The 72089-nt window shown below is 41.1% G+C and overlaps 1 non-coding gene across 1 annotated transcript; it reads right to left on the bottom strand.

The window, feature by feature from the left end:
- Positions 1–32417: 32417 nt before the first annotated feature.
- On the bottom strand, positions 32418–32489 carry trnae-cuc. Its single transcript has one exon. It is a non-coding gene; the product is annotated as a tRNA-Glu (tRNA).
- Between the last annotated feature and the right edge of the window lie 39600 nt (positions 32490–72089).

Below are 72089 nucleotides of genomic sequence, written 5' to 3'. Positions count from 1 at the left end.
AAGGTTTGAATTTTTCTTTCTCAATACATAGAAGTAGAATTTGTGGATCTTTCTTTGTATGGTGCAATACCAACTACTCAATGCATTGATCTAGTGTAACACCAGGGTCTTTTTTCAGCTATCATTTCAGTTAACTTCAACTGGTAGTATTTTAGACTTTTGAAATTATATATTTAAATAATAATCCTTGCATTTGATATAATGCCTTATCACGTCATTGAAATGTTTCAAAACGCTTCACAGAATATACTGTAAAGCGGATTGACTTTGTATTTTGTGGGCGAAACACCGCAACCAGTTGCACACAGAAGTATCCCACAAACAATCATGGATTGAGTGACCAATTTCTTTAAAATACAACTGATGAAGTTAGTATTAAAGTATTAAAACATTTATACTATTCAAAGTGCTAAAATCCACCTGATATAGGTTTGATAACATTCTAGATTTGCAAAATGTTTGTCTAAATTATGCATTCTTAAATTGTTATTAGATCCATGAATCAATCGTTTACCTTTCATGAAAGTGTAGCTGTTCAGTGTCCTGTTTACACTAAAGGTTACTGTTGATTCAATGTGGTTTTTTTGCATTGAATCAATGGTAATAGAGTAGCGTAAATCAAGTTTAAAAGGCAGTGATTCTGAGCTCTGCTCTCAACGTGGCAGAGGTGATTTCAGGAACAAAATCGATTTATTAGCTACTGAATAAATCAGATCTTTACTGCAGCCAATTTCAAAAGAACTTTTAATCTTGGCCATTCCTCAAGACATGAAAATTGTTTTTCATAGTCACTTTCACACAATTGTCTCTTTAACTTCATTAAAGAATAAGGACTTCTTAGATATAAGCAAAGCTCTTCATAGACTGGAAGAGTCATTTTCAAGCAGGAAATAAAAAAATGGTTCCAAATTGCACCACTGTTGGAAAAAATAACAAGTTGTTCCAATCACATAAATCAAGCTGTAATCCAAACCTGTTCATCACATCCTCATTCTCATATTGAAATCCCTTACAGCCTCGCCCCACCCTACCTCTGCATCCTGCTGAGCCCCTACGGAACTGACCTATCTCTCCGCTCAACAAACACCACCCTGCTTCATGTGCCCTGCCCAATTCAACCCAACATTGGTGGTTGAACTTTCAGCTAATCTATCCCCACTCTCAGCTCCATCCCTCCCCACTTCCTCCACCTTGCTCCCTCCCTTCGCATTTTTAAAACCTGTCATAAGACTCAATTATTTGACCACCTTTTGGTCATCTTCCCCCCATCTGACTCCCTTAAGACGCCCGACTCACTTTATGTGCCCAGCCTGCTGTGTGAAGCTCTTTAAGACTTCCTGCCAACATGAAACACATTATATAAAAATATACTACAAGCTTTGTAAAAATGTCAACCAAAGACCTGAAGAAATAGCTTTATGTTCTCTGGACATGTAATGTAATTTAATTTAGGTGAATTGTGGAATTTTGAGGTACCAAATCACTTTTGTGGTTTTTGCCTTAAAGTCATTCTGTAGAATTGTGGAGAAATTTGCAAAATTCATAAATTTACTATATAAAGAAAAAATAGCAATGATCTCAACTTGTATGACAATGGTCTTGAGGATCAGACCTTGACAATTGCAGACCTTGGATGGGATAAGCAATGGAGTAGCTGATTCTAGGCATATATAGTACCACAAAATCGATTCTATTTAAAAACTGATGAGTGAAAACTGAGTTCAGAATCAGATCAAACAAAGCTTTTCTGAAATAACGATTGATTTACAGGTAATGTAACAGAATCCCATGGGATGATTGGCCCTAATTTCCATATTGTAAGAACCTGTTTTGACTGGTTGTGACTTGACTAATCATTTTAGATGATTAATTTTGTTTTCACTGTTAGTCAGTATACATGTAATTTTTTTTGAGTTCAGGATCTGGATTTCTTTGCAAAACAAAACTGTCACTAAACTTAGCAATAGTTCATAGGACTTTGAGACAGAAACATTTATAAAAATGTTCTTTCTTTAAAATTTCATAACCTGTAAAAAACATTTAATTTTCCTTGTGGTTAAAATGACTTTTTCCCCATGTACTAATATGTATGGTACTGTGAGTGAAATTGACTGCAAGGAGCTAAATTGATCACTGGATGGGAAAGAAGGTTGATTAATATTTCTATTATTTCCATTCAATAAAGCCCTGTTTAAGACCTTATCTACTTTTTTCATCCATTGTTGCTTAAATTTATACTTACTTTGAGCCACAGTGAAGCACAACTGTTAAAATTGTTTTAAAATCTTTAGAAGGAAATAATTCAAACGATACTGTTCTAATTATGAATTAACTATTGTTATTTTTCTTCTTACTCTTCTATAATTAATTGACAATGGAATTCAAATAAGCTTTTTTTATTGAATTGTCCTTTCTAATTATATATTTCTCATGTTTACTAAGGTGGAAATATTTTATTTTTATTAAAGTCGCTCTTGTAAATGTAAGTATATAATGCATAATTTAATCACATCACCCAGTAAGTTAAAGTTGGTTTCAGTTCTCTTGCGTCCCAAATTCTATCTTCACACTTGTAAAATTAATGACGAAATTTGTGGAAAATATAGAAAACGTGTGCCGAGTGCTTCCGTTTATGTTTGTACCCTATATGTTAATTATTGAGAATATGCATCCACTCCTGGCATTTGATCAAACTCAACCCAAAGCTTTCTACTATGTTAGCAATCACCTTTTTTATTAGACTCAATGTAATTTCTAAAGCCTAAACAATGTTTTCCAGTTTACTGCTATAAAAGGGTGATGGATTACTGCATAAAAGCAACTTGGTGGCAAGGAATATATTTCAACCAAGTTGTAAAAATTTCTAGTAGGCATTTAAAGAAGTTTATACAAAGATAAAAAGGACAGGCTGTTAGACAGCCAAAAGACTAATAATATTTCCTTTTTTAAGAAACATAGCTGACATTTCATGAATGATACTTAAATTAATCCATGATAATCATCAGTAAGGTTAAAGTAACTAATTAATATAAGGGGAATGGACTTTTAATAATAATAATAATCCTTGCATTTGATATAGCGCTTTTCACATCGGGAGGACGTCCCAAAGCGCTTCACAGAACACACTGTAAAGTGAATTGACTGTATATTTGTGGGCGAACGCGGCAGCCAATTGCGCACAACAATGTCCCACAAACAGTCATAGATTGAAAATGACCAATTTATTATTGGTTTTGGTTTTGGAGGGATTATTATTAGGCTCTGTGTGGAGTAAGGAAACTTGCCCAAGGTTTCGCCCTGCCTGGAATTGAATTCAGGTCTCTCACTTGCAAAGCGAGTGCTCTAACCACTGAGCTACAGGACTCCACATCCTTAATCCTCCACTCCTTAATCCTTGAAGTGTCAAATTTACTGCTATTTATTTTCAATAGTAGTATATTTTCCATCCCTGCATCTTGGTCTGAACTCTCTGTTGTTCTGCTTACTTCTCATTCTCCTACCTTTCACTCCAACATCAAAGCTTGAGTCTTCAGACAGCACACCCATTCTCTGAAGCTCTCTTCCAGAACTATTTCACATGGTGACTCTTTCCTTGCTTTCCCAAAAGCCTTTACAGATCAATGAATATCTTTGGTCACCTCTACTTTTATCCCATTTCACCTCACCCACTGTTAATCAAATTGAGATATTTATTCGCACAGTAGCTACTTTCCAAATGTAAATTGTTGTTTTTGAATCAAGGTAGATATTTTCACCAGACAATAATTTTACAGCTATCGTGCAGAAGAACGGAAAGTATCTTAAATATTCGCCACACAATTTTACAATTATTTAAGATGTGCTGTAAACATTTGTTATAGTAGAAGTGTAAATTTCTGCAAAATGAAAACACAGGAAAACAAGCATAAAAGAGTGCCTTTGAGCCCACCGAGCCTATTCCCTCAGTTTATTACATTTTTTAGATAATTGAAATAAATATTTTGTTGCCCTAATATATCAAATGGTATGGTGAAATGGCACAAAATCCCAATTACCTGCCCTTTCTCTATACCATTTCATATATTACATGTTAACCTGCTCACGTGGCAGGATTCTCACCTGTGAGTCAAAAGGCTGTTGGTTAATGCCCCACATCAAGAGTTTGAACTCACGTAGTCTCTGCTGACACTCCAATGCAGTTCTAGGGATGCACTGGATTTAGGATAGTGCTGGGGTGTACTGGATTCATAGGATTTATTATAAAATGACTATGTTTTTGTAGGTAAATATGCAGGCATGTCTCTCTTCAGATAAGATTTTGAGCTGTGGTCCTGTCTCGCTGCTCAAATGGATGTTAACGATCCCTTGGCATTTTCCAAAAAGTGAAGTGGGAGTTTCTCCCGATGTCCTGGCCAACAATCCCCCAGATAAAATTGATCCTTCACTTCATGGCTGTTTGTGGGACATCGTTGTCACATTCACCAAAAAAATACATAGTCAATACATTGTACAGTAACAACAACAATGATTTACGTTTATATAGCGCCCTTCAAGCGGGCTGGTGTCCCGGAGTGCAGTAGGTCCTCTGAAGCCCTTTGAGATGCCCTCCCAAACCATGATATCAAATCAAGGATTAGTATTACTATTTTATGAATTCTGTAGACAAATGGTTACCTTGAAATCAAATCTATCTTTTATGATATTCACTTTGTAAAACAATTCTAGATTTTTGTAGCCTCTTATTACAATAGTCATCTGATTGAAAACAATGCATCAGGCAGGACATAAAACCAGTGAACAATTAGCCTGCAATTAGCCCTCAGTTATCTCATAAATTGCATATGCTCCAAATACATTTGTTTCCTAATGTATTTTTTACTTATTGTATGAAATTACTCACAAATAAAACCTCTGTATTGTTTTACAATTGTGGCCAAATAGCAAACAGACGGTTTAAAGTAAAAGATCATTCCTGTGATAATTGCATCTCTGTGTTCAATTGGATTTGATTCAGTGATACTGGAGAAGGGAAACAGTACTTTCAAAGTATAAAGCAATAAAAACTAGTTTAAATTCATACTACAGCTAAATAAACAGCAAATTAGATAAATGGGATAACAACAACAGAAAACATTACACAACAACAGATGGAAATCCAACATTTCTATTGCCGGAAATTCACAGTAATTCAATCAGAATCTGAGAGGAAATAAATTTAGAGGTTAATATTCCCTTTGTATCTTTCTGATCTACACATCAGACTCCAATCTGAGATGACTATGAATTATGTACAGTGTGGTATCATCATGTCAGCATTTAACAAATTGTTTATGACCCATTAACAACCTGTTGTGAATGTAGTCAATGGATTTCATTTTTATATTTATTCTTATTGCTTCCTTGATCCTTTCCAAATTGTGCTTTCCAGTCCTATAAAAGGACAACTCCAATCCAATTGTTCCAATACTTATGGAAATGCACACTCAAAATGCTCAAGTCTGTCAGTCTGGGTCGGTCAGTTGGCAGAACACTTGCCTCTGAGTCAGAAGGTTTAGGTTGAAGCCCCATTCTAGGTATTGGAACTTATATAGTCTATGCTGACACTCCAATGCAGCGCTGGAGGTATCTTTGCATTGTTGGCAGGTTGTCCTTTGAATGAGATATTAAACCAATGTCTTTCCTGCCTTTTCAGACCCTCCCCCACCCCCTTCAAGGATGAGAGTTATTTCAAGGGTGAAGTGTTGCAGATTGAGTGAGGAAAAATATTGAAGATCAAACATATGATAATTACCACTGGTGTCAATTATCATACCATTGAAAATTGCAAATTCAAAGAGTCTATAATTATCAATTTTTTGGGTGAAAACTCCTCCAACTTAGACAGTGTGATTTGGGCCCTACTCCAACTGAAGCCTTCAATTGTTGACAATATTTTTTGGCATTGTGTGTTTCAGGATGACTGCAGGATTCCTGGCCAAACTCAGAGTCAAAACAATCCCCGTTGATAATCATCACATCTTATTCACTCCAAAGAGAGAGAGAAAAACAAATCTGCCTCCAGAAGAGGTCTAAGCTACCCTTGGTAATAACATGGTGTTTTCAAAATTCAGTTCAGAGAGCAGAACAGCAAAGCCGATCGGGTAGTTATGAATTTACCATCGTACCATCGTACCCGTAACATCCTGCCCACTTCTTCAGCTCAGCGGGCTCTGGCCTACTTCACGTCCCCTGCCTCGCCCGCCTCACCATTGGCAGGTGGGCCTTTTGCCACTCTGCCCCAACCGTCTGGAACTCCATCCCGCAGACCCTCCACCTCAGCCCTCCATTACCTCCTTCAAGACACATCTCAAGACCCTTCTCTTCGACCGTGCTTTTGATCCTCCTAACCCCCTGCCCTCCACCCTCCCCTATCTCAACCTCCAGCTCGGGCCCAAAACACTGACTGTCCAGTCCCTTCGCCATCTTCCCAATGTGAAAGGCACTACACAAATATAATGTTGTTGTTGTTATTGATATGGTGATTCAGTTCAATTCAATATTCAGTACTGGTTCAGTTCCAACCCTCCTAAACACAGCTGTCATCACTCCCATCCTGAAAAAATCTTCCCTGGACCCATCCCTCCTCTCCAGCTACTGCCCCATCTCTAACCTTCCATTCGTCTCCAAGGTCCTGGAACAAGTCGTCACTTCCCAGCTCCGCTCCTTTCTTTCTCATCATTCCCTCTTTGAACCCCTCCAATCCGGCTTCCGCACTGCCCACAGCACGGAAACAGCCCTGGTCAAAGTCACTAATGACATTCTGAACATCTGTGATCAGGGCTCCCTCTGCCTCCTTGTCCTCCTCGACCTCTCTGCTGCCTTCGACACTGTTGACCACTCCATCCTCAAACACTGCCTCTCCTCTTTACTTAATCTTCGCAGACCTGCCCTTGCGTGGTTCGATTCCTATCTCCCTCACCATCTCCACTTTGTTGCCGCGAACGGTTTCTCCTCCAGCCCCCGCACTGTCATGTCTGGCTCTGTCCTTGGCCCTCTCCTCTTTAATATCTACATGCTCCCCCTTGGTGACATCATTCGCAGACATGGGGTCAACTTCCATATGTATGCGGATGACACCCAACTCTATCTTTCTGCCTCAATCCTCAACTCCAGGACCACTGCCGTCCTGACAGACTGCCTGTCAGACACCAAGTCCTGGTTGAGGGCAAACTTCCTACAGTTGAATGTGAACAAGACTGAGGCCCTCCTGATTGGCTCGCGCCAGCATCTCAGCACCTCAGGCTCTGGCAGCATCAACCTCCATGGTTGCACACTACAACTCACCAAGTCAGTCAGGAACCTCGGTGTCTTGTTCGACCCTCAACTGTCTTTTCTTCCCCACATCCAAGCCATGACCCGCTCTGCCTTCCCTCACTTCCGTAACATTGCCCGACTCCGCCACTACCTCACCCCTCAGGCTGCTGAAACTCTTGTTCTTGCCTTCATCACCTCCAGGCTCGACGATGCAATCTTGTTGTTGTTGTTGATTAATAGAGCAGAACACTGCGTTGAGATCATCTAATAAATTACAATCCTTGTGTTTGACATTGCACATCATCACATCATTGAAACGCCTCAATGAGTTTTACAGGATTTTTACTGTAAAGTTTGGTGGCTGTATTTGTAGCTGAACACAGCACCCTATTGGTACATAGAAATTGGTGCATGTGTTGGAAGGGTGTCTCAAAGGGCTTCATAAGATTCAATGTAAAATGAAGTATTTTTTAGGCGAATGTGCCAACAATGTCCCACAAACAACCATAAAGTGAATTCTCATTTTTATCAGGGATAGTGTTGGCCAAAATACTGGGAGAAATTCCCTTCTCTTTTCAAATAGTACCATGGGATGTTTAACATCCACCTGAACAGCCAGACACTTACTTTGTTTCTGGTCTCCCGACGTGAAATGCGCTCTATAAATGTAATTTTGTTGTTGTTGCTGTCATTAAATTAGTTTTAAATGGCTTCAATTTAAGTTCTGTATTCAACAACAACAACAACAACTTGCACTTATATAGTGCCCTCTTTGCAGGGTAGTGCCTCAGAGCGCTTAACAGTGGTGGAGCCTGACTCTGAGCTGGGAGAGGAGGGAGGTGGCCGTAAGCCTGGTTGAAGAGGACAGTTTTCAGGCAGGACTTGAAAGAGGGGAGAGAGGAGGTAAGGCGGAGGGATTGAGGGAGAGTGTTCCAGAGTTTTGGGGCATAGTGGCTGAAAGCACAACCTCCGATGGTGGGGCAGAAGGTGCGAGGAATGATCAGGAGACTGGTGCCAGTCAAGCGGAGGCGCCGGGTGGTGGATTGTAAGGAGGAGGAGTGGCAGGAGCCATGATGGAGGGAGAAGGAGGTGTGGATGGTCTGGGTGGGGTGGAAGGAGACATGGGGGGAGGCGGAGATACAAAGCAGCCCAATATATGAACTTTTTTAATAAAGACTAACCTAGAGAAGAAAGTATGTATGGATCAAATGGTCTGTGAAAGATAATTAATATAAATGGTCAGGTGATTTGAGTTAAAATCTTCTGAGTTAATTTGCTTCTGATAAGCATTCCCACTCTGTCCAATTTTATATCCGCACACTATTGTATGCTCTTTAAAATCTTGTTGACATCGTTAAACAAGATTGCTTACCTGAAGTAAATATTCCTGGGCGATTAGATTTGATCTTACTTGCTCCACAGGATTTTGATAGTCAAACAAAATAGTAGATAATGCAGAATGTTTAGACTGAAAAAATACTCTTCCTTGGCCACTAACAATATCAAGGATTCTCAAATTCCTTGCTGCAAACCAATGGATATTGAGCATGAGGCACAACTCTGTTGAATCAAACTGAGTGTTGAAATTCCCAGCTATAAAATGCATGATTAATCTGTGGCTATCAACTCCACTCCACAGGGAACGAGATTCCTCTGGCTCTAACTTACTTTGCAGGAACCTTGAAGACCTATTTGCAAGATTATAACATTGTTGGCATGTAGTTTATAGAGTCAAAATCGAAACCACGAACAGCTAAAGCTAGAGAATTTAACCCATGGAACAGAAAGGTACACAACAATGGATGGAAGAGCAAAAGGGAAAGCAGTGGCTTCAGGAACAAAAAGACAGAATGAGCTCAAAGCTAATGGAAAACATCTGTTAAATCCTTTCTTCTATTGCATTGTCAGTGCTCTGAGACACTGCCCATGCGAAGGACAGTATATAAATGTAAGTTGCTGTTATTGTTGTGATTTCTTTCTCTAGGATTATTCAGAATAAATTCTTTTAAAAAANCAGAATCAGAAAAGTCAATTCAGATCAATAATATATCAATAGACAAGGCAAATTTACTTGAATGTTAAATACCACTATGTTTCTTATCAATTTTTACTGATAAATACCCTTTTTTGGGAGGTGAAAATCAATCTTTAAAAGCAATTTGCACCTGAATTTCTTTTTCTTTTTTTTAAAAAATGCATTCTTACAGCATCTATTCTAATTGCTTATTACAGATAAACTTTAGTCCAATGCTACTGACCTACATACCCTGAATAACACACTGTATCGTAAGCCTCCAAAATCATCAACTAGCAAACATTCACACAACTCTTTAGCCACGTGCACTGTCAGCAAAGAATATGCACCAATGGGAGATTACAATACATACATACAATCAGCGCTGCTGGATTAGGGAGATGAATAGATATTTTGTAGATTTGTTCATTATCTTTGATGATCAAAGAACATAATAAATTAATAATCCTTGCATTAGATAACCCCTTATCACGTCATCAAGATATTTCAAAGAACTTCAAAGAATTTTACTGTGAAGATTATTCACAATATATTTGTAAGCAAATGTGGCAGTCAAATTGCCACAGCAATGTCCCACATACAGCCATGAAGTGAATGATTAAATTTATTTGGATAAATGTTGACCAGGATACCGGGAGAAACTCCTGTTTTCAAATAATGCCATGGGACTTTGAACATCCGTCTGAAGAGGCAGACAGTTTAACATCTCATCCAAAGTTTGATTGAAAACTTCTTCTCAGGAGATCAAATAAGTGGGCTAAATTTGTGTATGGTTGGATCAAGTTGGTTGAAATTCTGGTTCGTGTTCTGGTTAACAATTTTAACAAGGAACAATTGTAAAAATCCAATTAAAGGTCAACATCGTCACTCGCTACACAAATCGCTCACTGGAATTTCAGTGCCCAAATGTGCCAGACATGAATGCCAGCTTCACGGGTCCTCTTCTTAATACTGTACTGTAAATCTACAGAATACTGAAGTTAATAAAAATACATCCAAAAGTCAACTAACAATTATACACAAAAGTGTGGAAAGTTTGTGTAACAGCCTATTACCACCTGGTGGCAATTAAGTGCAACTCTTAATCCCAATAACGCGCATGTCCTTCAGCAAGTAACTGATTTATCCTAATTAAGCAGAGTTGATGATCCTCTGACATTTTAGATGAAACTGTCAGAATATAATCAAACTCTCTGGATAAAACAGGACAATTTCTAATAGCCTTCTACTATATTATTATCCAGTGCAATGGTTTGTCTGCAATTTAGAGCAGGCAGAGTCCTTTAGCTGATTTGTAACTATGGCAATGTATCTGTATTGGCAAGTTTAGCAAAATATTTTGTATCATATGGTTACACTGTCAAAGTCGTCACCCAATACTTGATCTGCGCTGTAGCCAAGGAGAGTTCTTAGGAATAAATATTCCTAATATGAGTTTATGGTCATTTATGGGAAGACTACTCTCCTATGTATATAACAACAAAATATATGTTCTTCCAAAGGCTATGCCTCATGATTTCCTTTTCTATTGTAACATTTATTTCTATCAGCATTTGTCATCGTTTGAGAAACAAAACTGACAGGTTTCTCATATTCATCAGCCAAATTGTGTAAAATGACACCCACAGGTGAATCATCAAACATGCCAAACATACAGATATTTAGCAACAAAGTGACAAAACAAAGAGAGGATGTCAACTATTATTTTGCCTTGACAAGTGATTTCTGACAGTTATCTGACCATCAACACATTTAACAGTTAATGACAGTTATTATTGTTGAGTCCTGCAGCTCAGTGGTTAGAGCACTCACCTTGCAAGCGAGAGACCAGGGTTCGATTCACGGCAGGGCGAAATGTTGGGCAAATTTGCTTACTCCACATGCCTTTGTTTACCTAGCAGTAAGTATGAACCTGGATGTTAGTCGATTGGCGAATCGCTTTTCATGGGGATAATAATCCCACACAAAAAAAATTTGTTCACTCAATCCACGACTGTTTGTGGGACACTGCTATGCGCTGCGCTGCTGCATTTCACCCACAAATATACAGTCAATTCACTTTGCAATATATTCCGTGAAGCACTTTGAGACGTCTAGAAGACGTGAAAAGCGTTATATCAAATGCAAGGATTATTATTATTTATGCAAAGTGGGACAAAAACAATCCTTAAATTTGATATGGTGCCTGATCACACCATCAAAACATCTCAAGGCACTTCACAGAATTATGGTAGAGTGCATTAACTGTGTGGTTTTGCAAGTGAACACAGGAGCCAATTTGTGCACATCAGTATCCACAAACAGCCATCAAGCGAATAATCAATTTTATCTGGAGGATTTGCTGGCCAGGAGACTGGGAGAAATTTACTTCTCTATTCGAATAATGTTAAGGGATTTTCAAATATGCCTGAACAAGCAGGCAGGACCTTAGTTTAACACCTCATCCAAAGGACAACACCTCCAACAATACATTCCCCCAGCACTGCACTGGAGTGTCACCTTAGACTATGAGCTCAAAGTCCTGACATTTCCATATGTCACGTGTGGTGCTTCGGAGGAGGGAATCTGGATCTTAGCTGTGACATGCTGCCAGTAACGGTCAGGATTCTCCCTTAATGACTTTGAGTTGCTATTAGTGAATCCTATTGCAAAACATTGCTTTTTTGACCTCCTTGTCTTAGTCATTTATCATAATTCACAATTATAGTAATTTATTACATTCCCAAATCACTATTCTAAATCTATTGTCACCCAAAGCTTGGCTGCTGACCCCTCCTCACCACTATCTTCAGTGGAGCTGCCAAAATAAGCTTCTGCAATTGATAAGCTGAAAAGGGACCAAAAGGACAGCACTTTTCAGCAGATACCACAGATTCTTGTTGCAGCTGAACCTAATTTCCACAAGAAAGTATGAGGTCAAGCTATATGATCAACTTATAATGGAGCAAAAGAAGAAGGGAAGGTCAAAATTGATTGATCTGATTAGCGGCCCTTAATTATGGTTGATATAAAAAGATAGTTTATTTGTGACATTCCATGGATCGTAAACTAACAATGGGAAGACACTGTCCGCCTTATAAGTCTGTTATTTGAAGGTGCCTTGTGAAATGCAGAAAGTCGAGGGCTGACCTGCCTCCAGCTCTCGGCCATTCCACTCCGTATCAAGTGGAGAGAGTCTGTGTATGACCTAGCTGCTCACAATGCCTGAACACTTGTCCTCTGTTTATAGCCACCACTTCCAACTCAGCCAACATCAGAACACCCCACTAGGTACAGTATTTTCTCCTTTACTGAATCTAACTTTTGCAATCATTTTTGAGATCAATGAGTTAGATAGTAATATTTATTCCAATGAATGAGCCAGAGGTGGACTCCCCCTCTCCAACATTGTTTGGGGCTTGTAGTCTTTGACTGTAACTCATCAGAATACAACATTTTGGAGTTATTTGGTAACTATAAATGGTGGTATCCTACTTACTGGTGGAAGAGGGCTGCAATTAGTGAATTTTAATTCCAGCACCCACAGATGCAGCCTCTTGTATTTCACCCTTTAATAAAGTCCGTCGGCACTCCTATCCTTAAAAATCCCTCACTGGACACATCTCTGCTCTCAAACTACCACCCCAGTTCCAACCTCTGTTTCCTTTCCAATGTCCTGGAACAAGTCATTATTTCTTAGCTTCGCTGTTTCCTCCCCTGCCACTGCCTTCACGAACCCCTCCAATCAGGTTTCCGGGCTGCCAACAACACATAACAGCTTTTGTCAAAGTGGCAAATAACATTTTGTCCAACTGCAACCAGGGTTCCCTCTGCCTCCGCATCCTCCTTGATTTCTCTGCTGCCTTCGATACCATTGACCACCCTATGCTCCACCACCTCTCCTCTCACTTCAACCTTCTTGGTTCTGTCCTTGAATGGTTCAGATCCTACCTCTCACATCACCTCCACTTCATCTCCACAAACGGCTTCTCTTCTAGTCTCTGCACTGTCTCATGTGGAATTCCTCAGGGCTTGGTTCTTGGTTCCCTCCTTTTCAAAATCATCATCCGCAGATATAGGGTCAACTTCCACATGTGTGTGAATGACACCCAACTGTACCTCTCTGCCTCCACCCTCGACTCCAGGTCCACTGCTGTCCTGACAGAATGACTGTCAGATACCAAGTCCTGGACGAGAGCTAACTTTCTACAATTGAATGTCAACAAGACCGAGGTTCTCCTGATTTGCTCCCGTCAGTGCCTCCACACCTCAGGCAGTGACATCATCACCATCCACCCATGCACACTCCACCTTACTAAGCCAGTCCGTAACCATGGCGTCTTGTTTGACCCTCAACTATTCTTTCTACCCCACATCCGTTCCATGACCCACTCTGCCTTCCCCCACTTCTGCAACATCACCTGGCTCCACCACTGGTCTCTCACTGCAGGCCACCAAGACCCTCATACACACATTCATAACATCGAGGCTTGACTACGCAAACTCCTTGCTTGTTGGCCTCCTCAACTCCTCCTGCAATAGGTTGCAAATCATCCAGAACTCTGCAGCCCGTGTCCTCTCCCGCTCCAGGCTCCACGATCCTATCACCCCCATCCTCGTCCGACTCCACTGGCTTCCCATCACACAGAGGATATAGTTCAAGATCCTGGTTCTCATCTTCAAAGCCCTCAATGGCCTTGCTCCCCCCTACCTCTACAACTTCCTAACCCTCTACCAACCTGCCTGCTCCCTCTGCTCAGCAGGCTCCGGGCTGCTTCACGTCCCCCGCCTCGCCACTCTGCCCCCACCCTCTGGAACTCCATGGAACTAACATAGACAGGAAATGTGACCCACATAGACAGTGTGCCACAAGGTTATCCCTCTTTCTCCTTGGTTAGAGATATTTCAATCCCTCAGGTTAAACAAATTGTCACCTTAGGTCTCGCAATTATTTATTTCTCATTTCTCGTATAAAAATACATTCCGATGGTGGAGAATTGGGTGCACAGGTCAGGCTTGATATCTATGGGCAAACAATTCAATTTAATTCGACTGATTACCATTTTTGGGCGGATGAAAAAGATATAACCATGAATCATGGAATCCAGGCAATAGTTCAATCCATTTAACTGGAAACTAGATAATTGTTGCAGAACCATTTACCACCCACATCCGTACAAGATCTCATTAACAAACAATAATATCTAAGGGAATTGTCAGACTTTGCAATTTGAAAAATAGATGCTTCCTATTGTATTTTACCAGATTCATCTCCACTCCTCCCAAACTATCCTGTTGTCATGTGGAGCTATATAATCTGAAATAATAATAATAATAATAATAATAATCCTTGCATTTGATATAGTGCTTTTCACAACTTCTAGACTTCTCAAAGCGTTTCACAGAATATACTGTAAAGTGAATTGACTGTATATTATTGTGGAGTCCTGTAGCTCAATGGTTAGAGCACTTACCTTGCAAGCGTGAGACCTGAGTTCAATTCCAGGCAGGGCGAAACCTTGAGCAAGTTTCTTTACTCCACACGCCTAATAATAATCCCTTCAAAACCAAAAACAATAATAAAATTGGTCATTTTCAATCTACAACTGTTTGTGGGACATTGCTGTGCGCAATTGGCTGCCGCGTTCGCCCACAAATATACAGTCAATTCACTTTACAGTGTGTTCTGTGAAGCGCTTTGGGACGTCCTCCCGACGTGAAAAGCACTATATCAAATGCAAGGATTATTATTATTATTATTATTATATTTGTGGGTGAAATGCAGCAGCCAATTGAGCACAGCAGTGTCCCACTAACAGTCGTGGATTGAAGTAACCAATTTTATTCTTGATTTTCTTTTTTGAAGGATTATTATCAGGCATGTGGAGTAAGGAAACTTGCCCAAGGTTTCGCCCTGCCGGGAATGTCAGTAATATCGCTAGTTATAAATCTAATAGGGATTGCAGGAGAAACTTCTACCTGAAGAGAGTGTGAGAATGTGGAATTCACTCAGGGAAGATGCAGTTAAAGAAAAAGCATCAATGTATTCAAGGGAGAACTTGATGCGTGCATGGGAAAGAGAGGTTATAGTTGGGCATGGGTGAGTAAAAAAGGTCTGAGAGCTCCTGTGTAGTTAAAATCACTGGCATGGACTAGTTGGTCCAAATAGCCTTTTTCCATGCCACATCTCTCTTTGTAACTCTATGTAATATGTGCCTTTTGGATAATGAACAGTTCCTGCTATCTCAAGATCTTGCCAGTGATGACATTTAGTGTTGTTAATAAAATTTTATTAATCGCATTTCAACTCCAAAATTTGGGGTAATTTAAAAGTACAACAAAATCGCTTTCAGCCGCTGAATACATATAGTGCGCCCCCTCCGCAATCCCTTGTCAAGATTTTAAGCAATCACCCAAAAAAACTCAGTATCACAGCTCTATATTACAGACAGTAATTTAATGTCACTGTGGAATCAGATCCACAACATGGATTCTTTAAATTAATGATAATCATCAGTCCAGAGACCAGTCTCTGATTATTACGCTGAGAACAAGTGAAGGCCACAAGAAAGGTTTAACAGAAATAATCTGACAAACACATAGATACGCACACACACACACACACACGCACACACACACACACGCAACATCTAATGGGTAAAAGCGACACACTTTTATGAGCTTGGACTTAATTTCTATCTTATTAATTTATAATTGTCTTCATGATATACCTCCTAGCTATCTGATGAATGGTACTGTTCACCTGTCTGATATGATTTCTTGGAATACTAGGTCGACATGAAAGGGTAATTTGCAACTCTCTTTTATCAGGGAATAACTTAGAGAATGCATGTTATTTTTTGTAAATGAAATTAAATCCCTCTACCATTCTATGTTATATCTGCCCTTGGTTTGATATATTGCAATGGAAAATAGGGCAAAACATAAAATTAATTTTATAAATAATAATAATAATAATGATATAGTGCTTTTCATGTTTTCTAGATGTTTCAAAGCTTCTTCATAGAATATACTGTAAAGTGAATTGACTATATATTTGTGGGCGAAATGTAACGAGCATTACAGACTCAGCTTCCAACTCCCCACCCCACCCTACGTTTGAATCTCCCTCCCTCCAGCCCTTGATCTTACCCTCCCTCTATTCTGCCTTAAAACTCTTTGACTGTGCCAAAGGTCACCTCTCATTCACCCTCCACATCTTCCTTCTTTTTTGGTCAATGTCCAAACCACTCATGGTAAAGCGCCTCCAAAACATTATTCTATATGAAGAGCACTATATAAATGTAAGTTGTTGCACAAATGTGAAAAAATACTCAGCTCTTCTGGGAGGACTTCACTTTGATAAAAATAAGAATATATACCATGGAGTCCTGTAGCTTAGTAGTTAGAACACTCGTTGTGCAAATGAGAGGACCTGAGTTAGATAACCAGCAGGGCGAAATGTTGGGCACGTATTCTTACTCCACACATCTCTGTTCACCTAGCTATAATAATAATAATAATAATAATCCTTGCATTTGATATAGCGCTTTTCACGTCGGGAGGACGTCCCAAAGCGCTTCACAGAACACACTGTAAAGTGAATTGACTGTATATTTGTGGGCGAACGCGGCAGCCAATTGTGCACAGCAATGTCCCACAAACAGTCGTAGATTGAAAATGACCAATTTAATTATTGTTTTTGGTTTTTTGGAGGGATTATTATTAGGCGTGTAGAGTAAGGAAACTTGCCCAAGGTTTCTCCCTGCCTGGAATTGAACTCAGGTCTCTCACTTGCAAAGCGAGTGCTCGAATCACTGAGCTACAGGACTCCACAATACTATAAGTAGAGGGAGCTAAATAGGTGGTTAGCCGATTGGCAGATTGCTTTTCCCGGGGTAATAGCCCCTTCCAAAAAATAAAAATAAATAAATAATAATAATTTGGTCGCTCGATCCACGACTATTTGTATGCAATTGGCTTCCGTGTTTCGCCCACAAAAATTACAGTCAATTCACTTAAGTGTATATTCTGTGAAGCGCTTTGAGACGTCTTGAAGACATGATACGGTGCTATATTAAATGCAAGGATTATTATTATGTTATACAATAGAGAATACATCAGGATTTGGATATATATGGAAAATAATTTAACTATAGGCATGGTCAAAGAGGAAGTTCTTCAGGCGTGATCTAAAAGCAGAGAAGCAGGAGGCAAAGAGGAATAATTGAGGGAGAGAGTTCCAAAGTTTTAGGGCATAATGACTGAAAGTATGGCCTCCAATGATGGAGCGGAAGGGACAACAGACAAGCAGGAGGACAGAGCCAGTGAAGAGGAGGTGAAGGGTAGTGCAATGGGGAATAAACAGGTCAGAGAGGTAGCAAGGTGCCAGGGTAATGAAGGATTTATAGATCAGTAGGAGGATCTCAAAGTCTATCTGTTCTGTGGTTGTGAACCAGTGGAGCCGGCAAGAGTTGGTGATGGAGGTACGGAGTTTAGCTTTTAGTGGAGTTTTGAATTAATTGCATTTTGTGAATATTGGAGCTAAGGTGACAAGCGAGGATAACATTGGAATAATTGAAGCAGGAGGTGAAAGTTTGAATGACAGTTTCAGTAACGTTGGGTGTGAGGTATAGTCGGAGGCGGGGATGGAGATGGAGGAAAGATGAAACATGAAATCTACCTTGCTAGCTGAGACACACTCCCTTCCATTTTTGAAAAGTGGAATGGGAATTTAATATCCATCTGATCAAATAGACAGAACCTCTTTCTTAATATCTCATCCAGAGGAGCAAACCTTCAACATAGTTGTGTTTCCTCAACATTGGAGCAACAGGTTAGGCTATAAATTTAAAGTTCTGACATAAGGTTGGAACACACAAGCTCTTGAATCAGAAATGAGAGTGCTACCAACTGAGTTAGATTAACCCAACGTGTGTTGTAACTTAAAATAGAATCACATGATGGAGAAAATGGTTCAGACTGAAACTGTGAGTTCAGTGACATGAACCCGCAATTTTAGTAGCAAAATTGTCAAGGCAACCATGATGAACTAAATACGTAATGGAAAAGCGTCTTGACTATTGCAATGAAAAGCTGAAAGATATTGACAATACTTCAACAGAGAAAAATTAACAATGTAAGAAAAGGAATGAGGTCTCCATAACAATCTAGTTTCTTGTTATCCAGTTATGTCAGCCGGTGGATCAGTTGATAGCATTCTGAACTCTGAGTCACAATTTTGTAGGTTCAAGCCCCTCCATCAGGACCTTCACCACTGCACAGCACTCTGGACACTAACCTGCGTGAAGGGCGCTATATAAATGCAAGTTGTTGTTGTTGACTTTCAGTTGATAGTCAATTATAACACTCCAGCCTGTGGCTATATTGTCATTCAAATGAGATATTATTTCAGCACCTTGACATGTCCTCTCGACGTCGAAGTGCTAATGTAAATTTGTATTATATTAAATCAAGAGCCCGTCTGCTTGCTTAGGTAGACATTAAAGAACCCACAGTATATTCAAAAAGAGAAGTTTCTCGCAGTATCCTGGTCAACAATCATTCAAGATAAAATTCAATGCATGGCTACGTGTGGGACATTACATGCACAAATTAATTGCAGCATTTGCCTACAAAATGCAGAATCATAGCACTACAATAAAATCCTGTGAAGTGCTTTGAGATGAACTCCTTATGTGAAATGTGCTAAATCAAATGCAAGGATTATAGCTTCTTCATCTTCTACTATTTGCCTCTGTGTTTTTCTCAATGGCACTGTTCTTTTGATAATATATTGGAACCAAACTTTTTGTCAATATTATTCTAACACATATAAGAGGCATCAACTTTGACAAAACAGTCAATAACAGCACTCAATAGCATTAGTTGTTGAAGTCATCACTTTAAATAAATGTTAGTCTTATTACATTGATATACTTGGCACATCAGTGAATTTATTGCACTTGATAAACAGAGCAGAAGAACTCCAGTGTAATCCGAAGATAAGTTTATTGTTTATAACATTACTGTCAATATCCTTTATGTACTGGTGTCTTAAAAAAAAGCCTTCCAGCAATGTACAGTACAGTTGGAGCATGTTTGCGAGACTTGTGCTCTAATAAGAAATATATTCCCAGTAACTTTGGTCGTGTAACTTTGTTTCGATGTGAGTTCTTCAGCTGACTGTCTTACAATTAAAGGATATTTTAAATAACTATATACTTGAACTGACTTTCTTCATAAATTGAGATACAAGTACAGGGTTACATTTCATTTGCTCTGGTGAGCACTGCCAATAGAAAAAAACAATTTACTAGTTTCAGTGAGATCTGTAATCTTGTTTTATTAACTGCACAATTAAGGGAACATTTATGCATTTGTGCAAGATGAAAGATTAACCCAAGTCAGAAATTATGTTTATGGTGAATCCAGGCTGCAATTTCGACTCTGGTTCAAAGGCAAGGAGGGTTGTCAGCAAGGAAGATGAAGGATTACTAGAGCCAATGGACCCTGCTTTGTAAATTAGGTTAAATCCTCCTATGTAAAATTTGCAAATTATGCTAACTATGTATATACATATATCCAGAATGTACATTGAATAATAGATCCCTTAATTATGTAATTAACAACAAATTGATAAGATTACTAGAGATTCTAAAACTTGAATGGGGTGTAATTACACAAGAAGAGTGATGTATAAGATTCACATAATTAGTACTGGAAAAAATTTCTTCCTGCAATCCTTCTCCACTGCCCGGGAGTCATCTGAATTCCTTCCCCTCTGGCCTACCTCCCGCACTGATTTATTCTCCTCGCTCACTCTACTCCACAATTACCTCTCTGCCATTCTTGATGCCCTGGCCCCCCTCACCCCCTGAACTGCCTCCTACTCACAAACCCCAAGTCCTGGATGAGAGCCAACGTTCTGCAGCTGAATGTCAGCAAGACCAAGGCCCTCCTGATTGCCTCTCACCAGCACCTCTGTACCTCAGGCACTGGCAGTATCAGCATCCATGGTTGCACACTCCACCTCACCAAGCCAGTCAGGAACCTGGGTGACTTGTTCGACCCTCAATGGTCCTTTCTCCTCTATATCCATGACATGACCCACTCTGCCTTCCCCCCACCCCCACAACATTGCCTGACTTCACCACTGCCTCACCCCTCAGGCCACCAAAACCTTCATGCACGCCTTCATCACCTCAAGGCTCGACTATGGAAACTCCCTCCGTGTCGGCCTCCCCAACTCTTCCCTCCACAAGCTTCAGATCATCCAGAACTCTGCAGCTCATGTCCTCTCCCACAACAGGCTCCACAACCTCATCACCACCACCCTGCTCCACTGGCTCCCCATCTCTCCACAGCCTTGGCCGCTTTCCTTACTTACCTGTTAACCCTTTATGAACCTGTCCACTCCCTCCATTCAGCAGGCTCTGGCCTGCTCCATGTCTCCTGCCCGACCCGCCCTACCATCAATGGCCGGGCTTTCAGCCTCTCTGCCCCCACCCTTTGGAACTCCATCCCACAATCTCTGCGCCTTGCTCCCTCTCTTGCCTCCTTCAAGGTACGACTCAAGACCCTCCTTTTCAACTGTGCCTTCAACCGCCCTCCTACCTCTGTGCCCTTCCTCATCCCAACCGTTCACCCCCCCCATACTTGGGTCCTGAATCCTGACTGTTCACACCTTGGGACGTCCTCCCGACATGAAAGGTGCTTTACAAGTGTAATTTTGTTGTTGCATTTTGTTGTACATAGAGAATACCAAGAGCAAGCTTCATGTCAATATTATTCTGAAGAATGAGGCATAAAGAATTCAAAATCAATGAATAAAGGCATTATTCATTATAATAATTATTAATAATTATTAATAATGCCAGTGCATCATTAAGCCATGCAAACCAAAGGATTACAGATTTAAAATCTTGATCTGTACTGAACTTGTTGATTTCAATAGTGGGGGCAGCAGTTGTGGTATTACAAGTGGCTTTATTTCACCATGTTAAGAAGGGAAGAAAATTGCTAGGGTGAGAGGGCCTAGCATACCAATACTCAATGCCATGTAATGGGCACTTTGGTGAGTTACATTGTTCCTGAAACTCCACTTACCATTGAATATTCTGGATATATGCTTTCCTGACCTCGCTTGACAATGTTTTTGGTTCCCCAGTAAAATGAACAGCATTTTCAGACAGAGAATGATTCTTCAGTCAATCACTTCTGTAATTTTTTGCACAATAGGCTAATAATCTTCCCAGTCACCCAGCAGCTTATGTCAGTGGAGAACAATACTCTGTGAAATTTATCAGTAGAACAGACCGTCGCCCACTGACATCAGAAATCACCGGCACAAAGCAGAAATGAACAATTCACATTTTGAAAATAAATTTAGCTCAAGGACTTACAAAAGAAATATGACTTCAGTTGACAGATGTAATTGCTAAACTATTACCCCGTGGGATACAGAAGGGATCTTTTGTGTGCAATCATACCTAAGGAAATAGGGAAAATTATATTGTTCAGTATCACCAAAATATTGATTGCAGCTTGGGGCTATGGCAATGACAGTCAATTTACAAGGTTAAAGAGAACAGGAAACAGAACAGCACCAGAGCATCTGTAAGGTGCTGCCCTCCACCATCAACACATAATGGCACTGAATGTTATCAGCTTAAAGCTGTGTCTTGTGCAAATCTATATTTATATAAAGTAACTAGATGAAAGGCCAAATTACAGTACAATACAATGTTTGTGTTGAAACATTTAGATTTGCTTGTTACAAAGTAACATAATAATTTATTATTTCGGTATGTATATAATATTTTCATCCAATTTGGATTGATTCTTTTTTCTAAATTTTTAAACACCTTACTACGGTAAATCATCTTTTGCAGAAAACGGGTCTTTGAAAAATAATGGTAGCAGTTGCTGAATGACCTTGCATAGGGCTGCAAATTTTAGTTTTTATTTTTTGGGTAAAAATTTACCTTATGGATAATTGGAAATTAATTGCCAAGGCCTCTGAAAGCAAATTATAATATCCAGCCCCTGCTAATAATAAATAGGGAAAATATATTTTTGAAATTATTGCTTGCAAATAGAAAATGTTTCTGCTCTGTGTATTGATTAAAACAGTATCGTCTCTTGTTTTCATTTCATTTCTCTACAAATTGTTCTTCGGTGCACAACAGAGCACAATTGTATCATTTGGTGTCGAAAAGTGTATCAGTTAGAGCACTGGCCTCGCAAGCGAGAGGACCCGGGTTCGATTCCCGGGCAATGCAAAACCTTAGGCAAGTTTCCTTACTCCACACGCATCCATTGAGCTAGCAGTAAGGAGGAACCTGGTTGTTAGTCAATTTTCGAATTGCATTCTGGGGCTAACAGTGCCTTCAAATTGTTTTTAAAATAATAATTTGGTCACTCAATCCACAATTGTTTGTGGGACACTGCTGAGCGCAATTGGCTGCCACATTTCGCCCATAAAATATATGGTCGATTCACTTTAAAATATATTCTGTAAAGCACTTTGAGTCCCGTAGCTCAGTGGTTAGAATACTCGCCTCGCAATTCGCTGCCGTGTTTTGCCCACAAATATACAGTCAATTCACTTTACAGTCTACTCTGTGAAGCGCTTTGAGACGTCTAGAAGATGTGAAAAGTGCTACATCAAACGCAAGGATAATTATTAATATCTCGAAGATGTGATAAGGAGCTATACCAAATGCGAGGATTATTTTTATTATTTCAGCCTCGGTTGGGAGAACTCTCGTCTCTGAGTCAGAATATTGTGGGTACATGGAACTCATATAGTCTAAGCTGGCACCCCAATGTGATGCAATGTTGGAGGTGCTGTCCTTTTTGTTAAACTGAGGTCCAATCTGCCTGCTCAAGTGGACATTATAAATCCTGTGGTACTATTCAAGAAGAGAAGGGAGTATCTCCTGGTGTTCTGACCAACAGTTCCTCAAAAATAAAATTGATCATTCACTTCATAGCTGTTTGTGGGGCATTGCTGTTCACAATGTGGCTGCTGTGTTCACCCACAGTGTTCGACAGAGTTACTTCACCTTACATTATATCCTGAGAAGCAGTTTAGGACATCCTCACAACATGAAAAGTGCTATAACAAGTGCCATAAGGATTATTATCTTATTGTTACCCATTACTGAAAATTGTAACAAGTGAAGTGATAATTATCATTGGTGAAGACTCAAACAGCAAATGCAGCAATTGGTGATTTCGGGTCAACAATTATGACAAATTGGAAAGAGGAACAATCACATCAGAAGTTCTGACAGCAGCAGAGCGGAATTTTATGTAATGTGATAATTATTATCTTGAATGTTGCCTGAAAAAACTGCTGCCTTTTCAGATATTTAGCAAACATTCATAAGGTCGTTATCAATGATAATTTGTTCACACTATTCAACTATCTTTGGAGTCAGTTAGCTCAGTGGTTAGAGCACTCACCTTGCAAGCAAGAGACCTAGGTTCAATTCCAGGCAGGGCGAAACCTTGGACAAGTTTCCTTACTCCACACACCTAGTAATAATCCCTCAAGAAAAAAAAAAAAAATTGGTCACTTCAATTCACAGCTGTTTGCGGGCCACGGCTGTGTGCAATTGACTACTGTGTTTTGCCCACAAATATACAGTCAATTCACTTTACAGTATATCCTATGAAGCGCTTTGAGACATCTAGAAGATGAGAAAAACACTGCATCAAATGCAAGGATTATTATTATTATTATTATTATTATTATTATTATTATTATCTCAGGCAGCATTTCAGTTCTTACAGGGGATGATACAGTTGTGGAAAGTGAACTATTCTTCTGCAAAATGGTGTTGGGTGAACAGAGGAAGGTGCACAAGAGTCAGTCACCATTGCAGGTCCTGTGGACTGGTGTAGTGACCGATATAGTATAGATTTTATAAGCTATAGGCTGAACTCTGGGTATTTTTGGAAGGCAGCAAAGTGGTAGCTGACTGTATCAACGCACTACAAATAACATGAAAGGTGTGACAGAAAGTGCAGATAAAATTTTATGATTTGTTATCGAGGACCTACATTATTATACATTTATAATTATCTTTTACAACAACAACAAGAAAATTACATTTCTATCGCCCATTTCACGTCGGGAGGAGATCCCAAGGGGCTGAACTGTCAGGGATCAGGACCCGAGCGTGGGGAGCAGGGTTGATGGAGGGCAGATAAGGTAGGAGGGCAGCTGAAGGCACGGTCAAAAAGGAGGGTCTTGAGTTGTGTCTTGAAGGAGCAAGGTGAAGGGATTGTGGGATAAAGTTCCAAAGAGTGGGGACAAAGAGGCTGAAAGCTTGACCGCCAATGGTAGGGCAGGTCGGGCTGGAGACATTGAGCCGGTCGGAGTCTGCTGAACATAGTGAGCGGATGGGTTGATAGGGGATCAGCAGGTCAGAGATGTCGGAGTGGGCAAGACCATAGAGGGCCTTGAAAGTGAGGACAAGCATTTTGAATTCTATCCTCTGAGGGATGGGGAGCCAGTGTAGCTGGGTGAGGGTGGGGGTAATGGGGTCATGAGCTGCAGAGTTCTGGATGATCTGAAGCTTGTGGAGGGAAGAGTTGGGGAGGCTGAAAAGGAGGGAGTTTCCGTAGTCAAGCCTTGAGGTGACAAAGGCATGTATGAGGGTTTTGGTGTCCTGAGGGGTGAGGCAGTGGCAGAGTCGGGCAATGTTGTGGAGGAGGGGGAAGGCAGAGTGGGTCATCTCATGGATATGGAGGAGAAAGGACAGTTGAGGGTCAAACAAGACACCAGGTTCCTGACCTGCTTTGTGCGGTGGAGTGTGCAATCTTGGATGCTGATGCGCCCAGTGCCTGAGGTGCTGAGGCGCTGGCGCGAGCCAATCAGGAGGGCCTCAGTCTTGCTGACATTCAGCTGTAGAAAGTTGGCTCTCATCCAGGACTCAATGTCAGACAGACAATCTGTCAGGACGTCAGTTGTGCTGGAATTGAGGGTGGAGGCGGGAAGATAGAGTTGGGTGTTATTTGTACACATGTGGAAGTTGATCCCATGTCTGCGGATGATGTCAACAAGGGGAATATGTAGAGGTTGAAGAGCCCTGATGAACACCACATGAGACTTTGTAGGAGCTGGAAGAGAAACCGTTGGCTAAGACAAATTTGGAGACGATGTGAGAGATAAAACCTGAACCACTCCAAGGCCGAATCTTGAAGAGGCGTTGGAAAAGGATGGAGTGGTCCACATTATTTTAGAAGTGTAAAATGGCAAAAATTGACCATTCCTACTTATCCTTGATATATATAGGGGTCTGAAATGAGTATTTAGCAAACTAATTTGCTAATGTTGAATCTTGCATATCACACAGGCCAATCCTCTAGGATTCTGCTCAGACCACAGTGAAGCTATCAATTTCAGTGCACTGCATTTATTTACATTTATTGTTAGTGCAGTAAGAAATATTACCGAAACAAACACTATTGAAACTATACACATTTTCAAATCACAAGGTAGAGAAACCTACCGTTCTGAACTTCCATTCAAAATAAATAATTCTAAGAAAATGTGAAATCTACTGAAAAACTTAAACTCTCTCGTAGATCTGTTAGTTAACCTATAATTTATCTTGTTATAAATCAATATCGGATTCCAGTGTTGAATTTTTGATTAAAAAGAGGCTGTTTATTCATAAAACTCTGCTGTTTATGGATTTTTGCTGGTATAGAAAAGTTGCTATGTTTGCCTCCAGAAGTTACTACACTTCAAAGTAACCCACTGCAAGTAGAACTTTGAAATACTTTGAATGAGAGAATGTGCTATATTAAATGAAAGTATTATTTTTTATTCATAACTACGTGGGACAAATTGAATAAATTTTCTGAATCCAATAAAATCTCACTAAACTCATCAATGAATCTGCTAATAGAGCAAATAGAGCTATATTCAAAGTGTCCTGAAAAATGAGGCTAAAGGAAAGTGTGAAATGCCTTTTTCAAAAATAAACAGTATCTTTCTAACTGCTGATGGAGGAATAAAACTCTATTAACTCTAATCTGTAGTAATAAAAATATCCGTATTCCCTTACGTACACTCTATCACATTCAGCCTATGCGATGATCTTGTCATTTTCAGGCTGTCTTGTGCATTGAAGCATAATGCTGTAATTACACAGATATAAGAACACAAAGTGGGAACATTTGGCAATGCACCAATTAACACTTTCTGAGGGAGCTATTCATAAGTCCTCAAAACAGAAACCATAATTTTCATCTCTACCAAATTACCACGGCTAAAGGATATTTTCTTAACAAAAACAAGTTGCATTTATATGCCACAGGTTATTGTCTCGGAGTTCCATCTTGGAGCACTTACAATTAAGATTACAAATATGTATATAATTGTCCTCAAAATTAAATGTGTAACACTAAAATCAGATTCCATGAAGGTGGTCGGATCTGTAATTGATAAGTTATATGAAAGCAAGCTGCTTCTTCTTTAAAAAACACAGTTTGATGCTGTTATGGGAAGTCGGTGGGAAGGATAATAATAATAATGCTAATGATCATTACACTTGATGTAACAACAAAAACATTATATTTGTATAGTGCCTTTCACATCAGGAGGATATCCCAAGGTGCTGAACAATCAGTGTTTCGAACCGAAGCTAGTGGTCGGGATCGGGGAGGGTGGAGGTGAGGGGGGTCGGGCAGGAGGGTGACGACGTCACAATCGAAGAGGAGGGTCTGGAGATGGGTCTTGAAGGAGGTAAGGGAGGGGCGAGGTGGAGGGACTGCGGGATGGATTTCCAGAGGGGGGGAGCAGAGTGGCAGAAGGCCACCATGGGTGGGGCGTGTGAAGTGGAGGACGTGAAGCAGGCCAGAGCCTGTTGAGAGGAGAGAACGGGCAGGTTAGTAGGGGTTAGGAGGTCGCAGAGGTAAGGGGGAGTAAGGCCATAGAGAGCTTTGAAGGTGAGGAACAGGATCTTGAACTGTACCCTCTGTGTGATGGGAAGCCAGTGGAGTCAGGAGTGGATGGCGGTGATAGGGCCACGGAGCCTGTTGTGGAATGTGACATGGGCTGCAGAGTTCTGAATGATTTGCAGCCTATGGAGGGAGGAGTTGGGGAGGCTGACAAGGAGGGAGGTTCCTTGGTTGAGCCTTGAGGTGACAAATGCGTGTATGAAAGTTTCAGCGGCCTGAGGGGTAAGGCAGTCGCGGAATTGGGCAATGTTGCGGGGGTGGGGTAAGGCAGAGCGGGTCATGGCATGGGTATGGGTGAAAAAGGACAGTAGAGGGTTGAACAAGTCACCCAGGTTCCTGACTGGCTTGGTGAGGTGGAGTGTGCAACCGTGGATGCTGATGCTGCCAGTGTTTAAGGTGCTGAGGTGCTGTTGCGAGCCAATCAGGAGGGTTTCGGTCTTGCTGACATTCATAGAAAGTTAGTTCTCATCCAGGACTTAATGTCAGACAGACAGTCTGTCAGGATACCAGTTGTCCTGGAATTAAGGGTTGGATGCAAAGAGATAGAGTTCAATGTCATCTGCGTACATGTGTAAGTTGACCTCATGTCTGTGGATGATGTCAACAAGGGGGAGCATGTAGAGGTTAAAGAGGAGGGGAATAGAGACAGAGTCCTGAGGAACACCACACAAGACTTTGTGGGGGCTGAAAGAGAAACCGTTGTCGGAGACAAATTGGAACAATGTGAGAGATAAAACCTGAATCACTCAAGGACAAAATGAGGATAGGGGTGATAGGCTCACAGAGCCTAGTATGGGAAAGGACATGGGCTGCAGAGTTCTGGATGATCTCCAGCCCTTGGAGGGAGGCATTGGGGAGGCTGACAAGCAGGGAGTTTGTGTATTCGAGCCTGATGTTATGAATGCATGTATGAGGGTCTCGGCGGCCTGCAGTATGAAATAATGCTGGAGTAGGGCGATGTTGCGAAGGTGAGGGAAGACAGAGTGGGTCATGGTATGAATGTGGGGTAGAAAGGATAGTTAAGAGTCGACCAAGATGTCAAGGTTCCAGACTAGTTTAGTAAGGTAGAGTGTGCAACCGTGGATGGTGATGCTGTCAGTGCCTGAGGTGTGGAGGCATTGATGGGAGCCAATCAGGAGGGCCTCGGTCTTGCTGACATTCAATTGAAGAAAGTTATTGTTCATCCAGGCTTGATATCTGACTTTTTGAAGTTTCCTATTTTGGTAGTGGATCACACATAAGCAATTATCGGCAAATTGTACATGTATTCGAATACAGTAAAATCAATGATTCATTCATGGCTGTTTGTGGGGTAATGCTGTGCACAAATTGGTTGCCATGCTTGACTACAAATATAGACAATTCACCATACAGCAAATACCTGTGCACCATTTTTGCATTTTAACCTGATAAGCATTATATCAAACACAAGGATAATTATTATTATCATTATTTGTGGAAAGCACTCAAACTAAAAAGAGGGTTCAAGGGTGGAGGTGAGATTAAAGAAGAGCTCTACAATCTCCCTGAAGCATCTTGTTAATCTCCATGAAGTTCCTGTTTGAAAGTTGTTAGGCAATGCTTGATGTTGCCTCGCATTACATCAGTATGGTTTAAATATTCATCCTTAATTGGAAACTCTGTCGTGTATGAAACAAAATGGCATGAAACATATTGCTTTTAGTCTGTCTGTGGTTGATAAAATCTTGTCTTCTGATGATTTATAGCACTGTTGATGTTAGAGTTGTTTAATTTCAGAATACACCGTTACTTCTATTAATTAGATTGGATAATTGAATAATAATCTGGTTAATTGGATCCACTCTTAATGTCAGTTAGATTTGTATTTCTGCAACCAGCCTTTGACACAATTTTGTTCTGAGTAATTCCAGTTATAAAAGGACATTTGTGAAGTTAGGGCTTGGTTTCTCTGGAGCTAAGAAGGTTAAAGAGTGACCTGATAGAGGTCTTCAAGATGAAGAGGGTTATGATATTAGAATAGTGACAAGTCAGTCACAAGGGGTGCAAATTTAATAAAATCACAAAGAGAATGAAAAGAGGAGGGATCTAAAAACAATCTTTACACAGTGGTTAACAAGAATGTGGAATAATCTGCCACAGGCAGTAAATGTATTTTTAAACAGGGAATTGGATAATTGCTAGAAAAAGAAGAATATTACAGGAATTGTGATCAAGCAGGAAAATTACCTCACTCCAGACACAGCCAAAACAATTGTCCATGCGTTCATCACCTCCTGACTCGACTTTTCAAATGTCTTCTTTGCTGGTCTCCCTGCCTCCACCATCCACAAGATCCAGCTGATACAAAATACCGTTGCCCATATACTCACCTGCACGAAACTCCATACTCCCATCAAACCAACTCTAGCCAAGCTCCACTGGTTCCCTATTGCCGAACGGGTTGATTTCAAGATTCTCACATTAATTTTCAAATCCCTTCATGTCCTGGCATCTCCCTACCTCTCCGACCTTCTTACTCCCCAATCTACTACCCAGTGCATCCGCTCGACCGGCTCCGGCATTCTGCAGGACCCCCATGCCCTCCGTTCCACCATCAGTGGCCATGCATTCAGCCACCACGCCCTGAAACTCTGGAAAATTCTTCTTCTATTTCTGCACCTTGACCCTTCCTTCCTCATTTTCAGGTCATACCTGAAGAACTTCCTCTTTGACCGTGCCTACAGTTACCTCCCCTACTTCCCCCGACTCAGTGTCGGGCTCTGCCACTGTCAAGCGGTCTGGGATGCTACCCTGGTGAAGGGTTCTGTATAAATGCAAGTTGTTGTTGTTGAAAATCAGATTAGATTAGGTGGTTTATATGGAGAAAAAAAATCTGTATAGATTTGATTGTGAACGATTTGTTTCTGTGCTGTAAGATGCTATGATTCTATAAAGGTATCAGAATCTTAGAAATTTAGTACTAAGTGCCTTTAATGCTTATACTCTTTTATTCTATAACACCGGTGATAACTGACCAGTTAAATCTCTGACATTCTAAATCTCTGCCACCGTTTGTGCTGTCACCATGAATGGTTCAGATAATAATAATGCTTACATTTGTTTAGTGTCTTTTTGCATTATGAGGACTTCTAAAAGCATTTCATAGCATTTTCTTAAACTGCAGTGACTGAGTGTAGGAAGGTAGGAATAGGAGAAGGCCATTCAGCCCATCGAGCCTGTCCCACCACTTTCAAAGATTGTGCCCGATTGGTAACTCAATTCCAACTGCCCGCCCTCTTCTCTGCATATCCCCTGATACCCCTGTCTATCGAGGATATATCTATTTGCTATATAAATTCTTCATCTGACTCTGCCCCTCCCGAGATTCAAAATCGGACCTCTCACTTGTGAGGTGAGCGTGCTAACGGCTACGCTATGGGACTCCACATTTTTCTTGCCAGAGGAAACAGTTGCTCACTATTCAGCCTGTCAAATTATTTCATAATTTTATATACCCCAATCAGGTCACTCCTCCTGAAATCCAGAGAATACAAACCAAGTTTTTTCATCCTTTCATTAATAATTTAGGCGCTTGACACCAACAATCATTCTAGTAAATCTCCGCTGTACACCCTCTAAGGCCAATATATCCTTCCTAAGATATGGTTTCCTAAACTGCACATAATACTCCTAATGGGGTCTGATCAGCATATTATACAACTTTAACATCACTTCCTGACTCTTATATTTCAGCCCCCTTGTGATAAATCCAAACATGGCATTAGGCTTTCTGATAACCTTCTGCACCTTTGTACTACTTTTTAAAGTTTTATGAAACTGAGCACCTAGTTCCCTTTGCTCATTTATCTTGTTAAGAGTTTCTACATCTAGGATGTGCCTCCACCTCAACATTCTTAGGTTCAGAATGAACCACCTCTCATTTTGCAACATTTGGCATAGATCTGCCCATTTTTAAATCTATCTCTGTCCCTCTACAATTTTCTACTGCTATCCTCACAACTTAACACACGTTCAAACTTAGTATCATCCGCAAACAGATAGAAGTTTATCCTTCATCAGTATATTTAGCAAAAAGCTGTGGCCCCAACATAGATCCCTGAGGAACAACACTCAATATTGTTTGCCAGTCAGAAAACACCCCCTTCAACCCAACTCTCTGTGTCCTGTACCCCAACTAATTTGTGCAATCCTATAGTTTAATGGTTAGAGCACTCGTCTTGCAAACGAGAGGACCTGTGTTTGATTCCCAGCAGAGCGAAACATTGGGCAAGTTTCCTTACTCCACACATCTCGAAGATATGATAATGCAAATATCAAAAAAATCAGATGCGAGGATTAGTATTATATTATAATTTGCCAACAGATTGCCTCCGATCTCATGTGTCTTCATTTTAGCCAACAGCCTCTTATGTAGAACTTTATTAAATAAATGCCTTCTGAAAATCCATGTAAATAACATCCATTGACCCTCCCATTTCCATCACTTTAGTAACCTCTTCAAAAAATATTTTGTAGGCAAATGCAGCAGCGAATTTGTACACAGTAATGTCCCACAAACATTCATTGAATGACCAATTTTTATTTGGGGCACTGTTAACCAGGATACCCCTTCTCTTATCAAATAATGCCATGGGATTTTTAATGTCAACCTTAACAGAAACACGGAACCTCAATTTAATATGTCTTCCAATAGACGGCACCTCCAACAATGCAGCACAACCATAGCGTTGAATTGGAGTGTCAACCTAGACTAAGTGAGTTAAAAGTCCCAAGGTGGGAGTTGAACCCACAAACTTCTGACTCACAAACTGGAGTGCTACTAAATGTGCCAGGTTGACATGTAGATGTCTTACTCAGCCAAATAAAGACTTCAAGCTATCAACAGCCCAAAGTACTGGAATTACTACTAATGTAGATATTAATAATAATAATAATAATCCTTGTATTTGATATAGTACCTTATCACGTCTTCTAGACATCTCAAAGTGCTTCACAGAAGATACTGTAAAGTAAATTGACTGTATATTTGTGGGCAAAATGCGGCAGCCAAATTGCGCTCAGCAGTGTCCCACAAACTGTCGTGGATTGAAGTGACCAATTTATTATTGTTTGTTTTTCTTGAGGGATTATTATTAGGCGTGTGGAGTAAGGAAACTTGCAAAGGGTTTTGCCCTGCCAGGAATCGAACCTAGGTCTCTTGCTTGAGAGGCGAGTGCTCTAACCACTGAGCTACAGGACTCCACAATAATATTACAACCAATATAAAATAACAACCTTAATAAATGTTATTTTAGTTAAAACATTGAATGTAACTTTGAATACAATTCATCAGATCTGTTTCTCTTGCCGAGTAACCGAAAACAAATGTCTAATTTCACTTACTTTATTTTCTTCTCCCTCCGCCCATTAATAGCAATTTAAGGCTCTGCAGACTGCATTAATGATTTTGGGTAACTGGTGAAATAATTGAGTTAATTTCTTAAAGCTGAATATCTATAGCACTTTCTTTCTTTTCCTATTCTATTCCACCTACCTCTCCACTACATGAGACACCACAGACAAGAAGTGAGTCAGAAAAATATCGCAGAGTCCTTCTCAGAGTCCTTAATTCAATGGATACTAAAATAGTGTGTTTGGGGTTTGGAAGATCAGCGACTCTTGAAATGATAAGCAGAAATCTGCAGCAGAAAGCATATCTATTCTGTGAGCAATAAATCCGATACATATGTATTTTGGAACACAAATCAATTAGCTTTAGCTTCTCATAAAGAAGAGCTTGTGATTTATTTGTAGTATACCGGAGAGCTTAAAATACAAATAAGTACATGTCCCTAATATTACATTTTGAAGTAATATAATCCTTAATAATCCTTGCATTTGATACAGTGCCTTATCCCATCTTTGAGACGTCTCAAAGCGCTTCACAGAATATACTGTACACTGAATGGATTGTATATTTTGTGGGCAAAATGTGGCAGCCAATTGCACACAGGAATCCCCAAGCCTTGGCTCTTGCCAACCTGTGCCTAATATTTTCCGTAATTAGGTAAGCAGTATGTATCCCTCCAGGGAAAAAGTGTGCATTCCATTCCAACAATCTATCGCTGGGATTTCTACATGTGGGTGGGATACATAGAAATCTCAGCTTGGTTTGCATACTCTTAAGCATAGAATGAGGTTCCACATGTGCCAGACACCTGGCTAACAAAAAAAAAGGTTCAAACCAAGAGTTTTTTTAAAAAGCTTTTGAAGGTCCAATATTCTTTGTCCTATATTCATCATTGCCAATAGGTCATTTCACCCTTTTTCTGACTGGATAGACAAATTCCCATCATACAGTTACTTGCTTTAATGAGTAGACAGCAGGTTCACCCCTAGCTCGGGTGCCCATCCAGTATCGTTTGCTTTGGGACAGAAAAGCCACTATTTAACCAGAAAGTCATATTTCTACTTACTCTGACTTTCTCTGGACCAACATAAATAAATTATTTTAAAGTAGAAATCAAAGAGAATTTGTCAGTTTCACAATTATTCAACCCTCTCGTTGATCTTAACTGTTAGCGTTAAATATTTTGTGTTATTAAGTTTTATGTTAATCAAGAGGAGGGAATGTTAGCGTAGAGTTTAGAGACAGCACTTCCCCTTTTTAGGAATTCATTGCCATCATCAAGCACTCCTTAGCCTACTTAGATGCAAAGTAAAGCTTCTTCTTTTCTGTCCTAATATTGTGCCAAATTCCAAATTCAGAAGAACACCAACAATTAATAATCCTTACGTTTGATAATCCTAATTAGATTTTTTTATATTCCTTGCATTTGATATTGTGCCTTATCGCGTTGTTGAGAAGTCTCAAAGTAAACTGAATTGACTGTATGTTTTATGGGCAAAATGCGAAAACACAACAGGGCACAGCAGTGTCCCACAAACAGTTGTGGATTGAGTGGCCAAACTATTATTTTTTTTAAAAGGGATTGTTACCCCCGGAAAACAATTCGCCAACCAACTAACAACCGGGTTTCTACTTACTGCTAGGTAAACAGAGACGCGTGGAGTAAGGAAACTTGTCAAAGGTTTTGTCCTACCCGGGAATCAAAGCTGGGTCCTCTCACTTGTGAGGCAAGTGCTCTAACCAATGCGCTACGGGACTTGAATAACTGAACCAGAGTGACTTTTCTTTTTCTCGCATCAGCTGTCCTGCAGTGTCTCCAAGTGAGATTACTGATTCACTGACACATTTTAGAATAATAAGTCAAGCTAAATATATATATACGTGACCAAATGAAGTGCGCCATAAACTAGTCCAAATTGTGCCATGTCAGATCACTGCAAGTTTGGAATGCAGTTCAATGTTCATCCTCCCAAGGATCACTGGTGCATTCATTTGCAGGATGATGTTGAGGGTATTAGCAAGCTGAGATAAAAGCAACATTTTGGTGAGAAATAATGCAGAAGGATGAAATCTATGGAGGGTGCTGTAGCATTCAAGAATTCAACAGCTTAACACTGAATAAGGATTGGAATAAATCATGTGCATTACCGGCAGAGATTGAGTCTCTTATTGCTGACAAATTTATTGGCTTGATCTTATTATGTGATCTTATTATTTTAAAAATCCTATTAAGGGCACGCACAGCTAGGGTGAGTAAATTTAACAACAATAAGAGAATCATCCCAGAGTCCCTGTGCATTAATATTGGTAATGCATGGGTAAAAATTGCAAGCTGTGGTGTGATTGTTACCATCAGTGATAATTAACGCATCGTTGATCAATACAACCGGGATGGCTCAAAATAATTAGTTTAAGGCAGCGTGTGTATAAAATAACAATAATCCTTGCATTTGATATACCATATTTCACGTCAAGAGGATGTCTCAAAGTGCTTGACATGATTTTACTGCAAACTGCAGTGACCGTATGTTTTGTAAGCAAACAGGCCATCAAATATCATGCTCCACAGCTGATCATAGCAATGGATGTTGTGGGCATGCCTTTGAGTCCAAACTTTGTATGGAGGTTGGATATGGTGGACCACAACAATAACAATTTTAGATTTATGTAGCAGCTTTCATGTCAGGTAGATGTCACAAGTGGCTTCACAGAGCCCAAGCCAGGAGTGGTTGCAATTGAGGAAAGTGCTCGTCGGTGGGAGGTGGTGGGGAGCTGACCAAAACCATGTTGGAAAAAAGCATGGTCAAATCAGGCTTTAAACAATAATTACCATCTAGCCTGGACCATATTTATTAACACATCAGACTCATAATTTCCATTCTCATTATAACAGTTTTTATCAGAAGTAGATTATTGATCTAGTTAAATCCTTCAATTCCTTGATCCTTAATCTCCTTTTTCAGTCACATGATTTGCAACCTCCACATAATAATTATTGCAGGAAATCATACTTACATTACAGGTGCTCTTAATACTGTTCAACAGACACAATCATTTAACCATTTTGCATGTGACCCTTGGCATTTGATAGTGTCGGGTGTTATTGTTAAATGCACAGAGTTTTCCCGGCCTTTGTGGAGTGAGCAAAGGAAATGTCACTGAGGTCATTTTGTTTAGAATCACTGCTTGTATATGTTTCTCCAGATCCAGACATTGCAATTCCAGTTCATTTTCTCAAAGTGGCCAATGATAAAAGTGAATGCGGTGAACAATTACTACTTGGAATGGATTTTTGAGATTGCCAGAAAAGTGCTTATTACTTTCAAGGAACCTCTATTAAGAAAATAGCAGATGCAAAAAATTTCCTCAAATGTAGGCTGTGTCATTAATTAAGCTGGCAATTCTAATTGAAGAGCTTCCCATTAAATAGAGTACACTGTATAGAGTACATTTTCACCATTATGCTGCACACATTTTGCTCAAATCAGAGAAATTTCTAAAGAGGTTTGTGATTTTCTAAAATCACAAATTGTTGCAAACTTTGTTCATCTGTGATTACAGTAGAATTTTAACCCACGTTTCAAACATGCACATAATGTGAATAATTAGGAGACACTATGGCAGCAAGGTCGTTGCCATGCTAACTATGATTTTTCATGAGAATTTTGAGTAAAGTGATTTTACTCAAATTGAATGCTTAGATGAATTTGTATATTGCTCTTTAATCAAAGTTTAAGTGGTGCAACGGTCCTTTCAACTCTCCAATTGCACTTAGCTCATATTTATTCTTTCATAAAAAAGACTTTGTTGATTCACTCCCTTGCTGCATGTGTAAATCAAAAGAAAGAGCAAAGTATTTCATTCTGTCATTGCCAACTTTCAGCGAACACAAGAATTTATATAAGACTTCGTCTTAAAATTGTGTCCTGGCCAACAATTTCCCCTCTTCCTCATGTGAAGGGCTAACCTCCTCTTGAATGCACCTCTACTATCTGATTCAACCACTACTTCAAGCAGTGAGTTCCACAGTCTCACTACTCTCTGTATGAAGTGATTCCTAAATTCTCTTTTATTCACCGACTTGCTATCTCACATGTGTGTCCTAAGTTAGAGTCTCCAACCAGCAGAAACAGCCCATTTATCTTAACCTGATCAAACTCCTTTATAATTTTAAACACTTCTATGAGGTTCCCCCTCTTAAACGTCACTTCCTAGCAAAAAAAAGCCGAACCCAGTGTATTCTGATAGCAGCAATATGCCAGCCCTGGTATTATCCTTGTAAACACTTTGTACTGTTTCCATCACTTCTATATCCTTCTTTTAGTTTGGAGACCACAATTGGATACAATATTCCAAATGTAGGCTGACCAGGGTTTTGTACAATTTTAACACCATCCTTCAATATAAAGTCCAAGACCTCATTGGTCATTTTATAGTATTCCCTACACCATCTATAGATGGCTTCTTTTGTACTGAAGTGAATTACTTCACATTTGAATAATAATAATAATCCTTGCATTTGATATAGCGCTTTTCACGTCGGGAGGACGTCCCAAAGCACTTCACAGCATATACTGTAAAGTGAATTGATTGTATATTTGTGGGCGAACGCAGCAGCCAATTGCGCACAGCAATGTCCCACAAACAGTCATGGATTGAAAATGACCAATTTATTATTGTTTTGGGTTTTGGAGGGATTATTATTAGGCGTGTGGAGTAAGGAAACTTGCCCAAGGTTTCGCCCTGCCTGGAATTGAACTCAGGTCTCTCGCTTGCAAAGCGAGTGCTCTAACCACTGAGCTACAGGTTTCCTACATTAAAGTTAATTTGCCATATGTTTATCCATTCTGCTAACTTGTTTATGTCTTCCTGCATTCTCTCAACAACAGGTGTAAAAATTTCTGTCTTTGCTCCGAGACACTATTCTTTCCAAAGCGCACCATATAAATGCAAGTTCTTGTTATTGTCTCTGAGAAAATAGGTTCCAGGTTCAAGACATACATTGGAACTTGACTTCACAATCAGGCGGTACCATGCTGAGGAGCAATGCATGGTCAGATGTGCCACCATTTGGATATAACATTGGAGAAAATTCCCACCCACTTGTTCTTCAAAGGTTCACAATGACATAATAAAAAAGAGCAAAACAATCTTTCAAATTAATTGACAATTTACTTCATGTTTGTCTGTGGGACTCTGCTCTATGCACAATGGGCGCCGTGATGACATGGAAAAAATAGTCACTACAGTTGACAGTGGTAATTGCAACATTTCAACATTATAATAATGATAACAATAATCCTTGCATTTGATATAGGGCCTCATCACATCTTCTGGATGTCTCAAACCATATACTGTAAAGTGAATTAACTGTATATTTTGGGGGGGAAATGTGGCAGCCAAATGCACACAGCAGTGTCCCACAAACAGTCGTGATTGAAGTGACCACTTTATTTATATTTTTTGGAAGGAATTATTACCACCGAAAAAGTGATCCGCCAATTCACTAACAACCAGATTCCTATTTACTGTTAGATAAACAGAGTAAGGAACTTGCCCAACATTTTGCCCTGCTGAGAATTGAATTATCAGCATTGTAAACACATATATTCTCCCTTCCAGTAATGAATATGATATAAGAAGGCAAATTTCAAAGGAATGAGGGTAAGATTAAAATAAATTAACTGGAAAATGAATGATAAGTAAAAATGGAACATATTGGAATGAATGATTGATTGTGGACTATGAGAATATACTCCAGAAAAATAATCATAAGCTACATAAACATTTTTGAAAATGATAAACAGGTCAATTAAAATGGGAATAATTAGAAAAGCAGATTATACAAAGCTCACGGGGAAGAAGCAAGAATACCCCGGAAGGAGAATAAGAATTTGCTTAAGTAGGTTAAAAGGAATATTAGTAGTGCAAAGAGGGCTCTAGGGATGAGTATCGCAAAAGAACCAAGGTGTCTCACTGAAATCATCTTCCAGTAAAATAACAGGGAGACAGCAAACAGGTGAAATATTGATACTCTCATTATATTCAATTCACATTATTGGTTACTACTTGAAGGATGAAAGTTATGTTAAAAAGATAAGAATGACATTTTTGCCCTGTTGGTTATCACAGCCATTAAGAAAGAAACTGGGATATAAATCCGCCCAATTAGTGAATGCAGTAAAAGTCACTATTTCCAATGTACAGCCTTCCGCTGCCCAAGGTTTGAATATTAAAATACCCAATCAAGAGAAAGCAATGCGAAGCATTAAATGTCTCAAGGTGACCAGTTAATGAGGTTATTAACTCATATGATAAACAAACCAGGCCCAGACAATAAAGAAATAGTATTAAAAATGCTACGAAAAGTCACGTTTCTTTCAGGTTGAAGTTTGTTATTTGGAAATATGCAAATGCCATATTTATATAATTAAAGAGCAAACACACAATTATGTATTCAATCCCAGCAATCTAAACCAAACGTTGTATACTTTCAGATCTCGCATTTGACCAGAATTTTACACTTAACTTGTTTCAAAACAGCATACCTAAGTAATCTCATGCATCTTTCTTTATTAAAAACTCATTTACACATAACTCAGCCAATAACTGTACCATCCAATACATGCCCTTATATTTTCACATATTCTCAGCCTCTCTCAATTCAGAGGTGCGGCTTTGGTTAATGTTGCAAGATATTATATGACTGTCAAACCTTTCCTTTAAGACACAAACTTAAAATCTTATTTGTGCAGGTTTATGAATGTTTGTCTTGTCTATTATACTGGAAGTACATAAATCACAAACTTACAACAAAGCATGCAAGAAGATAGAAATGAAAATCAAATCTCAAGGCCAGAGAGACACATACACATAATGTAGATATATAGAAATATTGGATGAAATATTAAACATTATGCCTGCCTGTTCTTCAGGCGGACATTAAATTTTTTTTAGATGTACAACAACAAAATTACATTTAATACATTTAGATGTAAATACAATACAAAATTACATTTGTTTAGTGCCTTTCACGTCTGGAGGACATCCCAAGGTTCTAAACAGTCAGGGATTTGGACCCGAGTGGGAGTAGGGTTGGGATAAGAGAGGGTGGAGGGCAGGGAGGGTAGGAGGGTGGCCGAAGCCATGGTCAAAAAGGAGGGTCTTGAGATGTGCGTTGAAGGAGGCAAGGAAGGGAGTGCGGCAAAGGGAACATGGGATGGAGTTCCAAAAGGTGGTGGGAGAGGAGCTGATTATATGGAATATGACAACCATTTGCCCAACTAGTCTATAGCATTGATTATATTCCTCTTGCACCTCCACTCCTCCTAATTCCTCGCCTTTATCCCTCTATTTTCTTCTCCCTCAAATATGTACTGCATTTCCTACATTTCCTACACTACATTGATGCTTTTTTGCTTTTTTTTGCTTCAGTTTCCAGCAGTGAGTTCCACATTCTCATCATTCCCTGCGTGAAGCAGTTCCTCGCTGTGCTGTGAATTCATGTATACCAGAAACGTGGCGTGCCTGGCTTCTGACACTGACAAGTCGACAAAATTAATTGAATTCAAATACATGCTAGGCACAGGAAACAATACCATTGTCACTTTTTAAACAAAGTGACTTCTAGTGATCCTGTTCATGAAGTAAGATTCTCCTCTTGAACTTTCCCTAGTTTTGTCACAATGGCTTGCTCCGGTTTGTTGGCCTCTCAAACATCACCATGTATAATTTATAATGATAATAATCTTTGCATTAGACATTACTGTTTTCACATTGGGAGAATGCCTCAAAGCATTAACAGGATTTATTGTGAAATATAGTGTCTTGCTAATCATTTTTGATGCCCATGATTAGTAACTTTAATTCCCGCTGCATGGAATACTGATTGAGTTAATCTGATGATAAATATGTCCCATTTTTTTCACTCTATAGATGGGGAGAATTTACTGGATTTAGATTTACTGTGTGTAAAATTGCAGGGTGTCCAGAGTGTTGGCAATATGCTGAGTTGAATCCTAACTGTTTTCTGCAGTTCTTAGGGAAAAAAAACTTACAGAATTTTATTAATTTTAAATGAAAACTGTTTTAAAGATGTTGGCAAATTTTGGATGATCCGAAATGTTGCATGAAGAGTATACCCAGACAGAATCCAGGACAAGAGTTATAAAAACCTTATATTGGCTAGAATTCAACATATACCTCCCTTCCCCAAGTCACTAAGAATCCAAGTTAGGGCTGATTCAATTCTTCAAGTGTTGGAGAGGCCGATGTGAAATTTCTCCCTATATGTTTCCTTCAAACATACAAAGATAATAATCTTTTGACTATGAATTGCAGAATAGTGTTCTTCTCCATCCATATTTACTTTCATTGTTTTGGGAAACAAGTCCTTATTCAAAGTCAGGTAAAAGAGATCAAGTTACACATTCCGTACCCGATCTCAAGGGAGGCATAACATGTGGACCTTTCAGTATTTTATATTGGAGATTCTTAAGCATGGAGATAGATTAAGATAATGGGTGGTGGGAACTTATCTGGTTCTCTGTGCTTCTAGCAAGCCAAGAATTCCTTCAAAAAAATAGTCTCTCAATCCACGACTGTTTGTGAGACACTGCTGTGCATAACTGGCTGCCGCATTTTGCCCAAAAAATATACAGTCAATTCACTTTACAGTACCCGTTACCTTCGTTCCAATGGGTCTGGCCTCCTCCTTGTTCCCCGAATCCTCTGCTTCACCATCGGTGGCTGTTGCCTTCAGTCACTACACCCCAAGGCTCTGAAACTCCCTTCCTCACTCCCTTCGCCTCGCCCCCTCTCATCCTATCTTCAGATCCCGGCTGAAGACCTTTCTTTTCGACTGCGCCTTTGGTCATCTTCCTACCCTCCCCCTGGCTCAGCCCCGGGATATGTTACTGTGAAGCACCCTGAAACGCCGCCTGGTGTGGAAGGCGCTATATAAATCCAAGTTGTTGTTGTTGTACATATTCTGTGAAGTGAAGTCAATTCACTTTACATATTCTGTGAAGTGCTTTGAGAAGTCTCGAAGATGTGATAAGGCATATATCAAATGCAAGCATTATTGTTATGATCATTATTTCTGTATGTGTCACAGACTATAGAGACATTGGGAGAAAATATGTGATATGTGATGTGCTAATTATCACAAAGGTAGAAAATGTGGTATATTGTATCATGTTTGGAATGTCAGGTTTTTTAAAATCACATGCTACTCTTGACTTCTGGTGAATGGTTTCTCTTTCCAACCCTTGCAAAGCTGAATGTCTGATTCTGATTCAAAATCATCTTAGATTTTTAAACTTAGCGAATGGGGAGGGAGGTGTTCAATCCTGCTCTATATAAGGTATATAAAACTCATATCCTGGATTCTGTCATTTCCAATGTTATCCAGGATAAGGCCAAAGCGTTCAGATAAAAATTGATCTCTCGGCTGTCGAATGTAAGTGCAATTCAGAAACCTGTACATTCATCATATCTTCCTCTGGGGTTTTGAAAGCAGCTATCACAGTGTAGATTACCAGCTTGGGAAGCAGTTTGCACACTTGCATTTGGCCCTTCTAATCCATCATTGTCACTTACACCAATGTCTGTTGTTTTAACCTATTCCTTGAAGGAAAAAACAACTTCCAAAAAGCAAGGCCAATAATAATAATCCTTGCAATTGATATATCACCTATTAGGTTGAAAGTATCTCAAAGCATTTCACAGGGAATTTCTGTAAATTGACAGTGTATTGGTAAACAAATGTGACAGGCAAGAACATGGCCTGTTTCTATGATTCCATGTAATTGTACACACAAAAATTATGAATTTATCTAGGGGATTCTTTACCAGGACACCAGGAGAAACTCCCTCTTCTTCCCAATTTGTGCCATGCGATTATTACCATCCACTTGAGTGGCTAGACAGGACTTCAATTTAACATCACATCTGAAGAATGACACCCCTGATAATGCAGCCCTCCACCAGCATTGCAGCCAAGTGGCAACCTGGACTGCAAACCCAAGGTTCCGAGGTGGGACTTGAACCCAGAAGATTATGATCCAACAACAACGAAAACAATAACTTGCATTTCTATGGCACCCCTCACACAGGGTGGCATCCCAGAAAACTTGAGTGCTACAAACTGAGTGAGGATAGAAAGCAAAATACCACCTCCTCTCAACTGTCGAATTTCCTTTTTCTCCCAGTTTGATGGCTCATGGAATTTGCAATTAATAATTCCCACCCATTTACAAATACAGTATCGCAAATTAAGCCCTTATTGCCATTTCAAGAGACTGTGCAAAAACACATTTTCTAACTTTGCACATGTATGGCTCATGGCCTTGGGATATGATGATAACAGTCCTTTTAATTAAACAAAATTCTCACTTTCTGCATTCTCTTAATTGCTATAATTTTTGCTGTAATTTCCTTTCGTGAGCAACTTTTACTGGCGGTATTGTTCATGAACTGAGAACTGAGCCATAAAGGATTATGAATCGCTTTCTTATCAGAATCTCTCAGTCATGAATTTGTTATGGTTCACAGTTGTTCATTAAAATCTTGGTATCTAAGCTGAGTGGCAGAACATCGACAAGTTAAACATTTATGAATGGGGTGTTGTCAACAGTAGGTACTTCCTTAATGCATATCCATTTCTGCATACACAGGTATGAGACAAGCAACCTTACAAGGACACAAGCATTTTGAGTTACATGCAGTTGGTTTATAATGACATCAGATTGTTTTAAACATTCTTAAATCAAACACACATCCCACAAAATGTGTTGACACATTTGTAAGGCAATTTACACAAACTCTGGGACACAATGTCACTTTGGTGCTTATGTATAGTAAAATGATGCCTTAACTCACATCATGTGTAGGAAGATAGGAAGTCTTGGCACAGCATGTTTTCAGCCTTCACCCAATTAAATGCCATTTAATGCATTTTCCAGGCACCAATTAAGACTTTCCTGCACACTGCAGTGAAATTGCTTCTTTGCTGATTTCAGGATCAGTCAGAGTTAAATTCTCCACTTCCAACAAATTTCCAGATTTAAACCATCCTCCAACTTCCTACCACACTGCCATTAACCATACCATTTCCCCCTTCTTATGTCCAGAGATTTGAAAGTCCATCTGAAAGTCTTTAGTCAAGAAGGCCATAACATTTAAGATAATGTAGAATTTGTCAATAAAATACACAATTGCTTCATTTTACAGTGAAGGCCTGTGGAACACTTTGAGATGTTTTGAGAGCACAGGCGCTATGTCAAAAGCGATTATTATTAATTATTATTAGTTAATCATGGATTTATTTAAAATTCAGTCATAGTTAAGTAGTTAGATATTTTTAAGAACTGTAAGAAAGCTTAGAAATAAAGATTAATTGGAAGAATTTTTCATACTTCTGCATGATTGTAAATTATGAGATAAGATGAATTTACAGGCTAATAGTAGGTGGAATTTCAACCATCATATCAGTAATGCACAAAATCTTTAAATGTTTACACTGATGAACTGCACGTTGGAACTACATGCTGTGCAGGTATGCTCTAATTATCCCCAATGTATTGTCTCTCAGCTACAAGTACTTATTCTGACAAAAGAGATAATTAATGGTAGTCCAGTGGTGCAGTGTGCTAATGTATCAAATCATTGTGTGGCACACAGCTTGTGTACCACACAGCAATAAGAAGTGTATTTCTGATTGCATTCCCCATATGGTGAAAGGCTGGGTTCAGTCATGCCAACCAGAAGCAGTCTTGGAGCAGAGGAAACGTGCTTCTCCACAAGTCGATAGCAGATTATGTGGTAAATCAATCTGTTCCACTCCTGTGCACCTCCCTGAAGACGGTTATAAAATTACATTAGCAGAAGTCTGGGAGCAGGTTGCTCATGTCAGTTTCCACAGGGGCTACTATTTTGCAATACAACCCGAAACATTTTGCATATATCTCCCGCCTCTTACTCTGGATATCTGAGGCTAATTGTAGAATAGAACCCGCACCACCCAACATCCCCCGATTGCTTCCTAGCTTAGATAAACAAAAACAACACAGAACAGGAAGCATCTGCCTACTCTACATAGCCCAGTGCTGCACCAAATGGAATATCGATCCTTTAAAACAGCAGAGAAGTACATTGTATATCTTTAAACCAGGTGCCACTTCCATTTAATATAATATTCTGTTAAGGAGTCTCATTCTCTACAAGATTTGAGAAACTATTTTTAGGAGGATCTTTCAACAATGACTGTGCAGTTCAGTACAGTACCTCCAGACTATTGGAGGCCCTCATAATGATAATCGAGCACTGAGCAGCTTTGGGATCATTCTCTGATGATCACTACACACGGGCGCATTGGTGGTGTGAGTTTATAGTTGGAAATATTATTAAAAAAACTGGTATACCACTGAGCTCCATAAAATTACAGAGCAGTACAGAGCAGTAGAATCGCCCATGTTACATGACACAATCTATTTCAGGAGTGACCCATTTCTATGTGAAGATGTTTAATAACAACACTGTGTGACTGTGCCTGAGGGCTGAGTCAACAACAAACTACAGTTTGCACTTATTGTGCCCTTCAAACAGAGTATCCTCTTGGAATGCTTAACAGAGTCGGAGCCTGACGATGAAATGGGAGAGGGAGGAGATGACTGAATGCACGGTTGAAGAGTAAGGTCTTCAGGAATGATCTGAAAAAGAGGAAGGAGGGGGCAAGGTAGAAGGATTGATGGAGAGAGTTCAAAGGTTTTGGGGCTGAGGAGCTGAAAGCACGGCCATCGAAGGTGGAGCAGAGTGGACAAGTGTGAAGCAGGAGGACATAGCCAGCCGAGTGGAAGAGGTGGATAGTCGAGTTGGGAGAAAACAGATCAGAGAAGTAGGGAGGTGCCAGTGAATGAAGGGATTTGTAGACGAGTGAAAGGATCTTGAAATCGATCCATTCTGGATAGGAAGCCATTGGAGTCTGGCGAGGATTGGTGTGACAGGGGTAGGGAGATTAAAGTGGGTGAGTATACAGGTGGCGGAGTTCTGAATTTGTTGGAGTTTGTGGATAGTAGAGCTGGGAAGACCGATGAGGAAGGCATTGGAGTAATCAAGATGGGAGATGACAAAGGCATATATGAGAGTTTCAGCTGCATTGGGTGTGAGGTGAGGTTAGAGGCGGACAATAAGACGAATGTGGAAGAAAACAGTCTTGGTTAGGAACTGGATGTGGGGTAGGAAGGACAGTTGTGGATCGAACCTGATGCCAAGGTTACAAGCAGATTCAGTTAGTCTTAGGGAAAGGCTAGGTAGGTTGAGCAGGTTAGAGATACAAAAGAGAAAATGTTGATGGGAGGCAAGAAGTATGGCTTCTGCCTTATCGATGTTCAGTTTTAAAGATGTTTGCACTTATCCATGCCTTAATATCCAACAGACAGAACAACAGCAAAATTGGAGTCACAGCTGGAAGAGGCGAAGTAAATTTGGATGTCAAATTCATACATGTGGAAGTTTACTCCATGTCTGTGGATGACATCACTGAGAGGGAGCAAGTAAATGAGGAATAGAAGCAAACCAAGGATGGAATCGTAGAATCATAGAATTATACAGCACAGAAGGAGTTTATCCGGCCCATCTTGTCTGTGCTGACTCTTTTAAAAGAGCTATCTAAATCAATCCCACTGCCCCGCTCTCTCCCCATAGCCCTGCAAACTTGTCTTCCCCAAATAGTTCCCTCTGCCAGGAGTCTCTCTCATTTGTACCTTTTTCACCACCAGATCTGCCTTCATGGAATCATAGAATTATACACCACAGAAGGAGGCCATTCGGCCAATCATGTCTGTGCCAGCTCTTTGAAAAGAGCCATCCAATTCAATCCCTCTGCCCTACTTTCTCCCCATAGCCCTGCAAACTTGTCCCCAAATAATTATCTACTTCTCTCTTAAAAGTTGTTATCGAATTGGCTTCCACCACCCTTTCAGGCAATGCATTCCAGATCCAAACAACTCGCTGTGTGAAAACAATTCTCCTCACCTCCCCTCTGTTTCTTTTAACAACTATTTTAAATCGAAGTCCTCGGGTTACCGACCCCCACCTGCCAGTTTACCCTTGTTCACCCTATGGAATCCCATCATAATTTTAAAAACTTCTATTAAGTCTCCTCTTAACCTACTCTATTCCAAGGAGAATAATCCTAACCACTCTATGAATGAAGTCCCTCATTCCTGGTACCATCCTGGTAAATCTCCTTTTCACCCTCTCCAATGCCTTGACATCCTTCCTAAAGTGTTGTGCACAGAACTGAACATAATACTCTATCTGAAGCCTAACCAGTGTTTTATAAAGGTTCATCATAACTTTCTGTTTTTGGTATTCCATGCCCCTAATTATAAAGCCTAGTATGTCGTATGCTTTTTTAACAGCTTTATCTACCTGTCCTGACACCTTCAAAGATTTACTTATATGAACCCCCAGGTCTCTCTGTTCCTTCACACCCTTTAAGATTCTACCATCTAGCTTATATTGCCTCTCTTCATTCTTCCTCCCAAAATGAATCACTTTGCATTTCTCCACATTAAGTTTCATCTACCCATTTTAGCAATCTGTCTATGTCCATTTGCAATCTGCTACTATTCTTTTCACTGTCTACTACTTTTTCTAGCTTACTATCATCTGCAAACTTGGAAATTGTGCTCTCTATATCCAAGTCCAGGTCATTTATATAGATCAAAAACAGCAGTGGTCCCAATACCGACCCTTGGGGGATACCACTGCACACTTCCCTCCAGTCAGAAAAACAACCGTTCACCTCCACTCTCTGCTTTCTGTCTCCCAGCTAGTTTTGTATCCATGTTGCCACTATCCCTTTAATACCATGGGCTTCTATTTTTCTTACAAGTCTCTTATGTGGCACTTTATCCAAAGTCTTTTGAAAATCCATATAAACAACATCAACTGCATGGCTTCATCGACTCTTTCTGTTACTTCATCAAAAAACTATATCAGGTTTTTAGGCATGATTCGTCTTTAACAAATCTGTGTTGGCTGTCCTTTATTAACCCATATTTTTCTAAGTGAAAATTAATTTTGTACCGGATTATAGTCTCTAAAAGTTTCCCCACTACTGATGTTAGGCTGTCTAGCCTGTAGTTCCCAGGTTTATCCTTCTGCCCCTTTTTGTACAGGGGAGTAACATTTGCAACCTTCCAGTCCTCTGGCACCAAGGAAGAATAAAAGATTGTGGCCAGAGCCTCCATTATTTCCATCCTTACTTCCCTCAGTAACCGAGGATGTATCCCATCTGGACTGGGTGACTTATCTACCTTGAGCACCGACAACCTTTTTAGTACCTCCTCTCGGTTTATTCTTACCTTATCCAATTTTTCTACACTCTCCTGTGATATATGGCATTGGCTGCATCCTCTTCTTTTGTGAAGACAGATTCAAAGTACTCATTCAATACATCAGCCATGTCCTCAGCCTCCACAAGAAGATTCCCACTTTGGTCCTTAATTGGACCCACCCTACCTTTGACTAACCTTTTATTCTTTACCTTAGAGTTTCCTTTTATGTTACCCATTAATCTTTTCTCCTACAATCTCTTTGCTTGTCTTATTTCCTTTTTCATTTATAGAATGAGCCTTGGGGTATGACACAAATGACTCTATGGGGGCAGGAGGAAAAAACTTTGGCAGAGATAAAGTGATGGTGGTTGGTTAAATAGAACTCGAGCCAGGCAAATGTGGGTCCACTGAGATGGATGAGGGAGGAGAGGAGGTGGGGAGAAGTTGTAGAAGAGGATAATCTGATCGACTGTGTTGATTGCAGCGTTCCAGGAGCAAAGAAGGCAGAGGGAGTCCTGGTCACAGAGATAGAAGACATAATTTGTGAATTTGATGAGCCCTGGTCTCAGTGCTGTGGGCAGGGCAGAAACCGGACTGGAGAGGCTCAAGTAGGGAATGGAGCAAGTGGAGTAATCCTCATTTAGACAGTTCATTTAAGTGTAATGTGTATTTTTGCTTGGTGTCAGTTTCCTGGTTCCACTCATTGCAATTACAGGTCTGCTATTAATTTTGACAGGCTAAATCCCACAAGACAGTGATAGCATGATTTAAACCCAGGAAAGAAGAGAGCATTTAACATATTTTTCTTGGATTAGCGGTTTAGCTACTGTGTTAATATTAGAGTGAAATGGCTTTATATCCAATTGACATCTGGCCAAACTGATGACTAAGATAGTTTCAATCAAATGGCTTTGGCATTTCTATCTTAGAGATGTGGATGCAACATAAATGTCATATTCAAATCCATTATCATAGCTGTGCTCCCAGCAAGGTAGTAATACAGTAGTGATAGCATTTGCCAAATATGTGAACTCATTTTAAAACACTATAACACATTTCAAATCTTCCTAACCTCAGCAGAGCAGTTTATTGGACTGAGGCAAGAAACGAACCAAGGGGCACAGGCAGGGCAGCACACAGCTACAGAGCTCCATCAGTGCGCAACACACAAATCTTTTCATGCCACAAGTGTGCACGTGGCATCTGAAACATCTAGCTGGTTATTAAAAATAGATAATAACACTAAATTGAAATCAAAAGGGGAAAGCAAAGGTAACCAGAAACAATACAAGAAAAGCTTCCCAGCAGTGTCTTGAGAGGACATTTTTGATGTTAGTATAAACCTCGTAAATGATAGAGCACCTTACATATTGCAAGGATTTATCAAAGAACATTTACAGGATTTACTGTATATCTTGCAGGTGAACATGGAGCCAATTTACACACAAAAATGTCACACAAACAGCCATGAACTGAATGACCAGTTTTATTTGGGGGATTGTTGGCCAGAACACTGGGTGAGCCTCCCTTCTCTTTTTGAATCATGCCATGGGATCTTTAACATCCAGCTGAACAGGCAGATCAGACCTTGGTTTAACGACTTGTTCGAAGGATGGGATTCTATTCTATTGCATTTTATTCCCAGCACAAGGAAATTTAGGTGACGTACATATGTGGAACTTCATGATTTGCTTGAATAAGAAAATGATACACTGATTCTGGAAACAACAATCCAGTGCTTAATCTATTATGTAACTACCTTTGATTTACTAAAGCTGTTATAATGATAAAAAACCATTGCTTCCGCAGAAAGCAATTTTTTTTTGGTCAGCCAGGTGTCTTGACACATGGAGAAAACCATCACCATGCTTAAGGCATCCAAACCAGGCTGAGATTTCCATTCATCTCACCTACACATGGAAAATCCAGAGATAGATTGTTGGAATGGAATGCGTACTCTCTCTTTAGAAGGACTCATCCTGCTTATCCGATTCCAGAAAGTATTTGGGGCAGGTTGGCAAGATTTGGGGACCACAGTGTGTGGATTGGGGTACTGCTGGAGTCTAACCAGCTAAAACTGCATAACGTGCCATTGATATTGCTGTCCAACAAACGTTGCAGCTGTTTGTCCAGCTAGGACCATCATCACCGTTAGAGCTTTGGCTTGAAAGGTTAACAGGAGCTGAGTGGGATGACTCCCTGCTCCCAGTGACTGGTCTGCCCTTCCAAGTTCTACCAATGAGCCATCAGCTGTGGTATCATCAGCAGTGCCCCTAAAACTGCAGACCCATTGGGTTCAGGAACCAGACTGCCGAGACCACCGCAGAGGACCAACTTGATTCCGAAATTCCTTTGCTAGGCATGTCACCTTGGAGCCAGTTCAGCTCCAAGGAGATCTCCAAGGATAGGACCCGGAACAAGAGTTTACATGGACAAGAAGGCAGCCAGTCTCCTTGGCTCCCATCAATATCTTCTCACCTGCAGCTCTGTCTTCCTTTATCTCCCGAGTCTATAACCCCAACTCACCAACTTGAGTGCAGTCTAGGCATCAGGTTCAATCATAAGTTGTCCAGTCCCCGACAGGGATTGCTTTCCACTACTGCCACTTGACCCATCTCTGACCATACTTCATACCTAATGCTGCTGCCAAAATCCTCATCCATGCTTTAGTCACTTCTCACCTTGATTTCTCAATCACACTCCTCAATAATCTCCCCAGCTCCATCATCCACAAAGTCCACCTAATTCAAAACTCTGCAGCCCATATCCTCACCTGCACCAAACTCTGCATCACCATCACCCCAGGCTTTGCTGACTCCCTGTTGCAGAACAGATTGATTTAAAAATCCACACCTACAAACCTCATCATACTGTGGCATCTCCCCCATCTTTCAGACCTGCTTATATTCTACTCCAACTCTACGTGCCCCCTTTGCTCAGCCAGTTTAGGTCTTCTGCATGTCCTTCAAGCCCTCTACTCTACTCTACTTTCAGCCTTTATGCCCCGAGCCTCTGGAACACCCTATCTCAATCCCTTTAGATCCCTCAATCCCTCAATCCCGGGGCCTCAGTGTCTCGGATGTCACTATTACCGACAAGGCCATCTCCGACCACTACTTCATCTCCTTCACCACCTCCACCCCCCTCCCCACCTCCACCAGACCCACCACCATCTTCTACCGCCCTTGGAAGAAGTTACCCCCACAATCCCTAACCGATGCCTTGGAGTCCTCTGAACTCCTCTCCCTCTGGCCTTCAACCCTCACCGACCCCTCTTCTCCTCTCTCCCTCCTCCACAATATCCTCTCCTCCACACTCGATACTCTTGCCCCCATCACTTCCCGCACTGTCTCCTACTCCCGCTCCTCCCCCTGGTACACCACCCACCTCCGCTCACTGAAATGCCAGGTGCGGGCTGCTGAGCGCACCTTTGTCAAATCCGGCTTAACGGTCCACCGACAAATCTGGCTGGACCTCCTCAAAATTTACCGCTCCACTCTAGCCTCGGCCAAGTCGTCCTTCTACTCCAGGATAATCCTGGAGGCGAAGAACAACCCCAGGCTACTGTTTTCCACCACATCCCGACTCCTCCGTCCCCCCCGCCACCCCGCGCAGGTCATCTCCTCCAACCTTCACTGCGAGGAGATGCTGGATTTCCTTGAATCCAAGATCAAGGGAATCCGCTCCGCGGTCACTTCCCCTCCAACTTCCACCCACCACCCACCCCTTCCCTCCCACACTCCGACTCCTACCCATCCTCCCCTACACACCTTCGTACCCGTTTCCCCACCCTCTGTCACTGAACTCATCCTATCCCTAAAACCAACCACCTGCTCCCTTGACCCCATCCCCACTCCACTCCTTATCTCCCAGCTCCATTTTCTTGCCCCACACATCACTGACATCATAAACCTGTCCCTCTCCTCTGGCTCTGTCCCCATTCCATTAAAAACTGCCATCATCACGCCCACCCTGAAAAAACCCTCCCTTGATGCGTCGCAGCTATCAAGCTACCGGCCCATCTCCAACCTCCCCTTTCTCTCCAAGGTCTTGGAAAGAGTTGTCGCCTCCCAACTGCGCTCTTTCCTCTCCACCCATTCTCTTTTTGAACCCCTTCAGTCAGGTTTCCGTGCTGCTCATAGCACAGAAACTGCCCTGGTCAAGGTCACCAATGATATCCTGACTATCTGTGACCAGGGCTCCCTCTGTCTCCTCGTCCTCCTCGACCTATCGGCAGCATTCGATACGGTCGACCACGCTATCCTACTCCACCGCTTGTCCTCCCACCTCAACCTTCAAGGCACTGTCCTTGAATGGTTTAGCTCTTACCTTTCCCACCGTCTTCACTTCGTCTCAACGAATGGCTTCTCCTCCACCCCCCGTACTGTCTCATGTGGTGTCCCTCAGGGCTCTGTCCTCGGTCCCCTCCTCTTCACCCTCTATATGCTCCCCCTCGGTGACATCATCCGCAAACATGGGGTTAACTTCCACATGTATGCGGATGACACCCAACTCTACCTTTCCTCCTCTACTCTCAACTCCACGACCACCGATGTCCTGACAGCCTGCCTGTCCGACATCGAGTCCTGGACGAGAGACAACTTTCTTCAGCTCAACGTGCGAAAAACCGAGGCCCTCCTGATTGGCTCACGTCAGCGCCTCCGCACCTCAGGCGCTGACACCATCAGCATCCAAGGCTGCACTCTCCACCTCTCAAAGCCAGTCAGGAACCTCGGCGTTTTGTTCGACCCTGAGCTGTCCTTTCTCCCTCACATCCGCACCACAACTGGCACCGCCTTCCATCACCTCCGGAATATCGCCAGACTACGGCACTACCTCACCCCTCACGCTGCTGAAACCCTGGTTCACGCCTTTGTCACCTCAAGGCTGGACTATGGGAACTCTCTCCTCGCCGGCCTTCCCGCCACCTCCCTCCACAAGCTGCAGGTCATTCAGAACTCTGCAGCTCGTGTACTGTCCCGCACCAGGCTTCGGGACCACATCACTCCCACCCTCGCTCGCCTCCACTGGCTCCCCATCCCCCAGAGGATTGATTTCAAGATCCTCATCCTCACCTACAAGGCCATTCACGGCCTTGCTCCCTCCTACCTCTCCAACCTACTATCCCCCTACCTACCTGCCCGTACCCTCCGTTCCTCTGGCTCCGGTCTGCTCCACGTCCCCCGCCCCAACCGCCCTACTATCGGTGGTCGGGCCTTCAGCCTCTCAGCCCCGAGGCTCTGGAACTCCATCCCCCAGTGCCTTCGCCTTGCTTCCTCCCTTTCCTCCTTCAAGGCCGGTCTCAAAACCTTTCTCTTTGACCGTGCCTTCAGCTCCCCTCTCGACTCTCTTCCTCCTCCTCGCTCCCTCCCTTCCCTCCCCTCACCCTGACCATTTCCCCCTCCTCTCTCCCTCCCTTCCCTCCCCTCACCCTGACCATTTCCCCCCTGCTCGGGTCATGACCCAACTGTGCAGCGCCTTGGGATGTCCTCCTGACGTGAAAGGCGCTCTATAAATGGAATCTTGTTGTTGTTGTTGTTGTTGTTTACCTTGCTCCCTTTTTGTCACACTTGAAGACTTTCCTCTTTGGCCATGCCAATGGCGACCTCCACTTTTTCTTGGTTTGGCCACTCAGAGATGCTACCCCATCTGAGGGATGCTACATAAATGCAAGTTTTTGTGGTTATTGGAATGCAGGACTGCATCACCTTATGCAGGGAGATATAAAATTTCAAGCTCCAAATTGAGCATGTTTTCACTGTACTGTTCGGTTTGCATTCAAAAAGATATTTAGCCCTGAATACTTTGGAGTTTTATACTCTCTATTGCAGGATCCATTTGACAAACATTGGACGAGTTTGTTGAATGCCAGTGAAAAAGATTATTAAATCAACCATTGTCTCCTCTAAGAACTCAATGAAAGAGCTTGTATTTTCATAATACCTTATGTCACTGTGGATCAAAGCACTGTTAGGTGCTTTGAGACATATTGAATGATTGTTTTTGTTTAGGGAAATGTAAAGAAAACATTGGCATACAACAATATCCCAAGTAAAGTGAAGGATCAATTAATCTGGAGCATCAGAGCCACGGTTTATTTAATGCTCACCTGAATACACAGGTGGGATATCTCATCAAACAATGTCAATGTTAACAATGTCGTGTTCATGCAATACTATACTGGCGTGTCAGTCTAGATTGACAGTCCCCTAATAGGCCTTGAACCCACATTATTCTCACCTAGAAGCAAGAATGTTACCAATTAAGTCATAATGAGTATCATGCTTATATAGAATTCAGGCAGCACATCAGTGTGATATTGGGATGAAAATTGCAACCTCTGATTTATTAATTAACACTGGCAATTAACATCAGTGTTAATTAACACATCAGTGAAAAGTGTGGCCAGTCAAAGTCTAATGTTACCAACGTACCACTGGAGAGTTTCAAGCACATATATCAAGAGAGGATCACATACTTGTAATTACACAGCATTAGTGTTAATTTCATACAGGCAATTGAAGTATATAACCCAGATTGGTACATAGTGTAAGGAAATGTTATCTCATGTGAACATAACATAAAAGGATTCATTTTCTGAGCAGTAGCATTGCCAGCAGTGGTATTGAAATGTTAAACTTGACACTGATGATATAAATGAGTTAATGCAAAACTTTTGCATTTGCCATTATCTTAAGGAGCAGCGATGGAGATCTTGTGGAGGATTGAACAACAGTGGGCAGAGTACGACAGGCATAGTGCACCATTAGAATTACACCACCAGTGTGAAAAATGTCACGCGACCACTCCTCCATTCTTCCAGGGGACATAGGTACAGGAGAACACCACTTAGCCTGTCAGTCTTGCTCTACTATTAAGTCAATGGTAACTCTCTTTAATTCCACCTCCTCTCTCTTTTTTCAGAACACTGATATCCTTACTTATCAAATATTTTTCAAACTCGCTTTTGAACGTCTCAATTGAATCTGTATCAAAGACCTTCTGAAGTATTACAATACTTGTTCTCTAACCCTTTGTGTAAAGATTTTCTGTGTTCCCCTATTAACAGTTGGTTTGTTGTACACTCCACCATTAGCAGCAGCAACAACAATAATAATAGTACATAATATTCCTTGCATTTGATATAGCGCCTTATCATTTAGAAAACATCTCAAAGCACTTTACAAAGATAAAGTGTGAACACTGGGAGGCTGGGGGGCAGAGAGATGTAATTGAAAGTTTGGAAAAGTCAAGGCAAGAGGTGAAGATTTCAACTATGTTACGAAATTAAGCAGAGCCTGGATGAAAAACTAAAAGAAAAGTTGATTTTCTAAGACAAATTTCCAAAATTATCAGGGGATTCCATTGGGTGAACAAGGAGAAACTATTTCCACTGGAGGGTGGGTCGGTAACCCGAGGACACCAATTTAAATAGTTGTAAAAGAAACAGATGGGAGGTGAAGAGAAATTTGTTCACACAGCGAGTTGTTCGGATTTGGAATGCATTGCCTGAAAGGGTGATGGAAGCCGATTCGATAACAACTTTTAAGAGAGAAGTAGATAATTATTAGGGGAGGAAAATTTTTCAGGGCTATAAGGAGAGAGCAGGGGAGTGGGATTGATTTGGATAGCTCTTTTAAAAGAGCCGGCACAGACACGATGGGCCGAATGGCCTCCTTCTGTGCTGTATAATTCTATGATTCTATGACGATACTGAGATTCCAGTGTGGAGTTGCAGTGAACAATTAGGAAGGTCAATATAGTTAGGGTCTGAGGTAAGGAGGAACTGGCAAGAGCCAAGTAGGATAGTCTCTGTTGTATCTGCGCTACAATCTGTCAGAACAGAAGTGGTATTGGGGTCTAAGGTGGAGGCAGAAAGATAGAGTTGGATATCATCCATGTACAGATTGCAGTGGGACAATACACTTTTACCCCTTGCAATATGTGGTGTCCTGTAGCTCAATGGTTAGAGCACTCACCTCGTAAGTGAGAGACTTGGATTTGATTCCAGGCAGGGCAAAATTTGGGGTAAGTTTGTTTACTTCACACAGCTGATAATAATCCCTCAATAAAAAAACAATAATAAATTGGTCACTTCGATCCACGACTGTTTGTAGGTTACTGCTGTGCACAATTAGCTGCCGTGTTTCGCCCACAAATATATGGTCAATTCACTTACAGTATATTCTGTGAAGCGCTTTGAGACATCTAGAAGATGTGAAAAGCATTACATCAAATGCAAGGATTATTATTATTATTGTTATTATTATTATTATTATGTCTTCTTCTTTAAGCTCTTCATCCAGACTCTAATCCATCTGGTTCGTCTTTATAAGATGTATTCACTTATAAGATGATCCTTTGTACCTGGCTTTGGATATGGATCTGCTTGCTGCCCTTCAGGTAAAAGATGGTTGATTTACGGGCTATTAGACCACAGTTGATGTCACTTACTGCACTTTAAATAAGAGTTCTTGCACAAGAAGTGCTGCTATCACCATTTCTTGTGCATGGTGCACAATGCAATCTGAGAAGGAAACACTGCTGAGGAGGTCAGTGTGTGGAGGGACTGATGTCAACAGTGCTTTTCACAAAGAAAATAAGGATAATGGCTACCTGATTACCTCAATATCACCACTTCTAGTGCAGGAGTTTGGCACTCGGATGCACAACACATTGAAAGTGACATCAGTGGTGTCTCGACTGTTATTGGTTTGTTCTTTATTATAAAATGGGCATTGGCATTATCCTAAAATTGAAACTAAAAATTTATAGCATTTTATATAACGCTTCACAGGGAATTGCTGACAGGTACAGTGACTGTACATTTGTAGGAAAACACATCAGCCTGTTTGCATATAGCAATAAGTCATAAACAAACATAAAGTGAATGATCGATTAATCTGGAAGATTGTTGGCCATGATACCAGAAGCAGCTCCCTTCTCTTTTGAAATTGTAATGTGGGATCCTCCTACACAGGCTGCCCTGAGCTTGGTATAGTGTCTCAGCTGAAGAATAGAACCTCCAATAATGCTGCGCTTATCCCAGCATTGGACTGGAGCACCACCCTAGACTATGAACACAACAAAGTGATAAAGCGCTATATCAGATGCAAGGATAATTATTATTATTAAGTGTGCGGCTTGAACCCACAGCTTTCTGACTCAGAAGCAAGGATGCTGCCAGCTAAGCATAGTTTGAAATGGATGAAAGGAACACAAGTGGTTTTCTCCTGAACTGTACAATATTTTACCATCTCATATAAAGTCACAATCTGTCACGTGCATTCTTAGCCTGGACAAAAAAATGACCTATTGCTTCCTGATCACAGACCATAGACCAGACTTTCAGGGCATCTGATATACTCTCTGAAATGACCTTAAACTCCACATTCAGGACCCAGAGATTAGTGAAATTCCTCGATAGCTGTCAAGCCTTGTTGAGGTCACTGTTGTGGTTAGATACCAAAATTGTACTCTGGAACTCCAAAGCTGTGCGCACATCAAAACAAAACTTATTCTCCTTTGGTGGGAGAGTAGGTCCCAGCCATGTCATGTCCTCGAATGAGATGTTGCTTCCCAGCTTCACTCCTTCCTCTACAGCCACTCCATTCATAGACCCCTCTAATCGAGTTTCCGTGCTGCCTACAGCACAGAAAAAGCTCTGGTCAAAGTGACAAATAACATTATGTCCATCTGTGACCAGGGATCCCTCTGATTCCTCAATGTTCTCTCTGCTGCCTTTGACACCACTCTATGCTCATCCATCGCCTCTCCTCTCACCTCAACCTTCACGGATCTACCCTTGACATACCACTCACACCGCCTCCACTTCATCTCCACAAACGGTTTCTTCTCTAGCTCCCACACCATCTTGTGCTGCATTCCTCAGGGCTCTGTCCTTGGTCCCTCCTCTTCAATATCTATATGTTCTTGGTGACATCATATGCAGACATGGGGTCAGCTTCGACATGTATGCGGATGACACCCAACTCTATCTCTCTGCCTCCACCCTTGACTCCAGGACCATTGCTGTTCTGACAAAATGACTGTCAGACATCAAGTCCTGGATGAGAGCTAACTTTCTACAGTTGAACGTCAACAAGACCGAGGCTCTCCTGATTGGCTCCCGTCTTTGACCGTGCCTTCAGCTCCCCTCTCTCTTTGACCGTGCCTTCAGCTCCCCTCTCGACTCTCTTCCCCTTCCTCGCTCCCTCCCTTCCCTCCCCTCACCCTGACCATTTCCCCGCTCCTCGCTCCCTCCCTTCCCTCCCCTCACCCTGACCATTTCCCCCCTCCTCGCTCCCTCCATTCCCTCCCCTCACCCTGACCATTTCCCCCCTGCTCGGGTCATGACCCAACTGTGCAGCGCCTTGGGACGTCCTCCTGACGTGAAAGGCGCTTTATAAATGGAATCTTGTTGTTGTTGTCAGTGCCTCCACCCCTCAGGCACTGACAGCATCACCATCCATGGATGCACACTCCACCTTACTGAGCCAGTCCGGAAATGTGGCAACTTGTTTGACACTCAACTATCCAATCTACCCCACATCTGTACCATAACACACTCTGCCTTCCCCCGCCTCGGCAACATCGCCTGGCTCCGCCACTGTCTCACACTGCAGGCCGCCGAAACCCTCGTGCATGCCTTGATTACATCGCGATATGCAAACTCATTGCTTGCGGGCCTCCCCAACTCCTCCCTCAATAGGCTGCAGATCATCCAAAACTCTGCAGCCCGTGTCCTCTCCAGCACCAGGCTCCGACCCAATCACCCCATCCTCGCCCGACCCCATTGGCTTCCCATCACACAGAGATCCTGGTCCTCACCTTCAAAGCCCTTAAAGTCTTGCACTCCCCAATCTCTGTGACCTACTAACCCCATATCATTCTGCTCACTCCCTATGCTCAGCAGACTCCAGCCTGCTGCACGTCCCTCATCTCGCTCACCCCACTATTGACAGGCGGGCATTCTGCCACTCTGCTCCCCACCCTCTGAAACTCCATCCCTCAATATCTCCCTCACCCCCTCCCTAGCCTCCGACAAAACCTCCTCTTCGACCATGCTTTCGATTACCCTGCTTTCCCCCTGCCATCCACCCTCCCCAATCCTGATCCCAATTCGGATCCGAAACTTTGACTGTCCAGCACCTTGGGATGTGGAGTCCTGTAGCTCAGTGGTTAGAGCACTTGTTTTGCAAGCGAGACACCTGGGTTCAATTCCAGGCAGGGCGAAACCTTGGGCAAGTTTCTTTACTCCATACGCCCAATAATAATCCGTCCAAATCAAAACACTAATAAAATGGTCATTTTCAATCCACGACTGTTTGTGGGACACTCCTGTGTGCAATTGGTTGCCGCGTTTCGCCCACAAATATACGGTCAATTACTTTAAAGTCTATTCTGTGAAGCGCTTTGAGACATCGAGAAGACGTGAAAAGCGCTATATCAAATGCACAAATTATTATTATTATTATCATCCCAACATGAAAGGCATTATACAAATGTAATTTTGTTGTTGTTGTTGTTTTCAGAGTCCACCACATTGATCTTGCAGGCATGTGCAATTGTATTCAGCATATACAAATAAACACGTTATAATTAAAGCATTATCAATTCTGTTCATGTTCTGTATCAAGTCAGTTTTATCAGTGCAATATTTGAAAATCCACCCATGTTATTAAACTCTTCTGTTCCTGGTAGAGGCAGCTGCTGCTGTCTACCTAATTCCTGGTGCCTGGGAGAAAATCACCTAGTTTCATTGCTAAAACCCATTTAAAGTAACAAAGAAAAACATTTGAAGTCCAAAAGCTGTCCTGTCAAGTGAATAGCCCCTGCTGTCAACCTGAGGTATCATTTCTAGAGAAAAATGAGTATCGGGAGCAGCTATGCATGCTGGAGACTTCCTAGATATAACCTACAGATATCAATGTGATGAGATTTTTAAATTTGTTGACAAAATATTTGGTAGGAAGAACTGTGAAGTATGTTGTTATTCTCTGGTTCTAAGTAGACATGAAGGAATGGAGGAAAGGTGGAGAGCGGGGAAGGTGGGGGTAGGAGGGTGGCCAAAGGAATGGTTGAAGAAATGGGACTTAAAGGGTGCTTAGAAGAAGGCAAGGGAGGGATCGAGACAAAGGGAATGTGGGATAGATTTCGAGAGGGTGTGGGCAGAGATGCTGAAGGCCCGACCATCGATGGTGGGCGGGATTGGCAGGAGACATGGAGCAAGCCGGAGCCTGCTGTGTGGAGGGAGCAGACAGGTTGATAAGGGGTTAGCAGATCAGAGAGTTAGGAGTGGTCAAGGCAATGGATGGCCTTGAAAGTGAGGATGAGTATTTTGAACTTGATCTGCTGAGAGATAGGGAGCCAGTGGAGCCAGGCGAGGGTGGGATTGATGGGGTCACGGAGCCTGGTGCGGGAGAGGACACAAGCTGCAGAGTTCTAGATGATCTTCCACTTGTGGAGTGAAAAGTTGAGGAGGTCAACAAGCAGCGTGTTGGCATAATCGAGCCTGGTTGTAAGGAAAGCACATATGAGATTTTTGGCTGCTTGAGGTGTAAGGCAGTGGCTGAATTGGGCAATATTGTGGAGGTGGGGGAAGGCAGAGTGGGTCATGGCACAGATTTGGGGGAGAAAGGACGTGAGGGTCGAACAAGATGCCTAGGTTCCTGACTGGCTTGGTGAGGTGGAGTGTGCATCCATGGTGATGCTGCCATAGCCTGAGATGTGGAGGCGCTGGCGCGAGCCAATCAGGAGAGCCTCGGTCTTGCTGCCATTCAACGTAGAAAGTTGGCTCTCATCGAGGAATTGATGTCTAATAGGATATTAGTGGTCCTGGGGTCAAGGGTGGAAGCAGAGAGATAGAGTTGAGTATCATCTACAGGCATGTGGATGTTGACCCATGTCTGCAGATAATGTCACTAAGAGGCAACATATAGATGTTGAAGAGCAGAGGACCGAGGACAGAGCCCTGAGGAAAACCGCATCCGATTGTGCAGATCCTGAAGGAGAAGCCATTTGTGGAAATGAAGTGGAGACAGTGTGAGAGATAGGATCTGAACTAGTCAAGGACAGAACCTTGAACGTAAAATTGACAGATGATGGAGGAGAATAGAGGGTCTACCGTGTCAAAGGCAGCAGAGAGGTCGAGGAGGACAAGGAGACAGGGAGCACTGGTCACAGATGGACAGGATATCATTTGTCACCCTGACCAGAGTTGTTTACGTGCTATGGACAGCACGGAAACCCAATTGGGGGGGTTCATAACGAGAGTGGCAGAGAAGAAGGAGTGAAGCTGAGAAGCAACAGTTCTTTTGTTCAAAGGGGAGGTTGGAATGGGGCGATAGTTAGTGAGCAGGGATGGGTCCAGGGAAGGTTTTTTAGGATAGTAGTGATGACAGCTGTTTTTAGGAGGGCAGGAATGATGCCATTTGACAGGCAGAGATTGGTGAGATCTGAGAGCAAATGGTTGAGGAGGTGGAACTGGAGATAAGTAAAGGAGAAGGGATGGGATTGAGGGAGCATGAGGTGGGCTTCATGCGGGTTATAGTGCTGGTGAGAGAGGAAGGAGAGACTGATTCAAAGGTGTGGAGGGAGGGATTGGCATGGGCTGGAGTGGGAAGAAGAGATTAGGACTGGGTCACGGTTGGGAGGGCAGGGGTGGCTGAACGGATAAGGACGATTTAGCGGAGGAGTGGGTGAATTAATCAATAATGTGGTGAAGTACTCCTGATTTACAGAAGTAAACCCACAACAATATAAAAATACACAATTGACCACACTAATGTGTAAGAGATGAATAGATCTTCCTTTGTATGGTCAATTCAAAGTATATTGACAAAATAGTTGAAACAAGTTTCTTAAAGCTCATGAATTTGAGGTCTAATGGGTCAATACAATAGCTCCTCCATTTAGATTCATTAAGTCATATAAATATCCTGATGGAATCCTTCTTATTTTTCAAAGTATCTACTGTATTGTAAAGACTTGGGATGTCATCCCGACGGGAAAGGCACTTTGTAAATGTAACTTTGTTGTTGTTGTATTGGATAGATATGATACATTTGGATTAATATACCAGACATGTTTTTTCTTCAGTTATTCTTATCCAAGACAGATTAATCCCTTCCTGGCACAATGAACAAGGAAACTGAACAAAGAGAAAACAGAGATGATAGAGAAAACATTGTGGTTCAATCAAACACTGCATGTTAAACAATGTAGATGGATTATCATGGAAAGCTTCAGTAATCTAACAACAGAAGGAAAAGAGTATCTTGAAATATTGAGGTCAACAAAATCAAACAAGTGACATTTAATTAAAAAGATTTGCAGTGAAAACAAAAACAATCTTAATTTAGTGTTAATCACTGTATATGAAACCTCATAAGAAGACACTTTTGAAACAAAACAATGGGAATTGTTTCATTCATATGACAGAAAGTGTTTCCTTAGAAAATGAAGAGAAAAGAGATTCCATTATTCAGATGAAACATTAAACCAAGGTGCTGTCTGTTTGTTGAAGTGGACGTTAAAGATCCCATAGCACTATTGAAAAAGAGAATTGAGTTTCTCCAGGTGTCCTGGTCAACAATCCCTTAAATCTTAATTCTTACACTTAACTTAGAAACTTTTCCATCAGGAGATATATTGTATATTTGGTAGGTAAAACCAGCAATCAATTTCCACAGATGTCCCACAAACAGTCAAGAGGTAAATGATCATTTGATACTTTAGTATTGTGCCTTTCACTACAAGAGGATGTCTCAAAGCACTTCACAGGAAGTATGTATGTGATGTATGTGCTTTTTGGGTGAATTCAGTAGCCACAGCCACAAATAGCACAATGTAACACAATCAGAAGCGAATGACCAGGTTTGTTTGGGGGATTGTTGACCAGGACACTGGGAGAAACTCTATTCTCTTTTTGAATAATCAAATGTGATCTGTTACACCTTCTGAACAGGCAGGCGGGACCTTGGTTAAACACTTCATCCAAATGACAACATCTTTGACAATGTAACATATCCCAACACTGCAATTCCGTGTCATCATGGTCCACCGCAATGGCAAAGTCTAAATGTGAGGCTTTAACCGAAATCGGCGTGAATGAAGTGTTATCAATTGAGCCAGGTTGACAAACAAATTGGTCATTTAGTTCATGACTATGCGCAATTCTATGCACAAATAGCTGCCACTTTTGCTTGCAAAATCCACAGTGACTACACTTCGCATTGTATCTTATCAAGTGCTTTGAGATGTCCTCCTGACATGAAAGGAGCTGTACAAAAAACAAAGATTATTATTAATAACATCTCTAAATAAGTCAGGTTATTTTTGCACAAATTTTAAGGTCACAATTAAACTGTGGGAGGAGAATGGGATTTCTTTCTTAGTCTAGAAGCACCATATTATCACAACTGTGGAAGACCAAAAGATCTCAAAGTAATCCAACTGTAACTGTAATAAAGACCAAAAAAGCCTTTCAAACCATGTGTTATTGCCAAGTCCTGTTTTTATGACACATGATAACATCTATATATGTGTTTCTTTCTTACTTTACTTGTGACCAAAATCTTAAACAAAATACAAGATACTGCAGATGCTGGAAATGTGAAACAAAAACAGAAGTCACTGGGAACACTCAGCAGATCAGGCAGCATCTATGGAGAAAGGAAAGTGAGTCAATTTGGCTCTGGAACTCTATCCCTCAGTGCCTTCGCCTTGCTTCCTCCCTTTCCTCCTTCAAGGCTGGTCTCAAGACCTTTCTCTTTGACCGTGCCTTCAGCTCCCCTCTCGACTCTCTACCCCCTCCTCGCTCCCTCCCTTCCCTCCCCTCACCCTGACCATTTCCCCATTGCTCGGGTCCTGACCCAACTGTACAGAGCCTTGGGACGTCCTCCAGATGTGAAAGGCGCTCAATAAATGGAATCTTGTTGTTGTTGTTGTTTCGGGTCCACGACCCTTCGTCAGAACTGGAGCATGTTGGGAGGGAGAGGCCTTTAAGGACTAACAGAGAGGGGGGAGGCAGGGCAAGGATAACAAAGGAGAAATAGGGTAGAGGACAGAGGATGATGAGTTAAAGAGGTGTTAATGATGCAAAACAAAGTGGGAGGAGCAGAAATTGCAACAAGATAGGTAGACCAGAGAGAGAAAAGGTGTGTCTGGGACTCAAGTGATGTGGTAATGGTCACAGAAGAGGGGGAAGGTGAGCTGTTATGGTCTGAAATTATTGAATTCAATATTGAGACCAGAGGGCTGTAATGTCCCTAGCAGATAAATGAGGTGCTGTTCCTTGAGCTTGCTCTGTAGTTCATTGGAACAACATGAATGGAGAGGTCAGAGTGAGAGTGGGAGAGAAAGTGACAAGAAACTAGAAGCTCAGGGTTGAGCTTGCGGGCAAGAACGGAGGTGTTCGGCAAATCGGTCACCCAAGAGTTTCGTCTCCCAAATGTAGAGGAGACCACATCATGAGCAGTGAATGCAGTAAACTACATTGGTGGTAGTGCATGTAAATCACTGTCTCACTTGAAAACTGTATTTGGGGCCCTGGAGAGTGGTATGGGAGGAGGTGAAAGGGCAGGTATTGCATCTCCTGCGCTGGCATGGGAAGGTGCTGGGGGGAGGAGAAGAACTGTTGGTGGTGATGGAGGAATGATCCCTCAGAGGATCAAATTCAAGATCCTCACTTTCAGGGCCATGCATGGTCTTGCTCCCCCCTACCTCTCTGAACTGCTGACTCCCTATCAGCCTGCCCGCTCCCTCCGTTCCGCGGGCTCCGGTCTGCTCCCTGTCTCCCGCCCAACCCGCCCTACCATCGGTGGCCGGGCTTTCAACCTCTCTGCCCCCACACTCTGGAACTCCATCCCACGGTCCCTTCACCTTACTTCCTCCCTTGCCTCCTTCAAGGCCGGTCTCAAGACCCTTCTCTTCGATCATGCTTTTGGTCTCCATCCCACCTCTCTGCCTTCCCTCACCCATACCCCACCCCTCCCCCATGCTCGGGTCCCGACCACTGACTGTTCAGTGCTTTGGGACGTCCTCCCGACATGAAAGGCGCTCTATAAATGCAATTTTGTTGTTGTTGTTGTTGTAGGTGTTGTAGTTTATGGAAAATATGGCAGACATGGGCCCTGTCTACCATCCACTGTGAAGACATTTCAGCTGCTCTGACGTGAAAGGTGGCATCATCATAGCAGATGTGGCGGAGGCAGAGGAACTCGGAAAAGGGAATGGAGTCTTTACAGGAGGTGGGGTGGGAGGAGTTGTAGTCCAGGTAACTGTGAGAGTTGGTGGGTTTGTAAAAGATATCTGTAGATAATCTATGAATTGAAATGGTGAAGCCGAGGAAGGGAAGAGAAGATTTGGAGATGGACCATGTGAATGTTATGGAGGGGTGGAAGGTGGAAGCAAAATTGTTGAATTTTTCCATCTGCGAGAGCAGAAAGCAGCCTCAACACAATCATTGATGTATCTGAGGAACTGGTCTGGGAGAGGACCTGAGTAGACCCAGAACAAAGAGTATTCCCGGTGGCCAACGAACAAGCAGGTGTAGCTGGGCCCCATGCAGGTTCCCATAACAACACCTTTTACTTGGAGGAAGTGGTTGCAGTTGAAGTTATTCAATGTCAGAACATTTTCAGCCAGGCGGAGGATGGTGGTGGTGGATGGAGACTGGTTTGGCCGCTGTTCGAGGTAGAAGCAGAAGGCCTGCAGACTGCCCTTGTGGGGGATGAAGGTGTAGAGGGACTGAACGTCCATTGTAAGTAGGAAACGGTCAGGGCGGACAGAAATAAATTGAAATAAAATAAAATCTATCCTCGAACAAAGCTGCAACAGGAAGTTCAGTCAAAAGCCTTCCACCAATTTAGTGCAACTTGCATATTTGATCATCAGAAAGGTTCAGATGAAAAAGGCTCTTTGGACTATATAATTTCATCCTTTATGAACTTGAATCACAAGCAAATCAAACCGGCTTAAAGTTGGCAAATTTCATTCCCTAAAGGATATTAGTAACGAGTCGGATTTGGCAATCTATTCTGCTACTTCAAAGTGTTTTTTTCAGTGCTAGATCACATTGCCATTTTTTAAAAAAAAATTCCAGTTACAAAATTGCCCTGGCAGAATTCAAACAGATGACATCTGGACTGCAAATCCGGTACCATTACCACTTTACTACAACACTTTACTGTGGTAACTGTCATATAACTAGATCCAAATCAAAGTTGTGTTTTTAGGCTTCTTTATTTGTCAATCAAAACACTCAAAAATCCACCATTCTAAACCACACACCTTGTCCCACTCCCAGTGTCCTTTTGTTCTCCTTGCCTTTTGTCTTATTGTCCTTTTGTTGATTGTCAATTTATTCTTGAAGGAGTATCCAACAGTAACAGTCTTTCAGTAAATGAAGGAGTGAGTATGAGGCGACAGATCATATAAATTAGTGAAGGAGTCCAATAGAGTATATGGGGACAAATTGAGTTAGAACAGTGTTACAAGTCGCCCATCTTTATGTGAGTAAGTGCATCAGAGGAAATGCAAGCAAGTGTGTGTAAGAAGCAAGTAAATGTGTGAAGAGTAAGATTTATTTGTCCACCTGTTGCTTAGATTACGTAACTTGACAACAGTGCAAGAACATTTTATTGTCTGATTGTTAGTAAACATTTTGACCTTGTCAATGTTTTCTTCGAATGGTAAAATGTATGCAATAATAATATACTGTATTATCAACGTAAATAGCATTTTGGCTTGTAAAGAATAACCTTCAGTAAGGGAGAGAAGCACTGTTTGTGAAAATGTGACTTGTATGTTCTGCCTAAAGGTCTATTTTAAACAGGTTTCATCTTCAAAGCTGTTTTTGGCCCAACTTCTTCCCAATAAATAACGCAGTGCGCAGGAACAATCCACAAAAGTGTAGATTAAAATGGACATGGATTGAATCTGGTGGGATTTAGTAGAAGAATTGATCACTTATTAGGGCTGCGACTCATAAATATCCCCCTGCATGATTCCCGCAACTCCTGTGCGTGATCACAGAACACTTGACACCTTTTTCAATGACTGACTGTGATGAATCATTATTTGAAGTAGGTAGAATAGGCAACAAGAATATGAAGAGAAGAAAAGCTTCAGGCATATGTTCAATTGCTACAGAAGTACTTTGAGATGGGGAGGTAGCTGTTGTATGCTCTCTTATGTTCTTATGCTGTTTCTGGACATCAATAGCTTTGTTCTCTGAAAATTAATTTAAATGCCTGGAGGTATCTTTCCTTTGCTCATTTGGGTCTATCGTTCGTTGCCTGCTAAAAATAGTGTTCTTTGTGGTGCTTCTTTATGATAGATTATGGATGAGACATTAACCCAAAGTCCTATTTGACTGTTTTTCAGAAAGATGTAAAAGATTCCTGGAGATAAAGGAGCTTCTTTCAGTGTGCTGATCAATGATCCTCATAATTAATTGTTTATTTAACTTGCGTTTATTCAAGCACTCTGGAGCGCCATCCTGCACGGGGGGTGCTATATAAATGCAAGTTGTTGTTGTTGTATCCCCTTCCTCACATTTAAATCCCTTCATGGCCTCGCTCTGTGATCTGCTTTGACCTATTGACAACACTCAGTGAAAACTGGCCTGCTTCATGTCCCCTGAACCAATAGGCCCCACCATCACTGGTTGAGCCTTCTACATTACTGGCTTGCTCTCCGGAACTACAACCCAGAATATCTATGTCTCGCCCTCTCCCTGCCTACATTCAAAACCCAATGTAAGACCTAAATTTCAGCCATATTTGTGGTCACTTTCACCACCCTCTTCCCCAGCTCAGGCTCCCTGTGAACTGTGCGAAGTACTTTGAGTCATCCTCCCTATATGAAAGGTCCTATATAAACTGTTATTGTAATGTTCATACACAGAAAAAACAGCTGCTAAACCTAACAGTAATTACTTGTGAAGTGCTTTGAGATTTATTAATGAAATAAGACAGGATAAAAATTTACTTAGTTCGTTCTTTCATTCCTACCTCCTCCAGCTATATTCTTCCACCCATGTCCTCCACTTTTCCCACTATCAGTGGCCAAACTTTCTGCCACTATACCTTCACTCTCTGGAACTTGAGCTGGAGTCCTGTAGGTTAGTGCTTAGAGCACTAACCTTGCAAGCAAGAGGACCTGGGTTTGATTCCCTGGCAGGGTGAAATGTTGGCCAAATTTAATTGCTCCATGCGCTTTTCTGCTTACTTAGCAGTAAGTAGGAACCCGGTTGTTAGTCGATTGGCGGATTGCTTTTCTGGGGATTCAATTTGAATAATCCCTTCAAAAAAAAAAACAATAATAATTTGGTCACTCAATCCATGACTGTTTATGGGACAATGCTCTATTCAATTGGCTGCCAAGTTTCGCCCAAAATATATACAGTCAACTCACTTGACAGTATACTCTGTGAAGCAATTTGAGACATATTGAAGACATGTTAACGCACTATAACAGATGCAAGGATTATTATTATTGTCATCATTATTGAGCTCCTTCTCTCCCTTTTCTTAAACACATCCCTCTTTAACCATGTCATTAGTCATTACTTCTAGAGTCTCCTTCTTTTCTTTCTGCTTGTAAGAAATTGTGTAGTTTCTTACACTACACTACAATTTGTGTAGTTCTTTGAGAAATATATTCATCATTAAAGTATTTTTACCAATTAGAAACATATATCACAAATATCATGATCAGCAAGTATAAGATTGTGCCATTCAACTCCAACTAGCCAAATTGGTGGCTAGGCAAATGCTTGAATATCCTTTTTTTTCATCCAAAATAAAATAAATGTTCTGTACTTCTCTTATATTTTTGTGTGACTATGGCCCTGATTTTCTCATGAAACTAATTGGAACTTGGTTCAAATTGCACTGCTTTTGTGATCGATAAGATATTTATCACAAGAATATTTTATGAATAATTGTTTTTTCACTTTCAATTGATGAAATCCTTTGTATACACTGACCTTCAGAAATAGATGTCAATCTAAAGGGATTAGTAGTTCACCTGGAAGCAGGACTGGTGAATGAATACTTTAATTATGCACCAAAGTTGTATAACTGATTAAACTGGTCCTGACATTTGATCTGTTTTGTGAGACATGATTAGAAGCTAGATGTGAAAGGTCTGTGGAAGGATGTGAGCTGTGGGAAGGTATCTCATAGCGCTTCACAGAATATACTGAAAAGTGAATTGACTGTATTTTGTGGGCAAAATGGATTTCAAGTAATCTTTGCAGGTAGAAAGGATGTTGTGTGGGAAAGTTTCTACTTCATATTTTGCAGCATTTTATAAACAAAATCTTAAAAGAAAATCAATTCTGCAACACTGTTTCATGTTTCAGGACAGAGCAAATAATCGTGGAGTTTTATTTATGGCATAATGTTTATTGTAAGATGAGCAAACTGAAATCAGTGCAACCTTGTGACTGAATCTCTTTACAATATGAGGCCATTTTCTGCTTCAGGAAATATTAGCCTGGTTTATTCAGAACAAAAAAACAGTCTGGCAATGGGAAGTAGAGATTTTCTTAAATTGTTTAGGCTTACACTGCAGTGCAGTGATGGGGATTTGCTGCATTGGAGGAGCTGATGTCCTTCAAGTGAGACATTAAACCGAGGTTTTGTCTACCAGATGGACAATAAAGATCCTAAGTTTGAAAAGAGCAAATGAGAAAAAGGAGTCCTGGCCAACAATTCCCCCCAAAAATTGGTCACCTCATTCCACGGCTGTTTGTGGGACATTGCTGTGCGCTTTTTGGCTGCTGCATTCGCCTAAGAAAAATACACAATCTACAGTATATCATATGAAGTGATTTGAGATGTGTCAACAATTTGATTGGGTGCTATATTAAATGAAAGAATTATTATTATTAATAATAAATGTGAACAACAAAGATTCTTCAACTCCTTGTAAGCAAATTTGTTCATGTTGGCTAAACACTAAGCTCTACACTTATAAATAAATGTAAGCATATTTTAATCCATTTTGTTATTTCTAATTTAAAATAGCATTACACTCATTTTCAAGTGCAAAGGGACAAATTTGTTAAACTAACTATACAAAGCAGAATATCACTTTGCAGAATAACAAATTAATTCACTACATGGAGAATAAGAGCAGAATAGAGGCATTCAGTAACTAAATATTGTAAAGTTCCAGTTACTACGGACACTGAATCAGTGATTCCAGAACAGATCAGAAGAAATGTACAAATGAAGAATGCCTTCAAATGAAGTGACATTCATTTCGGCTTTCTCGAAGATGTGGGAGTAATAGGGACAAACATAATGGCATTTATAATACACAGTGCTTTAAGTGAACCAGGTGGCTGTTGATGGTGTGTGTGTGAGTGTGTTTGGGGAAAATGTAGTCCCAATCATCTATTGGTGCTGAAAGAGATTGCTAGGTACAATATTGTTAGTGTACAAATGTATTTTGAGCATATTTCAGTGAATCCCTAGAGGGCAGTCTTATATTTTGATGAAACAGCAAAAACATTGTGTGGGTCTATCCCATTAAAGTGAAGACAAGGTATAAGTTATTTATTTTTTGAATAAAATATTCCAATTGCGAATATAGCAAAATGAAATGGACCACAAAATCTACCGGTTATATGGTATTAGAAAGGAGTTAGAGCAACCTTCTGGAAAGATGACGTCAAGCTACACTAGTTTGCTTTAACAGTTATTAATCTGTGTTTTTAAAAAACAAGATTTATTGTTACAAACATAAATAGGAGCTCTCGCTTTCCCTTGTCCGGCCTATGTTCCAGAGTAGAATGAATACCATTAATTTATCTGTCGATATTGGGCACAACATTAAAACCCTGAGGTTGTGCTAAACTGCTACTTACAATGAATTCAAATCAAATGTGAAATAAGGATAATAACAGTCTGAGGAATGCAGTGGTGTCTGACAGATTGAATGTAGAGAGTCAATGGCAATTGTTTTCAAACACTGCAACATTTGCCCCTATTTTCCTGTGTTCCTTTGCAGAGTAGTAGACGTGAAAGACCTGCTAATGGTAATACTAATGATAATAATAAGAAGAATCCTTACATTTGGAATAGTGCCTTTTACGTCAGAGGATATCCCAAAAGCTTTACATTGTAAAGCGCGGTGACTGTTTTATGGATGAACACATCAAAAATTTGCACACAGCATTGTCTCAAAAGCAGTCATGAAGTGAAGAGCTAATTTTATTTGGGGAATTACAACTTACAAAGGAATACAACTTATATTTCTATTTGTCTTATCTTTCACATCGGGAGCATATCTCAAGGTGTACTTTACATAGCAGTTTGGCCACGTCAGCTGGGGACAGGTGGGAGCTTAAGAGTGTGTTTGTGAGTGGGGCAACAGATGACTAAAAGTGAGTGCAGAGCGATAATCTTGAGACAGATTTTGAAAGAGGAATAGAGGAACAAGTCAGAGGGACTCTGCTCTGGAATGAAGTACCAGAGAGTTGGGCTGCAGTCCAAATTATCCTCTGAGATGTTGCCCTGCATGAAGGATGCTATCTATATAAGTGCAAGTTGTCGTTGTTATTGTTATTGTTGGTACTGAATTATCCTGGAGGTTACCAGCATCACATCTGTTATGCCTCTGTGAATTTATAAACCCTGTGGGAGACATTTCAGGAGCCAGCCAGATCACTGTGTGGCAGGGACAGTCACTAGAGTTGTGCAATAAAATCACATCAGGAACAGCCTACGTTTCCCTGGAAACCAAAGTTAATGTGAATGGACTGACTTCCAAGTTCAAAATTGAAACTGATTTCAAGTAATCTCACATTGCAACAGCAAAAGTGAAAAGACCACAAGTAAATCTGCACAAGTTGGTTCTCAGGAATTTGAGTAAGTAAGAGCCAGCTCCCGTTACATGTTACAGCAACCAGCAAAATAGTTAATTCCAAATGGAACTGATTACCTCCTTATCTTTGCTACACTTTGCCAATCTCCCTCACAAAACACCTCAAACAGCAATTGGAACACTCAATGGATGTTAATTAATTGAACTCTACTCACAGAACAAGTTGAAGTTTCAATGTCTGAAAGCTCCACTGAAGACAACT

This window comes from Callorhinchus milii, unplaced genomic scaffold (assembly GCF_018977255.1).
Source record: "Callorhinchus milii isolate IMCB2004 unplaced genomic scaffold, IMCB_Cmil_1.0 Scaffold2, whole genome shotgun sequence".
NCBI lineage: Eukaryota > Metazoa > Chordata > Chondrichthyes > Chimaeriformes > Callorhinchidae > Callorhinchus > Callorhinchus milii.
The sequence above is the reverse complement of the archived record's forward strand: the minus strand, read 5'-3'. Positions and strand labels throughout refer to the sequence as shown.